The sequence below is a fragment of the Dufourea novaeangliae genome, unplaced genomic scaffold (genome assembly GCF_001272555.1).
Source record: "Dufourea novaeangliae isolate 0120121106 unplaced genomic scaffold, ASM127255v1 scaffold24, whole genome shotgun sequence".
In the NCBI taxonomy this organism is placed as follows: Eukaryota; Metazoa; Arthropoda; class Insecta; order Hymenoptera; family Halictidae; genus Dufourea; species Dufourea novaeangliae.
The window spans coordinates 98,724-170,812 of NW_015373905.1; the positions used below are offsets into that span (position 1 = coordinate 98,724).

General features: G+C 34.5%; 2 protein-coding genes across 2 annotated transcripts in view; both read left to right on the plus strand.

The window, feature by feature from the left end:
- The window catches only part of LOC107193759 (telomere-associated protein RIF1-like), a 26,676-nt gene extending 25,299 nt beyond the window's left edge, over positions 1-1,377 (plus strand). The window contains exon 16 of the mRNA XM_015583262.1: positions 631-1,377. Coding sequence (XP_015438748.1) covers positions 631-1,347 — 717 coding nt within the window. The 3' untranslated portion in view covers positions 1,348-1,377. The remainder of the gene's footprint in view (positions 1-630) is intronic.
- A 16,645-nt stretch (positions 1,378-18,022) lies between these two features.
- LOC107193776 (protein gooseberry-like) lies at positions 18,023-50,007 on the plus strand. Its single transcript, XM_015583281.1, has 6 exons — positions 18,023-18,077; positions 30,934-31,247; positions 33,765-33,894; positions 41,447-41,618; positions 42,347-42,628; positions 49,788-50,007. Exons 1-6 carry the CDS (start codon positions 18,023-18,025, stop codon positions 50,005-50,007), a joined length of 1,173 nt encoding a protein of 390 aa, XP_015438767.1.
- The last annotated feature ends 22,082 nt before the right edge of the window (positions 50,008-72,089 follow it).

Genomic DNA, 72,089 nt, shown 5'->3' on the forward strand with positions numbered 1-72,089 from the left:
CATAAGCCGGTTGTTTTAAATGGCACCGCAAATAAAAAGTTCGAAAACTTCAATTGCGGCAACGTGTAGTTCACACCAGAGGCCCTTCTTTATTAATTCATGGATATGTATGATTATTATATTTAGGAACATTTCGGAAAAATTTTCGGATCTATGTTTACGTGGTCAGTTTTGTTTTTAAAAAGAGTGAGATATGTTTCTAAAGCTCAGCCATACAGTTTAGTTACATTTGATGTAATATTAAGTTTCACATTCTTATATTACCAATAGTAATATATTCGGTCCATAATTGTAATAAAAAAATAAATGAATATCTCTCATTGTTAGTGTTGATACAACTTAAGTAGTATTTACACAAAATTTTGTAATTATTTTTCATGATTACTTAAGTTCTTAATAGTAACTTGTTAAGTTGTTACTAAACTTACAGTGTTAATTGTATACGTTATTGCATATTGTTTTATGTTGATGATTAAAAAATGTCATAGAAAACATTCACAAGTTTTTATTACATTTTTGGAAGTTGATTAATTTGACTTTTCAGATGCTTATACAGATATAAACGTAGATTTAAATATGTCTTGCTATTTATAAGTTACTGTTTAGTAAATAATTTTTATATTTTTATAGAACAAAATGAGGCATGTGCCACAACTGGAGTTGGAGAGGGAAACCATAAGAATGCTTGGTTCTGAAAACAGAAAGAACTGCAATGAGACAACGTTGAAAACCGCTTGCCGCGCCTGTGGAATTAATAAAGTATTACTACGACTTCCTGATATTTTTAGTGCTGAAAAACAGTTTTTCGTTAAAGTACTAAATGCTTACCGGCAAAAGATAAAAACCAGTGATTGTTTGAACATTCTCGATTTCACTGAAGTTAAGGATACTGTTTGCCAGAAATGTACATCTTCAGAGCTCGCTGAGATGTTGTCGGAGAAACTGAAAGAAGAAGAACAGAAAGGAATAAAGAAGCCAATGACAGAACTGTCTAGTTTGGATGCTATGCTGAAAAGAATGCCAATGGATGCAATTATTAGTCATACAGTGGCAAACGATGAACTTATTCCATCGCGTGTTGTTTTAGACATAGCCTTACAAAATAATAACCCTAGTGACATAGCACAGGCCTTGGAATCTCAATCCGCTGTTGTCACAAAAAACATTTTCGATAAACTTTGGTCTTCCCAATTTGCAGTTGAGCACATCGACCGATCCAATAAATCTAAGGAAGATTTGTTCAAAATCTTTAAAGCTGTTTCTTCCAAATTGAGTCAACAAGAACTTCTGGAAGCATTTTACGAAAATATGAATGCTAAGATAACGGCAACAGAAGAGAAACAGTAAAACTTACATGTCATGACAGATCGATCTGATGTTTATTATTAATGTTAACAATAATTACATTCAGTTGCTTTCTTCAATAATATTCTTTTTAATAATGACACATATTATACTTTCTTTCAGTCCTCGAACAATATTTCGCGCATAACTCTTCTTGAAAGTGGTATTAGATTGTAGTTTAGTATTTGATCATAGAATTGTATTAGAGTACTATATATATTAAAAGAAACAGAAAACAATTTTTTCTTACTATAATTTAACGTTTCCATGTGCAAATTATATATATTAAATATTTTCAACAACATTTTAAATGAGACTATATTAATTATATCAATTACTACACTTTCTCATGAATATTTATTACTAAAGAAAACTTCACGTTTTATTCAAACACATTAGCATATCAATAACTTCATTTTTTTCGTTAATTTTATGAAATATTTTTTAAAAATTTCCATCAAAGACACAACATACGTTAAAAGTACCAACTAAAGTACCGTATTTATTAATATCTTATAACATAATTTTATATCAAGAAGTAAAAGTGTAACTAAATTGTTGAAGTTGCACCTGTTTCTTTTGAAAAGGATTAGTCATATTAAATTATACTATATTGTTGTAGATTTATTCTTTGTGTTTTATGGTAGCAGCCAGTTTGTTTAATTAAAATTCCAGAGATTCCACTCAGTTTACAATTAGTATTCTAAGAAACCTCTAAAAAATTTATGTACTATTTTGGAAATTCATTATTTGGCATATACAGTACTTAAATTTTTCAGTGCAGTTGATTTTCATAGTTATTTTATAAGAATATAATATTGTAAATAATACGTATCTGTACTAAATGTAGCATGTTTTACGATAAATATCAATAATTATTCTGTTCTGTATCAGTTGTATTATTTATCACTTAAAGTATATATCATAAGTGATACAAAAAAGGATATAATTGCTATTTGTTAATTATTTTTATCAGTATTCGGATTAATTATGTATGATTTTTCCTTATACTTTAATGGTTTATTTGCTTTAAAAACAGAACTGGTAATTCATAGTGAGTAGATTTTTATTTTGAGATATGGCACTACTCAAAAATAGACTGTACATAAGATGTATGACAACACAATATAAAAATATACATTATGTCATATCGTTATGGTATTAAAGGGATACAATGAGCATTAAATAAGTTACATCTATAAACAACTACTGCTGGCAACTTCATAAAACTGCATTATTCATGGTCATTATTTCATCATTAATTAACAAGATCAGTATGTTATTATATAGTAGAAATATGTGCTTTTATGTCTGAAAATATGCGAATTATAACTATTTGTAATATTAGTATGACACATATAAGTGCCTTGAACAAAAGAACGACTTTCTGTTTTCTGAAGTTTTCAGAATTTCAGATACTTATGTAAAATTTATCTTGTAGTAATGTGCTAAAAATAACATTATTTAATTAATCAGAATTTATAACATGAAGTGTACAGATTGACGTTTATATAGCAAGTAAATACCTTCAGTGTGGATTACACTTTAAGTGGATATAATAACCCGTTCTCGATTGCGTCATTGCGCTTTTATAAGTAAGTACACCTACATAGTTTTCCTAATAAATATTGCTTTCATTTTTTCCAACTGATAGTTGCTTGTTGATAATCAGTTTTCTTTTCAATACTGAATATGTTTAAAACAAACAGTTTGTTTAGTATTCAGGTATTCATGCTCTCTTGAAATTGCGAATAAAATTTATTTCAGTAGTTTTTTTTGGGTTGTTTTAAAATTATGTTTGTGATGAAATATTCTTATTTATGGTGTAAGAAATTTGAATAACTCATTGTAGTTACGTTTGGACACATGATAGTAATCGAATTATACATTCGAATAATGTTAATGACAGTGCTTCAATCAGTATCGTGCAAGTTGTTTTTTTTTTAATCTTAGAAAAATGATTGAAGTTTGCAAATTATTGTAAAAACATCCAGTGTATATCATATAACAGCAAATAAATATTTTATACGAATTGATGGAATATAATAAGTTTTATAATCATGATGTATACCGGTTGATAACTTTAGAAGATAAATATATTAACTATACAGGGTGTAACAAATATGTTGGAGGACCCGGAAATGGGAGACTCGTGAGGTGATTTGAATCAAGTTTTTCCTTAGCAAAAATGTTATCCGAGGCTTTGTTAACGAGATATTAACGAAAAACTTCGAACAATTAACCTCTGAACAGCGCTATGCGCTGCGATTGGTAGCCAACGTTACCGCGGGAACTCGGTCGGCAGACTTGTGCTCTGATTGATCGGGGTTGTTCGTTAATATCTCGTTAACAAACCCTTGGATAATATTTTTGCTAAGGAAAAAACTTGTTTCATATCACCTCACGAGTCTGCCATTTCCGGGTCCTCCAACATATTTGTTACACCCTGTATACACTAATGTTTAATGATAATTAATTAATTTATTTTTTACGTATGTAAACGTCATTTAATACAAATTCTATAAGCTGATGTTTATTTAGATATTATTAATTCGCTTAAAACAAATAAACAAAACAATAGCCATTGCTTTTTTCATAAAGTAAATAAATTTTTATAAAATAAAATAATAACTTGATCTGTTTTACATTTATGCAAGTGAAAGTGTGTTTCTATTCTCTATCACCGCAGCAACTTTTTCTAATGCAAACCCTGTGGTAAAACATTTGAAGGTACATATCAACAATTTAATGCATCAATTAAAATTCAACTCATTCGCACAACAAGGTGATGCATGTAGTAGGCCGTCCAACGGGCAGTAAACACGAAGGATCATCTTCCAGTTTCCGTTCCTCCAGTTGCTGACATTTACACCTTGAAGTCGACGTTGAACACCACTTACAACGCAGCCGCCACAATAGAGGCGGCGTGGGAGCAAAGCTTTGCTGTGACCGCATCACCATTTTTCCGCGGGCTTTGTCGGACCTACAAAAGTGCCGCCATGTTGATTTATTGGCAGCAATTGTCAATGAACCGAATTGTGAAGGAACGACTGTCGTGTCCTGCTTTCCGCTGAACGGTCTCGATAGGTTGGCCAGGAAGAGATTTCTTTACCCCAGCTACTTCACTCTTCTCGCCTGCGTGTGGTCCACTGTCATTGTTCGGAACAGGTTGTCGATGGGCAAGATCACTTCTATTTGTCAAATATCGTGTGAATTGGAAAGCAGAAAGAAGTACATTACGGATAATACTACTAATCGCCCTGGAATAAATAAAAATTATTCAATTATTTGTTCCTTGTTATTCAGTCTGAAGTACCCATTTTTATGTATAATTACTAATCTAATATGTGTTATTTTGAATGGTTTCTTAACCGTTAACCCTTTCACTACGAAAGGCGTATATATACGCCCTCACATGTCTATCAATATGTACGAAAGGCGAATATATACGCCCTCTAAATTTTTCTTACTATGACACATTTATTGTTTTATTAAACTGATCTAACATAGAATTTAGATTTTTTTTATTCGTATATTTTTTGCCAGCGACCGACATGTGCATATCGCACTGCAGTCAAAGGGTTAATGTTAGTATTCCATTTGATGTTTATCTTAGCTGCGAATGAAGATGATAATAAGGATGTTATCAGGAGTAATTTTAAATAAATATTTCCCTTCCTTCAACGTATGCAGAACATTGTAAATAAAGAATTTTTTTTTTAAACAGTAGCTTTTCTATTGTATTAGTACGGCACCATTGGAAAATTAAAAAGAAATTAGGGTATACAGTAAAGGCTCCATGAAAGTTTTAGAAACCATGCTATACCTGATAAAAACATTTTCGATCGGACTGCCAATAACAGATTAATCTCTACTGATCACAATTCGTGGTTCACCCTGTATAGTAATTTATCGTAAGCACGTTTCGTAGAATGTTCTGTTTATCGCGAACACATACATATACATGGATGTGCCTTGTAATGATTTGTATAAACGCGGGTTTTTTATTCGATACATATGTAGTTTGTTTATACCAGCAGTCTTTTGTATTTGTTACATTTTTATTAAAGTCTCATTGTGCCCAACAATCACGAATATTCACTGACTCCCGTTTATATCCTAAATCTTTCGATTGAGGATATTTATACGAATTGAAACCTTTTGAAAGAGTCGCGTGCGCTAACCACGGTCTAACAACCGCGAATCGTTTCAACACCTCACAAATCTATTTTTTGCCCGAAGCCCGAACCTCATCAACAAAAACGGCAGAGAGGAGGAGGAGGGGGGGGCAATAAATTATGCGTTTGACAGGTTCCATGGTTTCCCCCACCCCCAGTGGTGGGGGTGAAATAGACACTCTCACGAGGAACTTCCTATCCAACTCTTATGGACTCTTCACTGTACATATATGTAAGTTTCAATACCTCCTTAATTTTTCAAACATCAGTGTGAAATTTTACGAGTATTTTCTTAAGATATTAAATCTCCGTAGACGAACATACTTTTTTCGCACTTCGTAAGCAAACTGGGTTATTTATTTCCAAGCCTAGTTTTTGTAGTGTTTTCGGATCTTAAACATTTGAAAAAATTCTGGAATATTTATTAAAGCCTCTCCATGAAATACATAGATATCGGATTAATAAACGAACTTAAACCGAAGAAACAGAAAAAGATTACCCATTCTTTTTGTAAAATATAATATTTATATCTATGTGTAAATATATAATAAACATTACAGATATATGTTAATTTTTTTCAGTAATTACCCAGAAATGGTACGTGATACGTGGTCTCGCATTAACCGGCCAATGGTTTACCCGACCAGAGGTCCGGTCCCACAAGGGGCCGGTTAAGCGGGAATCTACTGCACGTATGTGAAAGGGTCACGGTCAACGAAGCTGCCCCCCCCCCCCCTAAACGTAAGTTTTACCTCATTATTTTATTCAAATACCATTCACATTAAAGTGTTCCCGGTTTAAATGCCCATGTTAATCTATTTGATGAAGCATCATTCGTCGTGGACGAAATAATTAAGAGTAGCCATTTCTTCCAAGGTTCAGTTGAAATTTCAGGTACGACCATGTCAAAATGCAAAGCGTTAAATAACAGCATTGCGAGGTGATAGATGGGTCGCATGCCAATCGTTCTTGTTGGCAAGGCGGCTCATTAAAGCGTGTGAGTCCGAGTCTTGGATCTGACTCGCTTTTACAGCCGCGAGTTCCGGCGAGGAAAACGCAAGTGCGTGGAGTAAGGTTGGAGGGGGGATTGTGGCGAAGGGCTGAGAGGCAGAGGGGAGAGAGGTGAGAAAGGGAGAGAGACGGAAAGAGACGGAGTGAGACTGTTACTGGCTACGGCGTACGAATAGAGACGGGGGATAGGAACGAAGCTTGAGCCTTCGAGAGCTTAGCCCGCAGTTAATTGCCAGCATTTAATGAGCGCTCTTTGACGTGCCGCGCGAACCGCCGCTGTAATACTCGTAATGGCCGCTGCTTTTGTAACGACTGGGCTATATATATATGTCCCACCTCGAACTGCCAATGTACGCGTATCTACCTGCCCACGTGGCTTGCGCGGCCTGTAAATGAAAATGGCCACGTATTACGAAGGCACTGCTCGTGTAGCTACATATACGTACACGTAGAGGCGGATGCTCGGTTACCGACGAAAACCACTTGAACGATTGAGATATTAGCCGGCTATGCTAGTGGAAGGACAGAGAAGGCAGGATTATGGACCGAGAGAGGGCTTGGAGAATCTTGGAACGTTCATTAATTTTTATTCATATTAACATGGAAGTAAATATTTTCAGAACAGTTTGAGGTTAACACTAAATGATACGTTTTACTAATCAATGACTTAAAAAATATAGGGTAAACGCACCTAATACATATCGCCTCTATCCGAATACAAATCATTCTCGATTATAGAGTAATTGATGTCTTTGAATCTAGTTACTTAGTGATAAAAACGAAATTGTTCGTGTTTTCTGCACGACCGGTTAAAACTATTAAATTGTAAAGACTTTCAATCGCGATTGGAGAAAATAAGAGACGTAAAAATCTCTCAATAAGTATCGTAGAAAGATCTCCTAAAGTGTTATCTTTTCAATGACCTTACCTGTACCTTTTATACGCATAATGACACGAGCAATCAATTTATGCAAAGAAAATCATAGTACACCATTTAAAGACAAGTGCAATTGTACCGATACACTCGTGAAAAAAATAATACAATCGAATGATAAAGCTTGTTAAACGGTGCAAAATTTTCCTCTGCGATTATTTTATAATTTCACTTGGATGAAATCTAAGCCAAGCCCATTTAGTATAATCACCCTGTATACTACATATATACCACTGAAAGCTATGTAGGTGATACTGACGAGTGCACTTCTGGTAAGCGGTAGGTAGGGGAAAGGTTTAAAATGATCCCGTTAAGGCCTAATTTATATAAAAAATACAAATGCTCATTGTTTAAATAAAAGTAAAGTAGTTTTTGTAAGTTAGTCTATCTACCTTATCATTGGCATAAATAAAATTTAGCTACGTGATCATTTATATTTTTTACCTATCATTTTATACCTATTGCTAGTAAACACGACGAACATTAAAAAGCATTTCAGTTATTACATTTTATTTAAATAAAAACTGCTTTGACGCATTGTTTTTCTTTCATACTGATGGGGCATTGTTGTAACAAAAGATGGGCAAACTCATTATCTAGATAAAAAGTTTCGAATAACGAATAAAAGATAAAAAAAAGTATTTCATCATTTTTAATCGTTTAAACGTAGAAATTTCAATTTTTATAATAAAATAATACCTCTTTATGAATGAATCGACATTTGTCGAACAATTATTTAATCTCATTAACTGCTTAAAGCTCAGAACGACACTCTTAGATACTACTGCGTTTCACTTTGTATTATTCGAATAAAATTCTGCCCAACTCTGGTTGTAACTAAAACAAAAAACAAAAATATAGTAATGGGTAAAATGATTGCTGGGATCATTTTATCCTACTAGAGAGGAATCATATGACCCCAAACACCCAACTCACATTCAGTGGTTGAATATAACCTCAACTTATTACATGCGGTAACAAGACATTAATTAACTTATTATTGAATTGTGGTTAAATCCGCGCAAGAAGCAGCTATCACATTAAACCGTTTACGACAAAAGTTACACAACATTGAAAAAGACCTTATCATTTTACCCCGAGGACGTTTTAGATACCTTTCCCCTACGTGACGCTGCCCAAGACACGAAAAAACTGTTTTCGTTAACAAGAACGTTGAAACCGATTTAATTGCTCAAACATGTCATCAATTAGATACTCTCAGTAAATATTTATGCATTTGTAGAATTTGTAAATTTGCATTCTCCCAGTGTGACCTAAAATTGTTACAGTTCAAGAAATTTTGACGCTACCAAGATTCACTGGAATTCTTTTTATTTGCTACACGTTGCTTGTATAACGTTGCAACTATAGTATTATATGTTTTTTAAGCTTTTTTACACATGCCTGGCCACTAGTTTGGTTCATTACCAACAGATTTTAGCACTTTCTTTGCGATATTTCAGTTTTTGTAACACGATATAGATGTCAATACAATTCGAAGAGATTTTCCTACGTTTGTGGGACAACTTCTTCGCGTTGACACTCTAACATCTGGTTCTTATTTATCGCTGATATTGTCGCATCCCCCGGGGACATGGGGCTCTGTTCAAATATCAGAAATCTTGAGAGAACGATGTTCGTTGCTTGTGGAAAATATGGAAATATTCTCGAGGGACGATGTTCTACCTAATTGTTGTCAGTTCACCCCTTTCGTTGCGTCGGGGCGGGGTCGGATCGGCCCTCCTTCCCGCAAACTTTCTGGAAAGAGAACGGGCACTATTACTCATGCATTTACGTATTTTGACAAGTCTATTGGTATCATATAGTCAAGACAGTTTACCCTCCTACTGGTTCGTCCATAGTCCTGAACAATTTGCTCGCAAGGACCTGGTGGGCGTGATTTCGACAACGATTAATTTTACGAGGTACAGGAGTTCGTCGAACGTCTCTGGCACAGACCCGTGTGTATTGTGACCCACTAAATTCGAAAGATTCAGTCGTGGGGACAAACTTTGCGCATTGGTGACTTTTATTCACGGAAACTAGTTGAAAATATAGTTGTGTGGGAACAAATATTTTTATATACCCCTTTGAAATTGGTGACCTGTTTAAACATAGGTACTAATTACGTGAAAGTGTTGTGAATGATGTACATACAAAGAAGATGGTTTATTTTTTTCATGCGAAAACATTGTTTTTAATTATTCGGAAAACTTATTTATTCTAACATCGATTACAATGATAAGTTCGTATGTATAATCGAGATTCAACTGTACTTCTATGATCTGTGTTATATTGGGTCGCAAAATATAGTATACATTTTCTTTAGAGACTCTTATCCACCCGTTCCCAACATACCAATTGATCATTTGGGATGCAGGTGTCAGAAGATCTTGTCAGGTCTACGAAAGTTCTAGGTATTCTTTAAAAGGTACTCTTGGGATTAGTGGGCAAGCTTCCAAATTGAAAGATTTCTGTTCACGGATGATGGAAGTTGCTCCGGAGAGTTCCACTCTGATTGTCCAGCATTCGACTAAATTGTCTTTTTGTCCCTCTATTCACTCCACGAAATGTTTCCAGAACATCCTATGATAGACAGTTACAATCATTGAAGATGTTGAAGCTAGTTTCTTGTTTGAATTTCTTTTTTGATTGTATATCGTAATCCGACATCTTGCAATTATTACTAATTTTTTTTTTAGAAATAGGGAAAGGTGTCTAAAACGATCCCTCGGGGTAAAATGATTCCTGGCTGCCCTGTATAATAGTTCTCCCTGCACGTCACTAGTCGTTGTTCGAAGTGCCATGTGAATATTAGTGCTTTGTGTGTTGTCCACGAGAAAAATTTTAAATTACTGCAATTTATCTAACATCTGGTTTTTTTCAATGTTGTGTAACATTTGTCATAAATGGTTTAGTGTGACAGCTGCTTCTTGCGCGGATTTAACCACAATTCAGTAATAAGTTAATTAATGTCTTGTTACCGCATGTAATAAGTTGAGGTTATATTCAACCACTGAATGTGAGTTGGGTGTTTGGGGTCATATGATCCTTCTCTAGTAGGATAAAATGATCCCAGCAATCATTTTACCCATATGCTATATTATCGTTTTTTGTTTTAGTTACAACTAGAGTTGGGCAGAATTATACTCGAATAATACAGAGTTAAACGCAGTAGTATCTAAGAGTGTCGTTCTGAGCTTTAAGCAGTTAATGAGATTAAATAATTGTTCGACAAATGTCGATTCATTCATAAAGAAGTATTATTTTATTATAAAAATTGAAATTTCTACGTTTAAACAATTAAAAGTGACGAAATACTTTTTTTGATCTTTTATTCGTTATTCGAAACTTTTTATCTAGATAATGAGTTTGCCCATCTTTGGTTACAACAATGCCCCATCAGTATGAAAGAAAAACAAAGCGTCAAAGTTGATTTTATTTAAATAAAATGTAATAACTGAAATGCTTTTAAATATTTGTCTTATTTACTATCAGTAGGTATAAAATGATCCCCGGGAGTCATTTTATACACATAAATGTACAAAATGATCCTTATGTTTACCTTCAAAGAAATGTGAATAAAAAATATAATTGATCACGTAACCTTTATTTAAGCCAATGATAAGATAAGACTAACTTGCAAAAACTACTTTACTTTTATTTCAATAATGACCATTTGTATTTTTTATATAAATTACGCCTTAAAGGGATTGTTCTAGACACTCTACATATACAGGGTGTAACAAAAATGTTGCTCGACCCGGAAATGAGACACTCGGGGGGTGAATTGGTCGCGGTTTTTCGTTAATATCTCGGTAACGAAACCTCAGATTACATTTTTGCTAAGGAAGAAGTTGTTCCAATTCACCCCCCGAGTATCCCATTTCCGGGTCAACATTTTTGTTACACCCTGTATACACTATCCCCTTGTACTTCAATGTCGCCTACCGAAACCACATATTTTTCTCTTACGGAGGTTAGACTTGACTATGTATTACCTCTATTGAGAATAGGTACATAATGAAAGTTTGATATGTGAAAATCATACAGACATTTTTCCATTCAGTGTGTAGTCATGTCTCTAAATGCAGTTTGTGACCATGAACAGCGCGTTTCCAGACCATATGTCCATAGTATTGAATCAGCCATCTTAAATTTTTAATTGTTGGTGTCCAATTCGTTATCAGTGACCTGAAAAACCCTTGATTACCAATTTTTAGGAAGGTTCAATGACATTTTGACTTTTGGGCGGTAAAAACGCGTTTTCAGACCACTGTGGCGCCCGTGCGTCGCTCGTGTTTTCGTAGTCGTCGGCAACGCGTTGATCACCGCGACCAAGTGTGTACGATCTCATATATTTTCTTGAACCCAGTGGTCGCCGGCGAGTGGTCGACAGTGCATAACGGCTTTTAAAGTCACGGGTATTTTTTGGGGGAAAGGCATATATTTTTGTCTATTGTATCTTGTGGCAGATGAAAAAATGCATTCCGGCATGCGTAAGTTATGACCTTCAGATGATCTTGAACCACAAAAACTTTGATCAGATTCTAGGACCAGTTGTCCAAAGAAAAACGTCTAATGGCAACAGATTGAGTAAACGTGCTTGCCAAAATGAACGGCCATTGCGTCCAATTCAACAGTTTGGGAATTTTCTATCAAATGCCTGACGAACTGCCCGTGAATAATGAGCTGGGCAAGCATCGTGTTAGTACCAGATTGTCTGATAAAAGTTTTGGGTTTTTTTTGGCCATTTAGTGTCCCGTTAATAAAATAATATGAGTACTTGTAGCATAAAATAGCAAGTTCACAAACAATCTTAATAACATTGTCTTACTATTTTACCACTTTTGGATGTTCACGGTCATCTCAAGGTCATAACTCAGGCATGCTCGAATGTACATTTACACTTGCTGTAAGATACGACAGAAAAACTACATGCATTCCTACAAAAAATACTGGGACCTTAAACACATGAAAAAAATTACCTTAACAAAGTTTCTTCCACGGTATTTCTCTTTCCAAACCATTAAAATTGTGTTTCAAACATTTCTCATATTGTTAAACAGGAAGAAGATATTTAGGTGGCATTCTTCAGGTGTGACATTGTATACCAAGAACTTATATGGAACTTTAAAAACTCCAACCATTGACACTTATATATTCATAAATACCGCAGGACACGTAGCATAATTAGGTACACTTGAATATAAGAAAACGGATAAATGACACACGAATACATTCAGGGGATTTTTCAGGCCAATTAATTTGGCTGGCCGCGATAGAGTGCCATTGCAGTTTAATCAGAGCCGGGACTGAAGGAGTCCTGCAGAAAGGTATTTTACGTGAAATATATGCGTCCTCCCGAAGGAGCAAAAATGAAGCGCGGAGGCCACGATCAGACACGCTATTGCACAGTGCTTGCTCGTTATTAGAGGGATAATGCATATCTTAATGATTATGAAACGAAACACTGACACCGCGGCGGATACGTAAGCGGGTACAGCCAGTGAATGGTGACGGGCCTCATGGTTGGGCCCATCCGCAATCTTGCAACCGTCCCACGCTTCTGCAATCAGCTCCCCATAAACTACAATCACGACACGTGCTATCCCTTTGGTACACCCTGTGCTCCCTGTGAGCGAGCGATACCTGGGGAGAATTAAATCCCCGGCATATGAATTCAGAATGCTTTCGAAACTTTGTCAACAACACCGAATACGATCACTAGACGTCATACAATTAACAGAAATACTATATGTGTACCCTTTGATAGCCTGATGAAACGAAGAGGTACGCTGCTATTTTCATTCACTGCTCCTTGCCATTCGAATTCTACGAAACTATATACATATGTATACAAGGTCTGATCGAAAACTTCGGGGACCTTTGGTATGAATTCTTTATTATTAATGTTAACAATAGTTCCATAGGATCACCACGAAGGTAATCTCCTCCTGACCTTAAGGTCTTTTCGTTCTTGTTCGAAAACTAACGATTTTTTGTTTCCTGCTCTGATTATTACCTGAAATTACCGAAACTGGAGTAAGATTATATTTCATCGTTGAACATGATAGATATATGTAAAACATATTTATGAACGTCATATATTTCCCATTTTAACGTACGAATAGATCAATATATTAGCATGAAATTATAGCGTGGACTACCATTTGGGCGTTTGCAAAATCGTTTTTCGTGAAATTTGTTAAAAAACTTGCAAGTTCCGTCATTCGGACGGAAAAGATGTCGCATTTGATCATCATGAAGGTAATCTCCTCCTGGCCTTAAGGTTTTTTCGTTCTTGGTCGAAAACTAATTTACATTAGAGTCCGACAAAAGGGGGTGGGCTGGGTTTGACGAGAAGAAGTGTTAGGAGATGAGAGAGAGAAAAAGAAAGGAGAAGAGGTTTGAAAAGAATGGAGAGTGGATGAGAGAAGAGGTGCGTGTGAAAAGAGAGATAGTGATAACATGCGAATAGGTGCAGAGAATTGTAACCCCTAGGAGAACAATAAAAGGAACTATTATTATTATTATTAGTTTGACAAAAATTGTGGTCACCTTAATTACGAAAAAAAACTATTATTATTATTATTATTATTATTATTATTATTAGTTTGACAAAAATTGTGGTCACTTTAATTACGAAAAAAAATTAATTATTATCACTTTTTCATAAAAGTTCATACAAACAAAATCAGAAATAGAAATGCAGAGGTAGTGTTCCCAATTTTGTCCCCGCTAGTTTTAATGCGTAAACAGTAGGTGGGAATAAATTTTATAATTGACTTTTATATGTTTACAAAATATTTTATTTATGAAAATAAAAAAATAATGTTTGTAATATACTACTTATAAATCTAGCAGGATTATTGAGGTATAGAATTAGATATACTAATCAGGCAAAACACGATATACATATCCCGATCTTATGCCATAAATGTACGTACCACTCCATAAACGGTGCGAACGGCAAATAAATGACAATATTGCAACTTATCGCAGAAAAATGTAATCGGCTTTTCTTTAGGAACTTTCAAGATTTATTTAAAAAAAATTACCGCTTAGTCTCGTTTATAACCTAATTTATTCTTTCAGAGAAGAGAAAAAAATATATAGGTCTTGTAGTCTTCTCTATAACAACTGTGAAAAGTGAAATAAAACAATGAAACCACATTATGTATCAATTTAGAGCATGTCAGATAACTACGAAACTGAAAGAACCTATTAAATCAAACAGTTACTTTCAATTCTGGTCCCAACATTTCACATCACGGAACTTACAATTTTGAAATCGCATATTTCTATAAGAGGATTGTACAATGAAACCTGGCATTACATAGTGAAAAATCATGCCTTGATCATACACGCTTAAATGCAATGCATAGATTTTTTAAATTAAGAAAAAATTTTTTTATCTTTGGCCAGAATTTCGACGAAACCAGCCACTGTGCATCGTTCAAAAACAATATCACTTTTAAATATAATTATCGATTCAGACCCATAACTGACGAAACAACATTCCCACTTCACATTATGAAAACAAGGACAATAAACTACATCTAAGCAAAAAAGAACACGATAGAATCATTTATCTTAAGTACTGAAATTTGATTTTAAATATAAAATAAAAACTAATACTAAAACAGGAAGAACAAATGAGATAACAACAATTAAAGATGGTATGTATAAGTAGCTATGTAAATATTTTGGCAATAATTCATTATGTTTGTATAAAAAATAATTTTTATATGACATTATACATTATTAATTATATTACTATTATATTCATTATTATTCGCGGGTTTCGATTGCTTTATGCATGTCAGATCATTGATTGTACCTATTCGTACAACATAATCGCGTGATCTAACAACACAGGGAATAATTCTTATCTCATAAATATTAATATATTGTTAGTAACGCGATATTAGTAGTTGTTTGACGAAAATAAAGCTGTAAACAACTTCATATGAGCCTCACGTATTAACATGGTTTAAAGAGCTATTGTGTTGGATTATGACGCTCGTCCAGACGATTTCAGCTTACTTTCGGCTAATCTCCAAGGTGATTACACGCGAATCAGTGACGATAGCTTTGTCGCAGCGGGGTATCAGACTAAATTGTCTAACGCTCGATGTAAGGACAAAGAAGATGGCCCACTGACAAATTAACACAACTTGTAATCCTCTTAAATTTTTATCAACGCATGTGTCATAAACAGACTATTCGGAGGAACGAAAAAGAATTAAAAACGTTCATTATTGTGATTACATTTCTCATTGCTATCATTCTAACTCATATATGGCTCGAAAGTAGGTTACAATTATTTATCCTGATTCAAATGTACATATAAACAAATGTAAAAGATTATCAGAAATGTTGGCCTTCTTTTTTTGTATTTTTTCATTTTAAAGTTACATAGTAAATTTTCGGTTAATGTTTAAAACTCGGGACCGTTTTGGCATAGTTATCGTAGAGTAGTGGATGGATAGAGAAATTTATTAAAAGTCATGATGATACGTTTTTTTCGCTAAATAGGTAGAAATTTTATGTAACAAATGTGGTGAAATGATTTAATGAGTGGAAATAAGTTTTGATCGAAAGCAACAAATGAACAAAAAATTACAGATCACAATTCTAACTTTAACCCGTTTAATCGTACAGGACTAGTTAAATCGTCATTTGTATTCACCTGTATGTTCTTATAACTTTTTATTTTCTTACCTATACATCTGAAGATTTTTGGAATGAACTGTGTGATTGTATCGATATTGGTATAAATTAATTCGGATTGTTCTTATTCATTTGTATTGTAATTGTCTCCATGCAGGTGTTAATTGCATATAACACTCTATTGGTCAGATTTTCCATAAAGGCTTTTTTTCATTAAGTAAAACAATAAAATCCATTGATAAAGATTGGCCAAAGTTTTTTTGAACGTCTTGTGAAGTATGCATATCGTTACCAAAGTACATATGTATAGTAATTCTTTGAAACTACATAATTACAGAAATTTCTCCATTACTTTATAAAATTTCCTGCATATTATCTTTACCAAAAAAGGGATAAAATAGCATGGAATGAAGTCATACATTGAAATTTTTTATTACATCCATTTTCTGAGTGTAGATGGACAATCGATTATCGAGATTCCGCAATTCAATTATTCAGACTCACGAATACTCGGTAACTGTAATCAATTTTAATTACGTGACTCGAATTACATGTGCCGGAGTAATGTACACGTTGGCAAAGCGGACCTTTTTGAACTTTATACGATTTCATTGGTTGGATCACGCGATACTGTTTTTATACTGTCTTCGTGTTTCGTGATGGATGCTCGCTATTTTGATAGATCAAATGTTTCCGTTAACAAAAGAAACTTTATTTTTTATACTATTAAGTTTTTTATTCTACTAAGAAAATAATACATCTGAAATGTTTAATATAATACATAATTTCAGTTGACGTATAAACATTTATACATCTTCCCATCCTTTTCAATAATAGATAATACCTACATATATGTATTTTATGATTTCGAAAATCTTCAATCTTAAAATATTCAACATCTTGTTTCAAGCGAATCCCAATTTGAATCAATTTCGCATCCCATCTCACTAATGATAATAATTAAACGTTAATACGCAATTGTATGCAACTGACGGAACTAAGATATACGTATGTGTATCATTAAGACTTGAAAAATGATTTCTTGTTAAAGAATTCCGTTATTTACGAGAAAAAACGAAAGGAATAAGTTTCAATTACTGCTGTTGGAAGTCAGAAGTTTCAGTCATATGTAATGCTCGATCGAACAAAGGATATTACATTCGGAGCATCGATCATTCGACGAGAATCAATAAAAAATCATTATATATTTCGTTTAGCTACCGATCCTCGGCCGATCGTTGATGATCAAAGAACGCAGGAAAATGCGTGGAGCGTAAGTCAAGCAGGCCTGCGCCTGGGAAGGCAAAGGAGTCGTTCGGGCGGAGTCAGGGAAAAGACCACCTCCACCACTTCGAGATCACCTGAGAAGTGACCAATGCACCGCTCGACCAGAGCTATCAAGGTACTTTTCAGCTCAGATGGTCCCTCCTCGACAGGCCCCGGAACGAAGGCGGAGCCTTGCTCGGTTTCAGGTACCTGCCTTTCTTTTCCTTTCTTTTGCTCAGCTTCCCTTCTTGCCCAGTATACGTCCGATTCGGCAACCGAACAGTTCAAGCCCAGACCCCGAAGCAAACAGGTCTCACGATCGTTGGCATTTACACACGGAAAAAGTCAATGATCCGTTTCCGTTTATTCGACGCAGCCTGACGTCTCGTGCGAACACCTCGATCGTTTCGGGGTCCTCTCGAGCCCATCCCCGTACCGACGCGTTTTAGTGCCGATCGGATCGTTATCCGCGATTTGGGACCGACAAAAGTGATCGAATTCGATTGGAAACCATTCGGAAGGAAGGGAATAATTCTCTTTTTGTTTCTTCTTATTTTCTTTGTGTGGGTGATTTGGTGATCAGAGACTGTCGAGGACAGGAGCGACTAGCTAGATGGCAGTCAGCACTCTGAACATGGCACCGTACTTCACTGGATATCCTTTCCAAGGTAAGCTACGTCTTCTTCTTCTTTTTCTTCTTTAAAACTTACTATACACGTGCGTACTGACAGTTACGCTATGTATAAACACTGACTTAGGACACTGAAAAGCAAGCGTCGAATAAACAATCGCTTCGAGAGGAATAATTCTGTGTAGGTTTTTCTGTAGTGGTACTTAATTGGTGAAATGTGGGATGTTGATTAATTTTATAATAACTTTGTACGTTCGCTTCGGTCAACATCATAATTTTTCATAGTTTTTATTTATTATATTCGGTAGTTTTGTTACATTATGTGATATAATGGTTATTTTACCGAAGTCTTCGCGTCAAAGGGTTAGTAATCGGTAAATGTCGTGACTGTATTTGAAAGATGAGATTAGTGTTAACTGTATGTAATTTCTAATCTCTACAATATTCCACGAATTTCTGTTTCTTGTGCTGATTATTACCTGAAATTACCGAAACTGGAATAAGACTACATTTCATCGTTGAACATGATAGATGTATGTAAAATATATTTATCAACGTCATATATTTCCTATTTTAAAGTACGAATAGATCAATAGATTAGTATGAAATTATAGCGTGGATTAGCACTTGGGCGTTTGCAAAATCATTTTTCGTCAAATCTATTAAAAAACTTGCGAGTTCCGTCATTTGAACGGAAAAGATGTCACATTTGATCGGACCGACGCGACGGTCGATGTAAGTCAATGCGTCAAAGTACAAGTGCAATCTTTGTGAATTGAATCATGCAAAATTTTTAATCTTAACCCCTTGCCATACGATTTCTTTCACGACTTCACTCTCAAGAATTACTTTATCGTTAATATTTTCCCAGATATAAAAGGAATTCTATTCTTACGGCAAGTGTTACATTTATTCTAAACCTTAAATGTTAATTGCAGCGAAAAAGTATTTCACGTCGACTCAAAGAAAATTAATAATATACATATTTTCGAAATTTAGTTCCAAGCCGTTATCAAGTGCCTGACTCGATGTTGTAAGGCAAGAGGTTAAAGCGAAACCCTATCTTTTTAGTTGAGAAAATACGACTGTTTGCAATAATAATTAATTGTAATAACTGGAGAATGGTGGAAAGACAAAAAGAAATGACGTTTTTAGAGTCGAAAATACGCACAAGTTACGTTAAAATTAAAATTTAATTTTCATATGTGGATTTCATGTACTTGTCTTCATATTTTATTATGTAATAGGAACGATAATAATATTTTTGAGAGGTGTATGTACCGTGTTAGCGTATATGCACTACATAAACTGTTATTTCTTATAATTACAGTTATCAGTTTAAAAGAAGAAGAATAAAAAATACTGGTCACTATCGTGTACATAATATCATTCGTTGTCTTATTTTATTTTCATTTATTTTACATTATGACTGAAAGTGTACTCGTTAAAAGTATACTAATAAACATTTAAGGCTTTAACATTAATCCGTGCAATCATACATTGCGAATGTTCAAGATCTGAAATTGCACCATGAAAAATTGATAAATAATATCCGATTTTATTTTTTTTAAATATTAGTAAAAATTTAATAAAAATTCTATTGTACATAAAATATATATAGATATATATACATATATGATATAATGACTTTAGTATGGCTAAATTTTGTCGAAAATTGAATTTCATATAAGCATAACAGGAACTGTTTAAAATGTTTACTATTATAGCTTTTCATAAATATATAAAAAGCCAAATAATTTAAACATGATAATGGATAAAGGTGAACGAATTGACACTCGAGGAAAAGTTCACACACTATACTAGTGATTCTGCTCCAGATCTATATTGTCTAATTATTGTCTTCATTAAATTCAATCGCAGTTTGTTGGTTCATTTAACAAAATAAAGTTCTTAATCGTCACTGTACATATGGTTAATAATAACAAATGTATTGTGGATTTTGTACAATTACAGTGCATACAGTCGCCCAAAAGTAAGAAAGTTAACAAAGTCCAATGCGATCTTTATTATATTATGGACTTTTGCTAGAATAACAACATTTTTGTTTGAATCCTATTTCTACATACTTATCTATAATAATTCATTTTTCATAAGTATCCGCAATCTAATGGAACGATCGAAACAGCACTAACCAACCACCTATATAGCTCCATTATTTTAGCTTTGAAATAATTTGGCGTATAGAACGAACACAATTTTTAAGAATTATTGATTCACTGATTTATGATGGTAGAGAAGTCCTTTCCGTTTCGCTGACTTTCCCAGTCTGAATCTTAAACTGACTCGTTTCTGAAATGCCTCCTCAACCTCCGGACCGGTAGAAAAAATTGCATATGAACAATAAAACAGGATTTAAGGTTCTCCAGCATTTAATGCACCAATGTCAGATGCCTTCTGGAGTCTTTACAAAGAACAAGAGAAACTTTTACAGCCGATCCTAATGGTTTTACGATGTGCTTTGAGTGAATTATTCCCTCCCTGTTAAACGCTTCGGCTTTTTTTCTACTTCTCCAGTGACCTTCTTCGAATGCGTTTCGTCGTTACGCAAACCGTTGAATCCATGTTTGCGGGTGGGAATTCATACAGAACAGCGAAGGTTTAAACAGCATCGTTCTCTACCAGAGCCATAAAAAATGAAAAGTAAATGCATGAGAAGATATCAGTTTCATTTGTTACTTGAACGTGCGCAATTACCTCAGTGGGCGATCAGATTGCATTGGTCAACATGATTTTTGTCCCAAAGAACATTTATACTGCCAGCGTCGCAGATTTTACTAAACTATTTTGCTTCTGTATTGAATACAAAACGTGTCTTACCATTTCTGTTAATGCTTTCCAGAAGAAAAATGTTCACTGTATTTACTGACGTAGGCAGATGATGTCCTGTACCCTTATTTTTTAAAATAAATTGAAAAATATCTGTAAAAATTGGTACATTTCGGGTGTCCTTTTCCCTTTGATCGTTGTTTAAACATGTTTAAATGTTGATAATGCAATAACAATGTATACCATTTTACTCGGGAGAGTTTACATAATAATTTGATGCAACAATCATCTGAATAACTATTAATGTTTAAACACAGGAAGTGTTCAAAGTTGAAAATTTGAATTTTTCTTTTAAATCAAATTTCTCGGAAACTGAGGGTGATAGCAGAAAACTGTTTACGGATTCATATTCAGCACAGAGGAATCTATAAGAATCAGTAACTGGATGTTCGAAGACAAACAAAAAGTTAAATTTTGTTGACCAGTGTTATTGGAGTCACAACAGTATGAAATTGTTTTGGAATATAGAGCTACTTTATTTCACATTTAATCCTCTATTTCACAATAAATGATTCTAATTGCAAAAAATTTCGTTTCTGTCACGGCTTTTTTCAAATTGAAGAAGAGCAAAATACAATGCTGGAATATACTCCCTGTCAGATGTGATTTTAAATAAAAAATAAACAAATGTTTTCGTCCACAGTATTGGACTTGTCAACGTATTTCGTTATAGCAGAATGGTCAATTTTTGATAAACAAATGAAAATCGGCGTGAAATATAAGTTCTCGGTACATCATCACATAGGAACGATCTGCAGAACTTACTTGTCGGTTAACAACCTATTCCCAAATACAAAATTACAGACGATAATAAAACGGATCAAATTACAAACAAGATAAATTCATCGCTGCAATAGTCATTCGAATAATAGTGTATTCTGATAACAATCAGCCCGAAGCCCGTGCACTTCACAACTGGTCAATCTGTGTCGATGTCGGAAACAGAGACTTCTACCGAAACGCTAAGTACCAGTATTATACCGGTATTTTCGGTTGTATTTTTGCCCTATATAACCCTATATAAACCCTACTCTCATAGAAACCGAAAAAATACCGGTATTTATTTCGGTTTTCGGTAATATATCGGTTTCGGTATAGCTTTGATGGCATAATACCGGTATCAAAATCATACCGGTTTAAGGGGTCATGCTCAGTCAGGAGGCCGAAGAAAGAGTGAAAAAAAGAGTGTTCTTTGGGAATTTTTTTCTCGAAAACTATAAGACCTTTTTCAAAAAACGTGTTTGTGTTTCAAAGATTGTAGTTTCTAGATTATAAGGTAATTTTTTTATTTAAAAATATGTATTAGTAAATGAATGGTGAGCGATCTCACGAATGTATCTTCACAAAAAGTAGTCTGCCGTGATCACTGTAACTTCGTAACGGCTCATCTGAAATTAAAAATTCAGTAAGATTTATGTAATGGAAGAACCAATCTTGTCCTTGAACGTGGGGTATTTCGAAATATTGAACAAAATAGCGGACGTTTTCCTGAAAAAGTGCGATTTTCACCTAAAACCACTCACTCGCCTTTGGTCAATTAAAAAAAAGTATGGAACGAACAAAAGAATCCTTCGTTCAAGGACAAGTTATTCTGATTTGAAATAAGGCGCAAAAGGCTTCATGTAAATCGACACAGTAGTTCTCGAGAAATATTGATGACCGATTTGAAAAATGTAGTTTCGAGAAAAACGCGTTTAAAGTTTCAAGTCAAGCTTACACTTATATAAAATGTTCATATTTTAACGCCTGTAACTCTGTCATTTTTAATTCGATTACCTTGAAACTTGCACAGAATATTCTCGAGGTGTTGTACATAAAGAAAGTGTAGAAAGTGAAAAATCGATTTTTTGAAAATTTCTGACTGAGCATGACCCCTTAAGTCCCTGGTCGGAAATCGTACTTGGAGTTGCGTTCGCAAGGACACGTTCGGGAATAACAGAAATTGGGCTCCGATGCGAATGAGGATACATACACACACACAGGCGCACTCGTGGGCGTCGGTACGTAAAAGAGTTGAAGTATATAGCTGGAGCCGTGGGTACCTACATAATGTCTGATATCGGATAGGCCCCGAGCGACGGCACACGTTGATTGAAGCCTTCGTAACTTGGAACTCACACCGAACGTTAAATACTTACATGCATCCCCTCGTCGTCCGCACAGATATTTCCACTCAGGTAATACGCGCGCGGACTCTTCCTCTTCTCACAAGCGGCGGTTCCCCTCTGTCTTTCCCCACGGCTTTTCGTCGGAACGCCTTTCGAGCGGGACCGATCCGGACACGTTCTCGGTCCTGTTGACCCGATTGCTTGCGGAATTCATCATTTATCATACAGTTACAGACACCATTCGGAACGAACCAAAAGGGTGATTGATTCGTTATTGGACGGACAAGAGGCGGCTAATGAGTAGTTTGTTTTAGCGAGGCAGATTTACCTCTAAATTTGCAACAGTCCTCATTGTGCGTTATTTGATTACGTGAGTGCTCGCTGGAATGTTTATTGTTAAATAAAAGTGGACAACGGAGTATGCAGAACAGAAGTTTAAACAGAAAATGTTACACATGGCAGGGCACTTGTTAAATATATTTTTCTAAACAATAATCAAATAATATTACCTGCATAATGAAGACCAGAAATAGTATTTTTTTGTGAGAAATAGTTATTTATTAATACATAATATAATGAAGACAAACGTAACGTCAAAGGTCCTTTTATGATAACATTAGAATGTAACGAAATTGTTGTACACCCTATACATACGTATAATGTAAAAAATCTAGCAATATTATACAAAAGGAAATGTTACTGACATTTTAGAGCTTTTATATTTTGATAAAACCGTACACATTAAAGTTAAAATGTTCACTTCGAATACTTCTAATCAGAAATACGAAAAGAAAAAATTAAAAATTAATGCAACTGATTCCTAGATAAACGATCTCTAATAAATTCCATTACTTCAGGACTCATGAAGTGTCGCCTCGAGGGTAAAATTTAATCATGCGAGTTGCGTCGAGTGTATTCAAATCGGGGGAAGACCCTATCGCGTCACATCGGCACGATCATGGATATTAGCGTGATTGCCCACAATCAATTACCTGTTATCAATAATTCATGCTGAAAATTATTTTCTCAATCCATCCAAGCACTTCAACCCCCTTTTATTTTTGCTACAGGGTGGTCTTGCACCTTCGACGAGATACAAACTTTTCGAACATGCAAATGAACGCAGTGGACCATTTGACCAATTTTTTCCCTAGAAACATTAACCTTACGAATCTTAAGTAACGTAACTTTGGTAACAAAAGTCTATTGGACCAATGATAATGGAGAAACAAGCTGTGATTATTAACGTGTGTATTTTAATACCTTCATTTATTACTTCATTCTTACACACTATCGTTATTAATCAAAGAAACGTTTATTAGCTTTGAGAAGTGTAGACGAATTTTAGCTAGATGATTAAAGTGTAGATGTAAAAGATTTTATCGAAACGTTCATGCCTATTGTTTAGTGTACCATTAAGTGTACGGACTTTTAAGAAAACGTAATATATATTTGTTACACAAGTTTGATTCTATTTGTAAAAAGTAATCTTTCAATAGGCGCAATTTATACTACAGTAGGTATTTGATAAACGTATATACACAAATATTCAAACAGAAATTTTAGTGAATGTTTTCATAAAATAACTTTCTTATCGAGGCTTGTAGAATTTCTTAATTTGATTTTTCACAAGATAAATGAAATTATTCATACGTTTAAATCGGCAAGGTTTTAATGAAACATCAAGAAATATATTTTTTTTATTAATTACAGTTCTAATGAAGATGACTTTCACATCCTAGTTCGCATATCTTAAAAGTATGTCAGTGCCTACCTAATAATTGTGAAAAATAGTACCAACAATTTCTTTTGCGGTATGTTCCATTGTATGTTATTCTCTCAACATTTTCAAGTACTGGCAAACAGCATTCGCTGTATGTACAAGCTTGCATAAATAATAGTTGGTCACTTAAAATGCACAATGTAATTCGCAGTCATTTTACAAGAACACTGTAATGAACGTAGGCTGATGTTTGCTATGAAGAGGAATGAAAATAGAACTAACAGTTCTGTTCTCACGGCTCGGTGTCGAACATTCAGATCCGTGACTCGAGTTACAATATTTAGAGTCCATAAAAGTGCATTCAAGATAAGTAACGAACGCCGCATGAATACTGTGCAGACTTTGAAATATGGAATTCAAGGCTGAAAATGAGAATTTGACATTCCTATTCTCTACAATTAGTATTACAGTTATGAAACTTTTGATGCTGGTGTCGTAGTTTTGACAAATGAATGAATGTTTATAATATGGTGGTTAGAATCGTAAAGTCACAAATTTTACAATGCAAATGTTTCGAAACAAAAGTTTGGAAAGATAACATATTCACAGGGATGTTCAGACTGTAGAATGCAATAAATGTATAAAGAAACAAATTACAGCTTGCCCATGCCATGCACGTGTGCATCGAAAGTTCCTGAAATATGTAAATTAAGCTAAACGCTAATGCTTCGTTCACTAGTTATATAATATAGTTCCGTATACACAAATATATGTTAGTCAATTAGATGTCTTTTAGTCGTAGTGGCGACCCACGACTATCCCACGGACCAATTACGAGACCTCGACATACAACGGGTGATCAAATGATTCGAGACACCTGGAGAAATGGACAACTTTACGATTTTAACTGTATTTATTATAATTACACAAGCTGAGTTTAATTTTTTCGTGTGTTTTTAGTGGATGATCGGTGATTAAAAATTATCCAATGTAAACACTTCGATCTATAGGTCTAATAATTTGATTACCCCCACTGTAGAGACGAAGCGAGGTCAGGGTCAACGAATTAATCCTGTTTTGTTCGCATTTCCAAGTAACTTCGAACGTTTCATAATAGTCTCCACGGGAGGATAGGTTACGTAGAATTTCACGTATTGTCGCGCAAGAAGCGGCCCTGAGAAAGGGGTTGAGAGGGAGAGGGGCCCTTCCCCCCACCCCCCGTGACCATATACATATAGGTCTTTTCGCTCCGAACTCGTCCTGGGGCCTGTGCAGCTCTCCTCGCGCCCACTGAGAGCGTAATACCGAGAGAGAAAGAGAGAAAGAGGAAGAGGAAGAGTGATCGAGTTGGCGGCGGCGGTCGGCGCCTTTTGATCTTGCCTGTAATCGCGTCGGGCCCCGCGGCCTGACTGACGTCATGAAAGGTGTCCGAGAGCCATACAAACGCGACGAACCCATCCAGGTGTGCGATGTATGCTGGTGGATATGTCCTTACGGTCCATCGGGATCCCATGAGGTAAGGGGAAAGAGAAAGGGGTGGGGGGATGTAAATCTTGAAGATCTGATGAATGATGAAACGGGACTACTTCGACTGCATCGGGAACCGCTGGTCGAGATGGTTCGGGGTTGTCTCTTTTTTTAAAGATACCGTGGCAATTAGCACAACTTTTCATAGCAGGTGTTGCGAGAATTTCGTGTAACGACAGACCCATTACGTTGTGTGTCGATGGTGATGAATTTTTTTTTTTTTGTAACAGCTAAGCCGTGAATTTTTAATATTATTATTCTCTGAAGTTATCACCATTCTGGCGTCCAGGAACACGATGTTCGGATGAAGTCGACGGTTGAAAGATGTTTACGAATTTGAGTGCTGAGTTCAATCAGTTTTTCATGTAACGAATATGGCGTATTCTAGCGCTCTTGTGAGAGCAGTTCCTCGAGCTTGAAACAATGGCTGTTTATCTTTTTTTAACTTGTGTATGTATCACGATAGTTTGCTATGAAGTTTTAATATTTCTTGATTCTTTATCGTTACGATGTAAATTTACGGGAAACATACAAACTATAGCAATCGAGAACTGAATGCTGTAGAAACGCGTGGATGATTTATACATATACGAAAGTAATTTAATATTATATTGCAGTATGAATTAATTGTCATGTCAAAAAATGCATTAAATGGCTATTGTTTTTCTGCAATGGTTATTAACTAGCTGAGAATGGTAGTGCAAGTTTCCATTCGTAAATTGATAGAAAAACTTATATTATCGACATATTGCTTATGTTACAAATGAAACGCGACTTTTATTAATTTTTGTTAAACTTCCTGTTTCATTCTGCTTACATATTTATATTGCATCATTAACGTTGTTAAATGTTTTATTATGTCGGATATTAATTCTAAGATTATTACTTCAGTTTTGTGCAATTATATTACTGAACTAATATGTATTAGTATTTTTCACATTTCTAGTGTATTTCATCGCTACAAGATATGAGCTTAAGAAGAAATTATAATTCATTAATAAAAATTTGATCTTTTAGTCTTTACATTTAACGTATCTATAAAGTTGTACGTTTACAATGAAATTAATATAATAGATCGTTACACCTCCGTGATAAAATTCCTGGGTACAGATTTTGTCTGGACCAAGTAGGTATGTCTCATACTTCAAAGATACGCTCCCACCCATAAGTATGTAATCGGAAACTTGACTGTTTTGAGGAAATTGGAAATCGAAACAGAATGTAATTTTTTGATGCTATTTCACTAATTCATTCTATTTTTTAGGGAAGATAGTAATTTTGAACACATCACAGACGTATTTCAGAATTACCTACCCAAACAAATACAAATATACTACAAATTAAAAATCAGCTGTAAATTGTCTAACACTATCCATAGTCGAGTCAATTTAATACAATTAAATAATTCTGGCACTGATTTTTGAGAAGACAAATCGTCAACTCGTAGAAATCATTATAGGTAGACTGTGTTCAGTAGAATCGGAGGAAAATTATTTTAGAAAATTCACTGCTAATGTGCCACGATTCATTTGGGTGAATATTCCTGAATGAAATGAACATACTAATTAAACAACTGTTTAAGATTGTTCATATCAGTGAATACATCTTATATTCTCCCTGGAATGTGCAAAATTAATAAGTGTTGAGGTTTTGTGTGGAGTTAAACACGTGGTTGGTTCATCCCGTTGTAGGATTTAATCAGTTCAAGAATAAGAGCTATTATACACGTATTATAAAATAGAAACATATTTTACTACCCTAATGCTAGAAATATAAAAACACACGATAAACAAAAAATATTATTAAACAGTCTAACAGACAAATAAACTTTCTTCTTAACTTTTACGATTTTTTTACTCTTTGTCCCTTCTACGCAACACAGCCACGCGAGAAGGAACCAACAATCCTCGCGCATTCACTCACGCATACAGTTCTGCCAACCTCATAAAATTACTATCCCTTCTTTTCTCAACAATAAGAATAGTTCCTTTCATAATTTAAGTAAGTTTTGTGACTCTAATTCTTTCACGTTCCACGGTTAGTAGCACAAGTATTCGATGACTTACAGATGGCAGTGTACATTGTGCTTCATTCTGTCTTGGATTTAGTCGGGATAAACGAAGCTAGAACATTAAAATAAAAAATCCACGGTAACATACAGGCTTGAAAGTACGTAGCGTCACGTACAAATGAAATTTCACCGGTGATTCTTATGCAAACGGTCCTTTATGCGAATACGAAATGATCGTCACTGTCCTCATGAACGCGTCTCAAGGAGAGGAGTAGTTTACATACCTACGTGAATTTTCAGAAGAGATTCGCTCGTCCGAACTCCCTTTGCCAAGGCTGGCGTTTTACTGCTGAACGCAAAACCGGGGCCGTAACTCGTAACACTTCCTTCTCGTAGTCCCCCAATGATCTCTGTCTTACGCGAAGTTCCTCCTTTACGAAGTCGTAAGGTGGACATCATAAAAGGGTAACAGGCCCGACTACCACCAAGACGCATCTCATTCCGCTTCTTTCTTTTCCGAGCCTTTTGCCGGGAACTAGCCGCTCCTTTCTTCCCGAGAACCTTTTTCACTTAGATTTCGCCGCCGCTCGTGTGACGTCGTTTGCTTAACTTCGTGATTATAATTAAGTTAATTAAAAGGGGGTCTAATTAGCCGTAATTAGTGGTATTTTAGTTACACCTTGCGTGCTACCGGGCTTTCTGATCTTTTCAAACCAGCCCCGGAAAATATTCTTCTTGTTTTCGCTCGAGTCCTGGGACAGGTTACACACCTCGGCTCGGCTTATAGGTTTGCACCACACTCAATATGTAATACGGTTGGGAACAAATAACGTATTACATAATCTGAGAATGTCAGATGAGACCGATGAACTACTTACAGTACCGGACAAAAGTATTCGTACACCCTTTAAAACGGAACAATTTTTTTAAAATTGGTCCAAATGACTTGAGTTATTTTGTGAAGATGGAGACATTAGTTTACTAAATGATGTGTAGACAAAAATTGAAAAAGTTGAAATTGGTCGGAATCGCGAAGAAAATAGTATCGGTCGTTTTTTACAACTTTTTAATCTGAGGCTACAAAGAAAATTTAATAAATACGTATTATGTTAGTTATATACATACTGAAACTTTCATTGAAATCGGTTAATACAGAAACGAGTAACAAGCATCGAAAGATGTAAGGATCTTTAGATATACTAGTTGTAGGTCAAAAGTCGCGGAAAACTGCGATTTTTAACATTTTTAATCATTTGTATCTCGTAGCAACGTTAACCGATTTTCATGAAATTTTCAACATGTATATAACTAACATAAATCTTCGATATGTATTTATTAAAGTTTCATTATAGTATCACATCACTATTTTCTTCGCGATTGCAACCAATTGCAACTTTTTCAATGTTTTTTTACACATCATTTAGTAAACTAATGTCTGTAACTTCACAAAATAACTCAAGTCATTTGGACCAATTTTGAAAAAGTTGTTTTAAACGATTTTAGGGGTACTCGAGCACATATGCAAGGTACATTAGGGTGATTCCTATACAGATTAAAGATGTTTTTTTCGAAATTTCATTCTGGCAGTCTTTTAATATGTACTATACCCCACGAAACTACTACAGTATTTTTTCTACATTTCTACAATCAATTCAGGCGTCGCTGCAATTTGTAGAAAATTAACATTTTATCTGATGAATTTTCAACACTGATCGCCATTTTATTTTACATTTTCGTTCATTCTTTCGCTTTGTTCCATCGAAACATCCCCTTTCAATTCGTACATTATATATATTCGTGTATTATACATTTACGATGACGACCATCTTTTCACTCGCCTAAATATGTCACCACTGGAAGATAGAAGAAAGTATGGCGACTTCTTCTTTTTAAAATTTTGAACCTTATTATCGACAACCCTCCACTATTTCATCTAGTTACACTTAACGTCTGTCCTTGCTCCGTACGCAATCGCCCGACTTTTAGAATTGATAATTTTAGAACTGATCTGAAGTTTACAGACCCTTTGGCCAGAATATGTAATTGTGCGAACAATATTTCAGTTAGTGTCGACTTTTTTTCTGGTTCTATTAACATCTTTAAACATTCATTGAAGACGTTAGGTTTATAAGATGTATCTCTCAACTTTGTACATTAACACCTACAGTTACAACTCTCACTTTACTTCTACTGCAGCAGTATATTATGTTAGCATGTATGTGTATGTGTACGTACGCGCACATACTCACGTGAATTTATGCACTGTGTTAAGTATTAAGTATCATTACTTCTACTTCTATTTTCTTTCTCTCTTGTTCTTTTCTTTTCTTTAAATTTACTGTTAAATATGATTAAGTTTAATTCTATTACAATAAATGCTTTCTATTATATGAATGTATATTGGGCGAATGTATTATTTGGGCGAAACTATTATTATTATTATTATTATTACATATTAGGATTGGTGCATATAGAATGTCGTTTTCACAAATAAAACTTTAGCTGTTGGTCGTGGATTATTTTCAATACTATCTCTTAAAACATTATTGTCGATGGCATTTGCTGGGCTCTTCTTTGCTTCATTTTCTGTCACGAATAATGATTTATATCCTAAGAATATAACAAGAATATTTTAGTCGAGTTCGTTTAGTCGTTAGGTATGCTTCTTTTCTTTCAGGACAAGGGCGCGTGAATCAACTGGGTGGTGTGTTCATTAATGGTCGTCCATTGCCGAATCACATTCGACTGAAAATCGTAGAAATGGCCGCAGCTGGTGTCAGACCATGTGTGATCTCTAGACAGTTACGGGTCTCCCATGGTTGCGTGTCGAAAATCTTGAATCGATATCAAGAAACAGGATCGATTAGGCCGGGAGTGATCGGCGGTAGCAAACCACGCGTCGCGACACCCGAAGTTGAAGCGAAAATCGAGGACATGAAGAAACAGAATCCTGGTATATTCAGCTGGGAGATTCGGGAGAAGCTGATAAAGGTCAGTTGACATCCTCTATACAACATTATCTTCATTTATCTTTTTATGTGATTAAAATATTTTCATCGAATCTATTGCCAATTAAGTACAACATTTAGTGAATTCTAGTAACTTACTGGAATATCTTTTTTACATTTATTGAATCAGTGCGAAAAGTTTTATGGGTTTTCTGCAGACGATATGGTTGTCATGGATTTTGTGGAAACAATAAACAATTATGTTAATATACATATTATGTGTCGATGTCAATGTAACACGGTGAATTGTGGTTTAGAACAAAAATTAACGCGATTGAGTGTGTTTTATTGATTGAAATAAAATTGGAATTGGACTCTTGAAAAACTGAACTTGAAAATGAAAGGAATAAAAACATTACAAATACTGTGAATAGTATTTACACATGATCTATTTGGAGAAGCTGTTATCTGCCAATCCCACACTGTGGTGAACTGAAACATTATTCAAGTAATTTAATTACAAGAAATTCAATAGACAATAATAACCAAAAAATTTGTTTATTAAATATTTCTATTGAAAATACATTAGTCTATTATTCTTAATTCTATTATCTAATATTATTAGTCTACCCCTTCAAGCTGCTGGTCTACATAGCTACTTTAGGCTTTTTGGTTTTCTATCATGTCTAGAAGTTCTTTGTCTAACTGAATGTCGTTTACCTTTGCTATCCCGGATAACAATACAGAAAAGCGCAAAAATTCAACCACACGATCGATATGATGATAGCCGTTCGATTAGCAAGGATTAACTAAGCTGCCATTGTTAATAATTAATCATTCTGAAATTAATAATCATTAATTAATAATTATATAATATTAATGATCATTGATAATGAGAAATTATTTATCGGATATGAAATCTGCATACTTACACTTACACAACCCTCAAGCCGAGCGCTTAGAACCGCTCCACGCAAAACGGTATAACTCAGCCAATTTTACGAATTTCTTTCTGAAATATTAAGACAGTACATTTAAAATGTGTATCATTTGGAAAATATAAGAAAAAAATCGACTTTTTCAAAATTTTACACTGTTGTGCCCCCTTAAGTTAGTTACGTCGTACATTGTATTTCATATGTATTGTTTGATGTTTTTTTAAATTTAGATTTTCAAGAAAACTAATATGGAATGAGATAACTTCGTTCTACAATTATTCATTAATGTTTACTACCGATTTTATTGCTTCATTATAGATACATATAATTCTTGAAAAATGTACGTAGGTGAACAACTTATATGCATTAATTTTAAAAATTGTCAATACTTTCCTACTCATGCAAATACAGCGAAGGATTCTTTTATCGAATTAAAATAATATTAAATCCTGGTGCAAGCTATAACTTTTACATGTATTCATAATTTCTTGTTACAACTTGGTTCTTTATAATATTCTTTCTTATGATTTAAGAAGATTAGGAATTTACAATATTTGATGCCACATAACTTACGAAGGTAAATAATTAAGTGAAACTGACATGGGATACGTCCCTTCCCTTTCGGTACTTCAAAGCGTGCCGCGCTTCTAAAAATCCTTTACTTTTTATTATATGTTTGTGGAATTCTTGACAACACTTTGACAAAGTTCTCTACATGAATTTCGATTAAACAGGGTAGGCCATGTACGCTATTAGCAAGAACGGAACCATGTGACTTTATGTTATGTTTGTGATCCACGTAATAAGTTAATGATTCTGATACACGTTTCGAGATTCCGTATTTAACGAGTTTAATACAACCATCGGAAATCTTATAGAACATGTATTTAACTCGATTCTATAAAAAATGAGCAAAAGATTCACTAAGCACATTTTCAAGTATTACCTTATCATTCGAATCAAAATTATTTATCATCCATATAAAATTAATGTTGGTTCTTAATCTACAATTTTTCAACGATTCTGTTGCACATATTTAACACTAGAACTACTAAGCAAGTCAAAATGACTTGCCAATACACCCTTACAACGATGATTAAAATGTTATAACGATAAATTAGTTAATTTATAAATTTGTAAATTTTCAAAAGTTTGCTATATTTATCGATCGATCGAAAAAGATATGTGTTTATCGCTGGTAGTTCTAGTGTTAATAGTTAGTGTTGTTAGAATCACAAATTGTCGGGATCATTAAAATGAATGCTCATAGCAATAACGACACTTGTCAATTTTTTTTTTCAGCAGAGTAAATTATAGTTATCTTTGACGGTTTTACGAATCTGAAGAATCGATGAATTTTCTTTTCAGACTAAATCAGAACATAGGTCGTTTTTGATAGTATAGGTCCCACCATGTTGTGAGTCTTGATTCTGGCTACTAGAATCTATTATTATCAGAAAAACTGAAACACTTGACAAGGGTCGTTTTTTTATGAGCCCCTCAATTACTCATGTAAAATATATACATTAAATTATGGGATAGTTTATGACGATAGTTAAATAACAAATTAAACTTTACTATTTCTCATTACAATACTAACTAGTCCAATGTGGTTCTGCCAGCAGGACGGTGTCTGTGATAAGGCGTCAGCGCCGTCGGTCTCCAGTATCTCAAGACTCCTTCGCGGACCTGCGAATCAAACTCGGCCTGGAGATGATCCCCGTAGAAATCATTCTATCGATGGAATACTCGGTGAGTCCTTTATTAAATATGTCCCAGTGTTTCCTTTTATTAAACATGTTTATTTTATTGTATTGTTTAACCCTCCTGCACTGAACTAGGTAATTTTACCTAAACGAAAATTTGTATTTTTAATTGTATTCTTTACTCGAGAAACTTATATTTACATACTTCAATCTTACACCAATATTTTACATATACATGTGTATAAAAATCAAGCAACCTAACCCACGAGCAAACTCGGCTTCCACTAAGAGAAAAAATGGCGTAGAAGCACTTGATAAATTTATTTCAAGTACTGAAACAAATGTTAAACTAAATGTTAATTTGGTATAAATTTTAGTAATTCCCGATACCAAATGTTAAAGGCCCTACGCCATTTTTTATGCTCGTCGGTGTACCTACGTACATTTCCTTAATTCGACTTTAGTTTAAAGGACAAGCGTATTCAAGGAATAGGAAATCAACAATTTATTGAACATTGTATGAGGGTTAAAGGAAGCAGTCATTAACATCATCACAAAACTTAAATAGCTTTGTGTTACTTAGATTATTCTAGGATAAAAATCCAAAAGAAACGGCTTTTGAATGTTAGAAGTTCGAAAAAAAGATCAAATTTGTTGAATTTCTCTTTGTTGTGGAATATAAGATGATTAAAAATACCAACCACATACGTAGTAAAAATGTATAATATTACGCACTTCTACAGATAAGAGTTTACAACACGCGAATAATGTTCTTTTTCAATTTAATTATGGGAAAAATTTACTTCATTTTTTTTTCATTGAACATTGGAAAAGTGGATAAATTCTATAAAAAGTTTCTCCTCTGAACACGTTGAAACGATCTTAACTGATCTTGGTGAACGAATTAACGACACCCGGAATCAATGGATTGCCGCTCAAAAAGATTTTCAAGAGCGATACGTGGAAAATTTGCCAACAGCGTCGTTGTTTTAGCACCGCATAAACCATTAGGCGGGCGTAAATGAAACGCTCGAGGTAATCGAGCGATAAGCGTAATTATAGCGTGCAGAAACATTAAGTTAATTGAGTTAAGGTAACCGTAACGATAAGTGCTGCATGTACATATATTGGCAGTAGGTACATATTTTGCACCGGGCGAGAAAGGCATACGATTTTCAGTTACTTCGGCGCACGTGTTTCAATTTTTACGGTTTTTAGAACTTTCGTGGGCATAAATTGTATTGCCTATAACGGCAAGAATTATGTCGTTGTACGATTTTACCGTTGACATACATTTTCTTAAGGGGTTATGCCTACCTGCGAGCTCGAAAAAAGACATGTACTTTCGGAATTTATTTTTAAAAAACTCGAAGACTTTTTTAAACATACGTCATTGTATTCGAAAGTGTACATTTTAAAGTGTTTATAATAATTTCTTCAATGCAAAATATGAATAAATAGGGGAAATATCAGCCATCACCCGGCGGCGTTTTTATTTTAGGCATTTTACGGTGACCACTGAAACTTCGAGTTCGTTTATTTAAAACAAAAAATCCGAGGGAATTTAGTTAATATATTAAATTATTTAGTGGCCGATCGTTCATTATCCCAAGAAATTAATTTACGACAAAATGGCGGCTGTTCGAAGTCGAAGTATCGATTTTCACCAAAAAAATCGTTCATTTTTTATCTAGAAAATAAGAACTACACAATGAAATACAAAAAACCACAATCAGGCACTAGATTTTTATGTATAGCATGAGTCCACCAAAGCTGAATGCGTTCGGTGCAGCGGTTCTCGAAACATTTTGGTCACCGATTTTGAAAATGTGGTTTTGAGAAAAACACGTTTAAAGTTTCGCGTCAGGTTTACAATCGAATCGATGCAAATTTTTTATATATAGTTATTTTTAGTATTTCGGCTTCATATAGCTTTGTAGATACAATGGAGATATAAGAGTGCCTAATAAAACTTATTTTAGTTAAAAAAAATATTCTTTTACCATTATCTTGCAATTGTTTTAAAGAAACTAACTTTTATAATAGCGGAGCACGATTGAAATATTTGGAAAAGATTGAAGATATATCTAGGCCTGTTTCTCCTGCTTATGGACAAATTTTTAAAAATATGCTTATTTGGGAATTGGCCATATAAAACTTAATAGAATTAACGCTTCGGTCTCAATTTCAATTGTTCTTGCGCGTAGAAGGAACTCTTCCTCGATTATGCTGCCAATTTTGACGCAACGACCTGTATAATTAACACGTATCACTAAAAGTATGGACTTTTAAATTTCCTTTTGACCGGTAGCGTATTCAAATCCTTAAATACATATGCAAAACTTTTGTGTATAACATTATTTAGACGCAGTATCATTATAGAATTACTACTTAATTAACCTTTGTGCACTGTTCGGGTTGTATTGCCGCTGAGCCAATTTCCATTCTTCATTAGATTTTTCATTCTAAAAATTTGTACATTAAATTGACACCAATAGCTCAGAGATATTATAATTTACGCCCAATTTAATTCAAGGAATAATAATGCAATGGATTTATTGAACGATACACGAGGGTTAAAAGCTTCAGTAATAATGTCAAAGAATTTTTGCTCGCCAAGAGCGAAACAGTTTGGGGGATAGGAAGGTATTAACAAAAATATAGGTCCGGTCGGCGAATGTAAAGGGAGTCCCCTGCCTTTTTTTATTTATTAGCGGCAGCGAAATCTACGAAGAAATATTAGGCGTCCCGTGGCGCGTGGATGTGTCGAGTTTATTACCACGGCGAGAAGATTTAGTTTTGATTAGATGTACGCCGGGGATTGCAACTCGATCTAATCGTACGAACGCGATTATGATCTACCAACCCACCTGTTGATCACTTTGCATTATTCGTAGGTCGTATTTTCATTTCACTATCAGTCGACAGACACTGTAGGCAGGCAATCTCTATTATTTACACAAAATTATGGGAACACAGTCATAGTGGCAAGGAGAATAAATACAAATAGAAATGGGTTTATTTGTGCAAAAGATTAGTCAAATCATAATGTACATTTTTGATTATTTTTGCACTTCAAGTTTCGCTATATTAGGATGAGAATTTTTCATACTAATATGTTATGGGTTAATGACGTAAATATTGAAGGTTCTGGAAATATTTAGATTGTCATGCAAGTGCCTCAATGTACATCATCATTTTTTAACGATTAACGATATTTGTTTAATGCAATAAATTGTTTTAAAAATGTAACTTGATTGGAAAGTTAATATTTAATTTTCTCACTTATTCTTACTTATATTTGTGAATTCTTTGCAAACAAAATTTCATTATTTCTACAACTTTATTCGTGAAACCGAACCAATACAACAAGACTAACAATGTAGTTAATCAAGGTCTATAGTTGCTGGTACAAAAAAGAGATAGAAGACCTACGTCTTGATTTCGTCATTATATTAATGTACAGTATCCGCATCTGAACAGTTGCAAAATAATTGTGGATGTTTGGCTGTGGTGTTGTGGTTAAAATAAAAACGAATCAAGTATGCCATCTCTGAAATCGTGTGAAGAAATAATGTTTTCCAGGAAAGGATTGATTATATTCCCGAGAAAAAAAGTGGTGTCGTTTTTATTTTAACCACAATATTATAATTATGCGACACAGTGTATGTATTTACATACGTGATCATTACATTCAGTGAAACTCACCTAAGTGGTAATGAATTATTTAATTATTGTTGTAATTACCAATCGGACAACTTGTCCTAATTGATGTCATAATTAGCAACTGCCCTTCACGGATTACAGGAAAAAATATAGTAATAAGCAAATAATATTATAATTTAGTAAAAGTCTCACAGATGTATAAAACTTTATATTAACATTATTGTAAAGTTAAGAAACTTATTGAGAAGATCGTCGAAGGGAGAATAATGCAGAAGAAGAAGAAGAGGAAGAAGACGAAGAAGAAGAAGAAGAAGAAGAAAAGAGTAGAACGCGTAAATATGCGCGCGGCGTGTGGTCTTTGCGAGCTTCGTGTCTGGTTGCCTTTAATCTTATAAACCGCCAATACCAGAATCAGCCTCCCGTTTTCTTCAGGCAGTGAACCATACTATTGATTTAGACGTTTCACTGATCCGAAGTGGCACTTTGGCCAATAATTGTTTACATGGTTTCAAATGATTTACTCCTTGCGGTTTTGTCTAACAAAGTATTCTCGACGTTTATCGCCAATGTCACGTAGTAAGACAAACGATACCTTACTACCACAGACTAAATTATCTTCAGTATTGCGGGTAGCATTTCTTCGGTCAAAATAAATATAATTGTATGTATAATCGTACTCATTGTGAAATTATTAAAATGTCAAATCTTTTGTTTCTTAAGTAGGCAATCATGGACGGAGATTTTACAGTAATATTTGTAATTTTCAGTGGTATTATAATGTATTCAATTTGCATAAAATTGTGAAATTTTAAGAATTGTTAGACGAAACGAACGAAGTTTATAGAATCGTCCTGTTAGGAAAATTGGATATAGATTATGAGACATAGACAATGTATTCCAGAAAATGAACAATGATAATGAATAGAGTTAATATGTTTAAGAAATGATTAACGCAGTTCATTCAACCATCACAAACATTTATAGCAGACACGTTGTCTTATTAAACGAATCACCCTTGATTTCACGTTCTTCGTCACCATAAATTCACATACATATTTGCAAAGCTAATATTGATTTGCATGTCGATTCTCATTGTTTGCTTGGTACAATTTCGACAATTATTGCATAATCTTGCATTATCATTGCATAAATACAAATCACATTTTAGAAACGGGAAATTGAGATTTTTTTCAGGGGTGCTAGGAAACATTTTAACGTTATTTTCATACATTCGTTATTATTTAAAATTACAAAATGGATAACAAAGATCCAGCTTGACAGCTGGATAAACGATTTTTGAATCATTTTACAAAAATAAGGAACTGACAGCTTCATAAAAAAAAGGATAAATTTTTTAACTGAAGAATATCGACTTTGAAAATCCAGAAAAATTTGGCAAATTAAAATATCAAAAAAGAAACTAATAACTTCGCAAATGTACTGGGTACCAGCTGTAATAAGGTCCTGCTGCACATGTCAGTAAACAATGCTGTATAATTCTGCCAGTTGGTAATTTTAAATAATATCGAATGTATGAAAATAATGGTAAAATGTCACCTAGCATACCTGAAAAAAATCGCAATATTTTACTCAATAATTGAAAAAGAAATTTTCAAATCAACCTACTTCTTTTAGGCACAGACGGTGGTATACCTTCTTAACAGTAGAACCACCAAACCATATATGTATACATAGCAATATATTTGTATATTTTGACAAGTTTGCCATGTTTATCGATCCGATAGAAATAGATATACGTTTACCGTCGGTAAGCCTAGTGTTAAAAGGATTGATAGTTTGTGACAGAGGACGAAACACTCGGTCTGATGAACGAAAGCACGGCTCTCGTAGACGATAGAGCGACGGGGCTTTCGTTTAGCTCGTGTGGGACGGGACATGTCAAAGAACTTAATTTCTTCGCGGCGAACCCTAATTTCTCCAGTGTTTTAGTTTAGTATAGGTTCGGCTGGCACAGCTGTAATCAGAAGGGTCTTAATGGTGGGTTGCCGAGACCGGCGTGTGAACTGTGGGCGTGAACGACTCGCTTCCTATCTTCGGTATCTGACGTGCAGCACGTGCTGGACTGGGAGACCTTCTTGCCGCTATTAAGAAGCGTGCTCCGTGAACATCTCTCGGATCTCTCGAACGTCATCGTCGATCCTTTTTCTCGATAAGAGGACCGTTCGCTCGGCGTTTTAAAGAATTCACAATTTCTACTTTCTTCTGCGTGTACATACAATACCGGACAAAAGTATTCGTACACCCTTTAAGGGGTCATGCTCAGTCAGTAATTTTCAAAAAATCGATTTTTCACATTCTACATTTTCTTTATGTACAACATCTCGGGAATAGTCTGTGCAAGTTTCAAGGTAATCCAATTAAAACTGGCAGAGTTCCAGGCGTTAAAAAATGAACATTTTATATGAGTGTAAGCTTGACTTGAAACTTTAAACGCGTTTTTCTCGAAACTATATTTTTCAAATCGATGATCAATGTTTCTCGAAAACTAGAGTATCGATTTACATGAAACCTTCTGCGCCTTATTTCAAATCAGAAAAACTTGTCCTTGAACGAAGGATTATTTTGTTCGTTCCATACTTTTTTCTTAATTGCCCAAAAATGAGCGATTTTTTAGGTAAAAATCGCTCTTTTTCAGGAAAACGTCCGCTATTTTGTTCCTAATCAATATTGCGAAAAATCCCACGTTCAAGGACAAGATTGGTTCTTCCATTACATAAATCTTACTGAGTTTTTAATTTCAGATGAACCATTACGAAGTTACAGTGATCACGGCAGACCACTTTTTGTGAAGAGACATCCGGGAGATCGCTCACCATTCCTTTACTAATACATATTTTTAAATAAAAAAATTACCTTATAATCTATAAACTGCAATCTTTGAAAGACAAATAGGTTTTTGAGAAAAAAATTCCCAAAGAATACTCTTTTTTCGGTCTCCTAACTGAGCATGACCTCTTAAAACGGAACAACTTTCTTAAAATTGGTCCAAATGACTTGAGTTATTTTGTGAAGTTAAATAATCTTATATCGACATAAATCTTCAATATCTATTTATTACATTTTCATTATAGCCTCAGATTAAAAAGTTGTAAAAAACGACCTTTACTATTTTCTTCGTGATTCCAATCAATTGCAACTTTTTCCATTTTTTTTTTGACACATGATTTAGTGAACTAATGTCCCTAACTTCACAAAAGAGCTCAAGTCATTTAGACCAATTTTAAAAAAATTGTTCCGTTTCAAAGGGCGTACGAATACTTTTGTCCGGTACTCTATACATATACATAATATGTATAATGGAACTCTATTTATTGGAACGAAAATTTTAGTTAGTGCTAGATTTATTGAACTCCTACTATCTAAACTACTGCTGAGCGTCACTTCAATTATGGGCATACTGACATTTCGTTAATTAGCCCTTGTGCACTGTTCAATAAATTGCTGTATTACTATTCCTCGAATTAACGTTGTTCTAAACTGAAACCGAATTCAGGAAATATAAGTACGTATCGCTTGGTCGTTTATATGTATGTAAACTGCTGGTGTCAAATTAATTTATATGTTCCTCTGATAAAGAATACAGTTAAAAATTGAAGGCTGGGTTTGGGTCTATTCGACTCGAATAATGCACGAAGGTTAAATACAGCCATAAAATGGTTCGAAGTACAATATTATTTATGTAGTCACCAATAGTTTAATCATCCGATAAAAAAAGTGGCATCACGAAACATTATTATTATCTATTTATAACTACAATTATTAAGAATAAAAAGTAAAAGTTTCCACCTAATGCAATTTATGATTTTAAGATTTTACTTGTTGATTCATAATTTTCCAATATCATGAATTACTTTACATTTACAATGAGTATTTTCTTCCATTACTCATAAATTGAATGTTTACTGTTTCAGGTGGAAGCAGTGGCGATGATTCAGACACGGAGAGTGAGCCAGGAATTGCGTTGAAAAGGAAACAACGCAGAAGTAGGACTACATTCACTGGTGAGCAACTTGAGCAATTGGAAGCAGCTTTTCACCGAACTCAGTATCCAGATGTTTATACCAGAGAAGAGTTGGCTCAAAAGTAAGTTCCGCAAATTCCTATTTATCCTCACATTGGAAATTATATATAACGGATAATGTACCAGCTCGAATAATACAAACACAATTAGAGAATGTAAGGTTGAGTTTTAAGTTTCTTTTTAAGTTTAGGTTAATCCAAAGCATTCCACAATAAATATTAATCTATTATATCATACATTGTCAGTCATGGTTAATCTTAGTAATCGTTAATCACCTAAGTTATTTTATTATTATTATCATTTAACTATTATTTAATAAATGTTCAATGACCACTACAAATGTATACATATATGACCCAATATGAAATACAATTAGATTAAAAAAACATGCGAATCTACTGAAATTGAAATTAATTGTGCTAGACAAATTGAAAAATTATTCCAACTCTAATTACGACACAAAATTGACGATTTTCTATATAAAACATTAAATTTTGAATGAAAAAGGGTTCAGATCAATTGGAAACCAATCCACCTTCAATTTAAAAATGCATTTAATACATACTACATAGTACAAGAAATGTTTTGATCATATTCATTTATGTTTCTTGGGAGTTTAATACTTTTATTTTCAAAAACACACGACACGAAACATACACACATGTACCTGTATACATAAATGAGCTACTAAGAAATGTTCTTAGCACATATAGTTATAAAATTTGTCTGTTAAAGTAGAGATTCGTGAGATGACATCCGAGTTAATGTGATGTGTCTGTTGTTGTTCCAGAACAAATCTGACAGAAGCACGTGTTCAAGTATGGTTCAGCAACAGGCGAGCTAGGCTTCGAAAGCAGCTGAATAGTCAACAACTGAACGCTTTCAACACAATGAGCTTACAGTCTTTTCAGTCGCAACACTACGGTAGCGCAGAGACTTACCAAAGCTACGGCCAGGCGTCAGTAGCTGCAGCAGCCACGACCACGGCTGGTTATCCTCAACATTATAACTACAGCGAGAATTACTACGCTGCGCAGCAACAATGGCCGAGACCTACTGCGGAGAACTATGGGTGAGTTACTAATAAAAAGTTTTCATCTCAACGACTTGATTTACCGTGATCAACACGAGATACAGCGCGTCTTTGCATCTGTTTGAAAATTACAGACTTCATAACTTAATATTCAAATATATTAAATTCATTGGAAGCATTGAAAAGCAAACGACAATACATTGAAAAGCAAGATAGTTCGAAACAATAATTTTTATACACAGGCTCAGGGAATAACCGTATCGGTGATTATGAAAGTGGTGTAAATTAAAAAAACCAAAAACATTGAGTTCTTCTCCTACTTCATGTTACAACGATTTATATTTAAAGATTATGGCAAAATTTTCGAAACTAAAAATATTTACATGACTTACATCATCACTTACATAATTACCGGCACATTATAGTATAATATGGTATTTGATATCATCAAAATTATGAAAATGAGAGACTTCACTAACTCAACAGCCATTACAGAAAATAATTATAATAACGTAACGTTCTATTTAAGGCCCGGTGCACACGAGCGGCACGTTTCATTTTGCAGCCGCGTTGATGTGACGCCACGTTTTGGCAGTACATAATGTACATTAATTTATATGAAGCAATTCACACGGAACGGAAAAAAAAGAACCTAAATAAGACGGAAACAGGACGCAAAGTTGCCGTCAAAACCTGCGTCACGTGTGAATTGCTTCATATAAATTAATTAGATACTGCCAAAACGCAGCGTCAAATTGCCACTCGGTTGCAACCGGGCCTAAATACCATGTATTTAATACTTAAAAATATCAAAGTCAGAACACTAACATGCCATGAGGTATTTAAACACTTTAGATACATATTTTAAAAGTTGAATGTTTTAGCAAATTGTCGTAGGTCAAGAAAGTTTTTGAAACGCCCTTGTATGGTCGTGTTAAACGGAAGGGAATGGTATGCAACCATCTCTATGTATAAGCTTTCCATTCGATTTGAGTTCAGAATGTAGTCGCCAGTGCTTTTAATATTTGTTCTTTTTATTTTCAAATTTGATTATTCAAGAGTTCAATTTCAATTTTATTTCAAGCACTAAAATACAGTCAGCTGTGTCAATTTTTGTTCCAAACAATTATTCATTACTCGAAACTTTTGCACTGTCTCAATAATTGCCAGATAGCAAAGATTCTCTTATAACAATGTATTACGTAAATTCTTACTTTCGACGCATTTAATAAAAGAGTAAATTCATCGATCGAAAATTACTCATCTTCATTTCTATTTTCGCATTTCCCGCTGTTCAGCTCTGACAGAATGAATAAGCAATATAGTCCAATAAATGGGATAGATCAAAGAATTCATTAATACATAGACTTCTCGAATTTTTGTAAAGATCGAGGATATCCGCAAAGACTACGGTAAAATTGCTGTGATAACATTGATTGCGCTACAATTAAACAAAAAAAAGAAAGAATTGCCGGACCCTCCACGAGGCGGCTTCAGTGGTGGAGGCAAAGTGTACGTTGTCGAGGTAGAGATACATTATCCCGGACGTTTAAACCAGATGAATCACTGAGAGGGCAAGCTATGGAAGAAAAAAGGGGAGCGAAAGCGAGAAGGTATGCGGCGGGATAAAAAGAGTCGAATAGGTATATATGTATGTATGTATGTATGTATGTATGTATGTATGTATGTATGTATAATAAATATATAAATATAACATTATACAGGGTGTAACAAAAATGTTGACGGACCCGAAAATGGAAGACTCGTGAGGTGATTTGAAACAAGTTTTTCCTTAGCAAAAATGTTATCCGAGGCTTTGTTAACGAGATATTAACGAAAAACCCCGACCAATATACCTCACGAGTCTCCCATTTTCGGGTCCGCCAACATTTTTGTTACACCCTGTATATATGTGTGTGTGTGTATGTATACGTATGTATATATGTTTCTACAGTGTTTTTTTTTCGCTGGATATTTCGAATATTTAATTCTTCAATTTGCGGCGCAATAAGTAGGTTCGCGAAATCCTTGCCTTTTGCACTGTGCTGTTACATACGAAGTGTAGAGACGAATTCGCCAGAGCGAAGAATGCAAACAAAGAAATTCTCTGAGGAAAGATGAAGGGGGGATCGGAAATTGGTGTTTGCAGTGACTTTATAAAATGCTGAAAGAAAATATTGAAAACTGTGCGAATAAAGAAAGGCATGAAAGATGAGATATAGCGCGAGAGCGCGCGGAAATGTGAGAGTAAAAAGGGGACAGCGAAGCAAAAGGGAGAATAGGTGAGATTGGAGGACTATCAGAGAGAGAGAGGTAGAGGAGGAAGAGAAGGAGAGCTGTTTGTTCATTGCGGTGAAGCGGGCAAGGTTCTCTCCGACACGTTTTCTGTGTGGTCCTCAATTATGTTGCTTCTTCGGCCCCCGTAATGAAACGCTACCGGCTAATCTTCGTCGATGATCCAGCTTTAACCGGCGACTGCGTGCCGTTTCTTTCACCCCGGAAGCCATTCGACCTCGACGCCTGGTAGCTCCGCGAATTCTTCCAACTACGTCCTCATTAAGAATTCTGGCTTTTTCATCAACCTTAACACTAGAACTACCGCAGACGAACGCATTTCTATATAATGAATATATCATGAATTAATTAACTCCTTTACATATATGTGTGTATATATATATATATATATATATATATATATATATATATATACACAGATTAAAACGGAACAACTTTTTTAAAATTGGTCCAAATGCCTTGAGTTATTTTGTGAAGTTAGAGACATTAGTTTAATAAATGAGGTGTAAACAAAAATTGAAAAAGTTGCAATTGGTTGGAATCGTGAAGAAAATAGTAAAGGTCGGTTTATACAACTTTTTAATTTGAGGCTATAATGAAAATTTAATAAATACGCATCGAAGATTTATGTTAGTTATATACATGTTGAAAATTTCATGAAAATCGGTTAACGTTGCTACGAGATACAAATGATTAAAAATGTTGAAAATCGCAGTTTTCCGCGACTTTTGACCTACAACTGTAGTATATCTAAAGATTCTTACATCTTTCGATGCTTGTTACTCGTTTCTGTATTAACCGATTTCAATGAAAGTTTCAGTATGTATATAACTAACATAAATCTTCGATATGAATGTATTAAATTTTCGTAATAGCCTCAGATTAAAAAGTTGTAAAAAACGACCTTTATTATTTTCTTCGCGATTCCAACCAATTGCAACTTAAAAAAGTTTTTTTTACACATCATTTAGTAAACTAATGTGTCTAACTTCACAAAGGAACTCAAGTCATTTGGACCAATTTTAAAAAAGGTGTTCCGTTTTAAAGGGTGTACGAATACCTTTGACACCGACTGTATATTATTCCAATAAAATTTGCAAAGAATCTCCGAAAATACAGTGCTGTGACTAGACTGCAGAAGTTTATGCTAATTCAGGAGTTTCAGATATACTAGTACCTAAAAGAGCAAAACCCTTATTATACATTTCTTTGTCGCACAAAATAAGATCGTCGGTAGGAATGCAACAGTTTAACGACTTTCACAGCTATAAACAAAACACCGTGTTACTCCACTCATTGTTGTCGGTGGCCTAATTTTTATAACATAGGTAATAGCTTCGGTTTGGTGTATTTGTCATATGTGTAGCATCTTTCATTTAGCGTTTAGGTACAATAACCCATCATACCTCGCTACCCCGTTATGTCCTCACTTCCCTTAAAATATATAAATTTTGACCGCGATTTTCTACAGAAAAATATAAAAATTTCCCGCTGCTGGAGTAACAGTATAGAAACATTTTTCACCTACATTTCCGGCTGTTTATCATTTGCTAGATAAACTGGGAGAATTATAATATAGAAGTAATAAAAGAAACGAAATATAAATATTTTCAGTAAAAAAAGTTAGAAGCAAGTTGACCTTAAGTTGTATTTAAATGATTAAAAATATAGGTATTTCATCCTGTATTACTCTTATTAAATGAGAACCCACATACATTATGTACCTTATTCGTCTTGGAGCAGTTTTTACAGACATTTTGTACGGGCGAGGTAAAAACACATTAGTTTTGCTGTTTCCAAATAATTATGTAAAAAATTCTATACTAATATGTTTTGTTGCATTTTACATCTTGCGTGAATTTTTTTTTTGTATTTCTAACCACAGGACAGATGAATGAAATCAAATTTTAAAAATACAGTATTTAAATATCTTAAAAAAGTAGAAAAAATATTTTTTTATTGATAGAATCTGAGTAGATTACGATATAGTATAAATGACATATTTCAATCGTCACGAGAAATCATACCCGCCCAATAGTTTTCTGACTCAAATACAGATCTAGGTAAACAAAACTTGTACAACTTGGTTTGGGAAGTTACAATAAATAAGGGCGTACCAAACCCTGATTGCTATCTACCTACTTCTTTCCGAAAATTATATAACCTCAATAACTCAATAAATCAAATCAATATTAAAATGTTATTCTTCGAATTCGCCGTGTATAACACGATTAACATTATGCATAATTTTATCAGAACTTAACCATGTTGTACAAAGGTATATCATTATTGTAATACATCTTAAATGTTAATAACATTATGAATTTATTTAAAATATATCACAGTCAAATAATCAATTGAAAAGAACGAAAAAACACTAAATTCAACCTAGACAGTCCCCAGGAATCTCTCATTCTTTCACCGAAGAATTCGCGAGCCTCGGCTGGATTATAAATTGTTCGTTCGTTCTCAAATTCACCAGAATTCATTAACACTTCTATAGAAACGAATTTTGATTTGTGGCTGGGGTCGATTAGATGAAAATAGATTTGTAGACCGATCGTCAGAGCACGCGATATATTCTCGAGCTTCCGCCAGCTTTGCACTCGTTCGCCAAAAAGAAATTAAGAGACGACGCGAAAGGTCGAAGGGAAGAGGAGAAAGACAAGGGAGAGAGAGTGAGAGAGGACGAAGGAGAGGAATTAAATGGTTTCAGCATTGGTGCGCTTCAGGGTTCTTAACCGTGCTGCTGTGCCGAAACGGTCAAAAGGACCGCTACTCCGTTTTGAAATCGGTTGTTGGCAGCCTCGACACGCCCTAAACGATTCTCGTTTGTGTGTGCACGAGCATGAAAGTTTCTCGTGCGACCGTGTGCGTGCAGTATCGGCTTGCAAACGAGCAGTGAACTTTGATTGCACGGCAAAACGAGAGAGAAGTTGTCGGCGGTTACTTTGAGACTCGCGAAACGAAAAGAGAATTTCATCTCGGGGTTATGAAGGTAAAATTGCCCCGCGTTAATATTTTAATATTGTCCCTCCGTTTCGCGAACATCGTAACATCGCTGATCTGCTTTATATTCGATGTAAAATCCGTATAAATTTGTAACTTTCTACGTTGGTGATCCTCAAACGGGGGCCTTCCAAATTGTCGTTTCGGTTGCGCACTTGTCGACTGTTAAAACTTTGATGACAGTATTGGAACGTCTAATCGATAATCTGGGCCAGTTACATTGAAAACTTCGTCAATTTATATCAATTCAGTGAATTTAAGCACGGTGAAATTTAAGTTCCATCTGTGGATTTCGATTGAAATGATAAGAATGGCAGATTGCAAGAATTCAGTCGGCGATTTATAATCGTTGTATTCGTCTTACTTTTGGTTATTAATGGAAGACTATTAAGATAAAAGTATGTCGTTTCATTATACAAAAACTACCGTTCGTATTAACGGTACTGAGGAATTGATTGTAAGAACATTTTTTTTTACGACGTTGTGTTTGTTCGGTATAATTATTACTGTTTTACCGTTGTAACCCTAACATACTGTTTCACATCAACATAATAGAAGATATTGAGTTTGGTTTGTTTGTGGTGGACCACCCTGTAGGTTTACACAATGCAATGCTTACAAGAGCATAAAGTCGCGTAAGAGACTCTCTTTGTATACAAATAATAGAATTCATAACCTAGAAATATATGTGTACAATCATAAGCATTATATTCGTAAATATTTTTATTAAAAATCTTCAAAATGTCTGAACGAAGATAAAGTGAGCATTTGACTTGGTAATATATAATTTATTATGTTTTGTTAGTTGTATACATTTTGAATCTTAACGCTTACGATGTTATTACTATAGTGGTAACAGGAGAAAGAATATTTTACAGAAAGAAAGTAGTACTGAGCTATCCCGCACGAGTAGGATGGTAGTTCTTAACATTTAAAAAACAAAATATGACCATCCAGTTAATGTTAGTTTGAGTAAAACAAACTCTAAACATTGAAGACCTATGATTAAGTGTTACGCAATTTTTTCCAACTGTTGAATGAAAAATGAATCCTACAATAACATGCAAATATCATAATAGTAAAATGGGATGAAATTGTAATAACACTAGTAAATAAGATTGTGATATGAATTGAAAAATATAGGTTGTAACTCTGCCCTTAAACTATGAACTTTCCACACAACTCAATACATTAACAACTTATGATTGACCGAAGCAAATTCATAAGTTTCAGATTATAGCGATAACTTACTCTTTTGCTTGTAATTTTTCATATTGTCTCCCTTTATTTGCTCGTTCATAAATTCGTTTACTTCAACATTGTGTAACTTTTGTCATAAACGGTTTAACCACAATTCAATAATAAGTTAATTAATGTTTCGTTACCGCATGTAATAAGTTGAGGTTATATTCAACCACTGAATGTGAGTTGGGTGTTTGGGGTCATATGATCCCTCTCTAGTAGGATAAAATGATCCCAGGAATCATTTTACCCATATGCTATATTATCGTTTTTTATTTTAGTTACAAGAATACCCCCTCAGTATGAAAGAAAAACAACGCGTCAAAGCTGTTTATATTTAAATAAAATGTAATAACTGAAATGCTTTTTAATGTTCGTCGTGTTTACTATCAATAGGTATAAAATGATCCCCGGGGGATCATAATAAAAAATATAATTGATCACGTAGCTAAATTTTATTTAAGTCAATGATAAGGTAGATAGACTAACTTAAAAAGACTACTTTACTTTTATTTAAATAATGAGCATTTGTATTTTTTATATAAATTACGCCCTAAAGGGATCGTTTTAGATACCTTTTCCCTATGTATAATATATCAGGACGGATTATGTGAAACAGTATATTCAGAGGAGTCTTATTTTTCTGTTTCAGATTATTCAATGCCTCTCATTACGGTAGCAGCAATCTCGCATCGAACCTGACTTCCAACAATCTGAACTTGAGTAGTTTAGGTGGCAGTGTCAGCTCTAGTACGACAAATATGAGTGCATGCATGGCCCAGAGTGCAACTTCGGGTGTGCCAGCACCAGCAGGAAACACCACATTACGCCTCACAGTCCCAGCGAGGCTAAAAGTGGCTATCCTTATTTAGGTGGAATAGAATCACAGGTCTGTGGTAGAGTTCACTGAATTGCAGGGTTCCTGGCATAGTTAAATTATAAACAACCCTCCACTGAATATCTTATTAACTATTGTTATAAAGCTGGGCAGAAAGTGAAATTAGAAATAATTGAATTGATTATGAACATATATATGTATACGATTACGTCAAAGTGCCTTCTCGACTGGTCATCAAAGGAAGGTTCAAGAAGAAGCGAAAATAACTGAATTGTGAGAGTAAATTCGTCGCGTAGAAAGTTACACGTAGGTACAAAGTGAATTTCGACTACTATAGGAAAGTGAATGTAAACGGCAGTAAACAGATTTAAATATTCCCGTTTTAAATTCTAAACAACGAGTTAAGCACAACTCGTTTGCAAATATGTATATAAAATAAAGGATATTTCATTTTATATTTCTTTTAAGTTTGTAGGTTTTGCTTGTAAGTATAACATGTAGGGTATTTACCAAGGTGGAAATAGATTAACCGTCTTAGATGTCTGAACACATTATTTCGTTCGAAGAAAACAACTACAATAGGTAAATAATGTATATGCGTTATAAACACAAAAGAAAAGTTCACTCTTAAATGGGTCCAAAATACATATATAACATTTAATTGTCATTAATTACCAGTGCCTTTAACACTAAAATCTTGTGCCTTAAGCTACTGTGTAAAATATTAGAATTTAGAGGCTTTATAGTACACCTGAATCGATAAGAAAATGTTGCATCTTTGTTAATAATGCTGTTATTGGCGATGGAATACAGAATTTATTGTACTGTAACAACGCAACTGGACATTGCTGATGGTAATTACAATTTAACATTACGGTAAATTTTAAACTTACATTATTATAACTCTGAATAAATTATTTCTGGAAGTAAAATTAACTGACCACAAAAATCAGTTAATTTAAATTCGTCTCCATTATATACGTAATTATATTCTTGCAAGATTACATGTTTTCTGATTCATAGCTTCAATTCATACTACAGATTTCTCTCAATTATCGTCCCGAACTCGAGTCCGCGCCGGGACAATAATCTTATAGGGAGAAATGTTTGAGACCCTCGTAAATTCGTTTTGTGCCCGTAGCCCGAGACTCAGCAACAAAAGCAGAGGGGCAAGAAAGTATGCATTTGACAAGTTCCACGACCTCCCCTCTCCTAAGTAGTGGGGATACGCCTGGACAATAATCGTGTAGATCAAGCCAGACAATAATCGAGAGGAGTCTGTAATTGTAATCTTGCCTTGGCGCGATTTCTTTTCTCATTCAGATACATATGTACCCACAAACTCACCATACCTTGATTTTACTATACTAAAAGCAATTTACCCGATTATCGATTGTTTTAACGGATGCCAATTGAGGGCCTGATAAGAAAAACGACCCTTGCATTGTTTTGGTTATTGTGGTAACAACAGATTCTAGTACTCTCAAAAAACGATCTATGTTCTGATTTATTCTGAAAAGGAAATTGGTCGATTCTTAACTCTTTAAAACGTTCCCTGTGCGCGCCGTGGATCCACGTCTGTGAACTTGGGCGATATACGTTTTCAGATGAAATGTGAGAATGCTCGAGTTAACTCGAGTAACGTAGAATTGTATGGTACCATAATGCACATGCTCCAATAAACACGAACAACGAAAGATAATCGGAAAATAAGAAAAAAGAATTATTAATTTAGTATTTTCAGAATTTAACCGAATTTTTAATCACTTTTGTAACTTTTTGTAAGTCTAAAAGATCCTCATTATTCATGCACCATCGATAAATACAAGCGTCAAGAGAGAGGCTTTTCAAAAGTTTGCTTTATTTACGACTGTTATTTTTTAAGTTTTTTATTTTTTGTTGTTCCCAGAATCATTGTAGTAAATCAAAGAAGTAAAATTAATGTGTTTGATCAAATATTTTATTTTTTGTCCACATATATGTAAGTATTGTAGAAAAATATGTTTAAAAAATGATTTCCACAAATGAAACAGTGATCTTTTTTAGGATTTAAAAAAAAAGCGCCTGTTAAGGGTTTAAGATTCTTCAAGATGACAGAGTATTTTTGTACTTTCTTGTAAAAAGACAGGAATTGACAAGGGTCGTTTTTGTTATGAGCCTCTCAATTGCTCCCGATACATATTCCTTATTCGTAGAGTGGAACCATGACTGTATTATATTATGCGTTTACTTTTTCTTTTAAGCAAAAACAGAAGGTGTAATATTTAATTTCAAATTCATTTTCTTTCCAATGCATCATTGATATAGACTGATTAGATGTATAAATTTTATGTAACTGCATACGTTAAAATTATAAGTTCAGTCTTAATACCTACACTTGTCTTTATGTTCCGGGTTCACTATCACAATTCACTATTCGTGATTTGTAGTAAAACATGTCTACAGCTTTATTATACCTTTAAATGCAGTTAGGTGGCGAGAGTAAACATACTACACAGAGATACAGCAAAATGATAGCGTGTAATCTGCGCTTGAATTAGTTACCTTTCGTTGAATTCATACTAAATCCAGCAGGCGGAGATATACATATATATTTATGTAGTTTTGTTACTTTGGCGTCCATTAGGCCCGTTCGGTTTCACGTCTTTTTGCCACGTGTGAGTGTGAGTACACGTATCGTAATATGTATATTCCCCGATAACGTCCATAGAAGTGCCTACTTAAATTGACACGCGTTTCATAATCGAGACTGTAAATAATTAACGCCATGCATGCTGTATTAGCGTCACGTTTGATCGCTAATAAATCCCAAGCCTTGCTGGCGACATTAACACTAGAACTACCGATGATAAATATATATTTATTTCTATCGAATCGATGAACGTGACAAACTTTTGATAATATATAAATTTAAAAATTAACCAATATCTTCACTTTTATATTGTAATACATGTTGTAAAAGATTTGAGAAAATGCACTGTTGTAACATTTTAATTATTGTTATAAGAGTGTCATAATCAGTCATTTTGACTGCTTTGGTAGTTCTAGTGTTAAGCGAGTATTTTCGATAACGACGCGTTAATTTTGTTCTTGTAACTGTGACGCGTTTGCCGCGATTACAGAATTAGAAACGTACGAGAAAAAGAGACTTGTACCCTATATGTAGTAAACGTAGCATATGCACATAACTTAATGCCTTACAATTGCCTTTACATAGTTATTCAGATTTGTACAATATAGATATTTGTTAAGGAAGAGGTTACGATTATTTCCTGACTGTGCCTGTCTATGTATATATCCGGTAAGATATTTTATAGTAAGAAATGTTGTCATTATAGTGTTACGGATTGAATAATTAACCTAGCCAGTTAATTAAAACTCTTTTGTACAAAAGTAATTTCATCTAATGCACATAATATTGTTGTAATTTATTAATTATAATTCTCATGTGTCATTCATTCTTATAGAATAAAGAAACATTTGAAAGAAAACGAAGTTGTCTCTTATTTTTCCAAATGACCTTGCCGATGTTAATGTTGAAATTAATTTCATTGGTCTATTTTGCCCCGAACACGGGTAAAACTTCCTCGATTTCCTCAAATAAAACGTCGTGTTTGGTCATATCAACGGTCCTGCAAGTAGTTAAACCTTTTACGGAATCTCCTTTTTGGTAATAAAAAGTTTCGAAAAATTATGAACATAAATACATATTAGTGTGTGCGTTAGAAGATATAAATAGAACATCCAAACTGCGGACAAGTGATGGCGAATTGATATTTTAACAGGATTTAATCTTAACATTATGATACTGGATGTTATCTGTGCAATTTTTACTTTTTCTTTTTTGCCCAAGTCTGCGTTTCTTATTGGATTGTTTCAGAAAATTTGAATATACATGTATGTACACATACTAGAAACAATCTTTTCTCCTGTCTCAGACATCTAATTATTAGGAAATTACTGACTATTGACAAAACTAGTTTTTATTGTTGGGCAGAAACACGTTTTCAGTGCGCCATCAGCGGTAGAGCTTTTCGTATGTGTATTAGCGTTGAGTCGCCAATGTCGTCACACTTTTTCAATATACATGTAACATAAATGACCATATGAACACAATTATAAAATGATAACTTGTTAATAATATAAATAATAATAAACAAGTAACCGGGTAAGCATATCGCGACCTAACAAGAACTGTCACGGGATAATCAGAGCTATTACGGAGTAACCAAAACATTTTGTGAAAATTCAATTTTATACCTACTTTTTTATAAAAATGTCTTACAATGATTTTCATAACTTTATATTATCAAAATTGAACAAATTAAATTGTTATAGAAAAATGTAAGTGATATTTATTAACAAATAATATCGATAAAAGGACTATCCCCAAAGTCGAATGAAAAGGTATTACATACGTAGAATACATACAAAAGGAACAATTTTTGGCTGCGTTTTTCTAACTTCTATTGTGCTTTTATGCGTTTAGAGGAATACATATCAGTCATGCGAAACAGAAAAGCATGTCAGTAAGACGAGGCAGTCGTTTGGTTGGAATCAGTTTAATGTTAAAAACTGACAGACAGGAGGTATTATTGTAAAATTAGCCATAAAAAGGTATTTAATTCAAGAACTTCTACGTATTATACCGGTATTTTCGATTTTATCTTGGCCCTATATAACCCTATATAAGTCTTACCCTAACAGAAACCGAAAAAATAGCCGTATTTGTTTCGGTTTTCGGTAATATATCGGTTTCGGTATAACTTTGATGGTATAATACTGGTATCAAAATCATACCGGTTTAAGTCCCTGATTTAATTTGGTAGATAGCAACAGGAATGACGCCCTTATGTCGAGCACTATTGATATTGACCATGCAGCGTGTCCGGACATTTATGAACGTTAGTGGATAATGTACCTATACATACACCCACGAGCAAACTCGGCTTCCACTAGAGGAAAAAGCGGCGTAGAAGAAAAGTCTTCTACCACTTGGAAAATTTATTCCAGGTGGTGAAATAAATGTTAAATCGAATGTTAATTTGGCATATATTTCAGTAATTCCAAATACCAAATGGTAGGAGGCCCTTTACTCACGTTAAACTAGCGGTAGGAACGCCCCAGCTCACACGCATTACTCACACACGTGCGCGCACCCCACTATCGATCGCCATCTGTAATCAAAGTTCTGATCCAATTGGTGGATCGACCGAACTGCCGCGTGAACCTGCATGACCATTGGCTCACGGTGAAGTATGTGTTTCCAGAAAAAAAAACACGCCTCGAGAGTCCCGCGCCGGTACTTTAACGTGAGTCTACTGTACGAATAATCTTACACGACATTAAAATTCGTAAAAAGGTTCCCTTCAGTATTATTTGACCGCGTGGGTGTAGCCATTAAATTACATTAAAACGCTTTGCACCCGATTCGCCTGTTGCTTCAGAGACTCTCGAGGCCCACTCTGATCAACTCTCGTGGCAGAGACATTGGCTTTCGACAACGAGTAGCTTCTCCAAAAGGAAAGCCGACAGTCGGGCGTTCAGCGACAACGAGCAATCAGCTTACCGTATATCTGTTGCTGCTGTCGCCACGCATTTGTGGCCCATTGTGTCGGCGAAGTAGGTGGCCGCCCTTTCCTCTTTCTGCCTGCCTGACACAAAGCTATCTTACAACAATGATTGGCTTGCGATTTTCACTTTGGCGCCCGAACGATATTTCGATAACATTACCGATTCATTTCCCCGTAGCATTCTTGTAACATTTTGCTCATCGTTATAAATGTGTACCCACTAATCAGTTTGACTGATTTGCCAGTTCTAGCGCTAATGAATGCTTGACACTACAGATTTCAGAGTTTTTTATGTTTCCAGCAATTAGCGTCTGTTTACTTGTTTGAGCTTACGAGCGCTCGAATATCCGAACCGTTTGAGTTTTTCAAGTAGCTCGCACTTTTTTCGAACAGTTTGTCGATTTCAAGTATGTAGCTTGAAGAATTCGAACGCTCGACTTGGCTCGAACGACCGATCATTATTTGACTCGAAATTCGAGTACTAACACACCTCTACAATAGAATAAAAATTGATACATAGTCTGTAAAAAACAAACCAACAAACCAAATTTCATTCAGATTTGTATGAATACAAATATGTTTCGAAAATTTCACGTTTTTATGTGTTTATGATCTGTTCGAAATAAACTCTCACTGGTTAGGTTTTGTGACCCGCTCTTGACTTATCGTACTACGGGCAAGATTGAAAAATTTTGGAGCAAGAGATTGGTCAAGTAGGCTTCCAGCAAAATTGCCAATAGGGGCGAGAACGGAAGAATACAAAGAGGCAGCCGGCAACATAATCCCATGCCACACCCAAAGAAGTTGGAGTATGGGGCGGGGATCATTCAATGGCGAATCACAGTGGAAACGATATGTGGTGATGTCCGAAGGTAACTACATATAATATACACTCTGAGTGTTCTTGCCTCGATTCTATATTTATAGGAGAAAGGTGTCTAAAACGATTCCTTTACGGCGTAATTTATATAAAAAATACAAATGCTCATTATTTTAATAAAAGTAAAGGAGTTTTTGTAAGTTAGTCTATCTATCTTATCATTGACTTAAGGGATCATGCTCAGTCAGAAATTTTCAAAAAATCGATTTTTCACATTCTACATTTCCTTTCAGTACAACATCTCGAGAATATTCTGTGCAAGTTTCAAGGTAATCCAATTAAAACTGGCAGAGTTACAGCCGTTAAAAAATGAACATTTTATATGAGTGTAAGCATGACTTGAAACTTTAAACGCGTTTTTCTCAAAACTACATTTTTCAAATCGGTTTTTCAAAAAGCCTTTTGCGCCTTATTTCAAATCAGAAAAACTTGTCCTTGAACGTAGGATTCTTTTGTTCGTTCCATACTTTTCTTTTAACTGACCAAAAACGAGTGATTTCTTAGGTGTAAATCGCACTTTTTCAGTAAAATGTTCGTCATTTTGTTTCTAATCAATATTTCAAAAAATTCCACGTTCAAGAACAAGATTGGTTTTTCCATTATATAAATCTTACTGAATTTTGAATTTCAGATGAACCGTTACGAAGTTACAGTGATCACGGCAGACCACTTTTTGTGAAGAGACATCCGGGAAATCGCTCACCATTCATTTACTAATATATATTTTTAAATAAAAAAATTACCTTATAATCTATAAACTGCAATCTTGGAAACACAAACACATTTTTTGAAAAAGGTCTTATAGTTTCTAAGAAAAAAATTCCCAAAGAACACTCTTTTTTCGGCCTCCTGACTGAGCATGACCCCTTAAATAAAATTTAGCTACGTGATCAATTATATTTTTTATTCACATTTGTTTGAAGGTATACTTAAGGATCATTTCGTAATGTATGTGTATAAAATGATCCCCGAGGATCATTTTATACCTACTGATAGTAAATACGACGAACATTAAAAAGCATTTCAGTTATTACATTTTATTCAAATAAAAACAGCTTTGACGCGTTGCTTTTCTTTCATACTGACGGGGCATTGTTGTAACTAAAACAAAAAAACAATAATATAACATATGGGTAAAATGCTTCCTGGGATCATTTTATCCTACTAGAGAGGGATCGTATGACCCCAAACACCCAACTCACATTCAGTGGTTGAATATAACAACAACTTATTACATGCGGTAACGAAACATTAATTAACTTATTATCGAACTGTGGTTAAATCCGCGCAAGAAGCAGCTGTCACATTAAACCGTTTATGACAAAAGTTACATAATATTGAAAAAGACCTTACTTTAGATAAATTGCAGTAATTTCGCATTTTTCTTGCGGTCAATACATAGAGCACTGATATTCACATAGTACTTCGAGCAACGACTAGTAACGTGCGGGGAGAACTATTGTACAACGACATTACGATATAGCACCACTAATAACCCCAGAGCAATCAGGAATCAGTTTACCCTGAGGGATCGTTTTAGACACCTTTCCCCTACATTCTGAGTGTTCTTCATTTAAATAAATTATATACAAGATGTTTTTGAAAAATTTTATATGGGATGTGTACATATGTGCCAAGGCGGTACGTTTCTTTAATTACTGTAATTAGGGTCAATTTTTATTCACACCCAGTTTACATATGTATATCCGAATGTCATACGCCTACTTTGGACATCCCTAAGATGTTCGTAAGACTTATATTTCGGATGTTCTAGGACTGTCAGTTTCTTAAGTCTTACGCTACTAGTTTTATGTAGTAAGCTTTCTATCGAAGTATGTATTTAAAAATAAGTTATCACATACATAATAGGTTGTTATATCGAAAATAATTTTGTTAGTATTGTTTTCGACGTTTTTATAATGTTTTAGTAGGTAATATAATACAATGTTAGCAAGGTTTTGTAATGGTGGAGTATTTCACGGAAACTGGTTCGTTAAAAAAAAAATAGATTCATTAATGTAGCATGGAAATTCGAACTGTTACATCGCATCCTCATTTTCCAATTCTCAATTTAATATTTCGGCTGTGTAATGTAGGTACCTACACCATAAATGTGGAATTATGAAAATGGATCTTATAAGTTAAAAAACACAGAGAAAAGTAATAGTACACTAAATTATTGCATTCTTTTTCTAAATAATTATAATAGTTAGATAACAGGGAAAAATGATTTCGCTGCAGAGTTTCTTTTTAATTAAATACATTTTCTACTACAATGCTTTTAAATTTATTAAGCTTAGGCAATAAAAATGTAATGTTTGGCAATTATTTAATAGCATATCGTATAATGCAAAAGAGAAAAGCGTAGTCCAAATAAATATTTCTGCAACCATATAGGAGGCTGCTCTCTCTCTCTCTCTCTGACAAAATTCCTGGAAATTCCCTTAAATTCCTTAAGAATTCCATCATGTCCCTTCGGTGAGTTTTCAACATGGTAACCAGAACAGATGTATCGGCAACGCCAAAGCTGATAGGTGTGACGACCTCCCAGGCTTAAGCCGCACCCTTACCATGGAAACTTAGGGGTGGCCGAGCGACCACCATTTTCTGTGCATGTGAACGCATGCGTCCTATAAGTTTGTTATTTTGTCACTAAGCTTCATATTACACGATCCTATAAAATCAGTAAAATCTATATTAAATCTAGATTAGAAATTATATTTACAACAACAAATTCTTGAATTTATATTTATGATTAGAATTTACATTGTAGCAATTGCGTACGACGGTAATTTCTCGATAAAATCGTCTTTTTTCTAATTGGGAATTATAAATTAATGTACGTTAATCTAAATATGTTTTACTGGACTCCTCACTCTTACCTGCAGTTATATGTTTTCTAATACTGTGTTGAAGCTGATTAAAAGACAAATTCAGTGACCTCCTTGATAACCAGTTGCGTACAAGTTTCGAGCAAATTGCCAGCAATAAATGACAAATGTTGTCTAAAAAACCATAGCCATCTGTTTCCGCATATGAATTAGGTTTTGCAAGCAACGCCAGCTAACACAATGGTAAAGCAAATTGATAGAAAGTCTTGCAACATAATCTATGCCAAATTGAGGGTAGAAACGGAACAAGGTTTCCGCAAGCCAATCTGCTGCATATGTTGCTATCAATGTGCGCGCAAGTTGTTTATAACAAATTTTGCATCAAACTTGTAGCCATAACTTTATAACAGGCATTGGACAAAATTTGGCATTGCAGGTTTGGCTGACTGGGCTATAACGAAGTGATCCAAAAATGATTTTCACACTCAAAGCAGATGTATTCCGTTCTTTTAACTTCTGTATGTCTAAGGATTGCAGTCTGGAATACTGGTAATGGTTCGTCCCTTGCGTTTATGAACAATTCATGCTGGCTAACTCGGCTTCCGTTAGGGAAAAAAGTGACGTAGGGATAGGACCTTCAACCATTCGGTTTCGAAAGTTTCTGAAATTTATGGCAAATTAACACGCATTTTAACATTTATTTTTAGTACTTGACATAAATTTACTAAGTGATAGGAGACTTTTCTTCTACGCCACTTTTTCCCCTAGTGCAGGGGTCGGAAACTGAGGCTCGCGAGCGAAATGCGGATCTTTTGGTATCTACTTAAATGTGACTCTGAAGTACAATTAAAAATGAAAATACAATCAATGAGAACGAATTTCTAAGATTTTTTCTTCATTTAATAAAGATATAATTAATATTAGAACTTGTTATAATGTTACTTTAAGTTTTCCTTATTTATAAAAATATAGTTATAGATCTGAAATAATTTTTAAATTGTTGTAAGGGACCGGTTTGGCTCTTCCGTCTCAAAAGTTTGCCGATCCCTGCCCTAGTGGAAGCCGAGTTTGCTCGCGAGTGTACATGTCAAGTTCATTAGAAATTATAACAACCTGTTATTTTTGTGACTCGTGATACGAAAATGCGGTGCATGAACACGGAAAAGCTGATATATGATACTGGTAAATACATGGCGACGGCATATTTTTTCATGTTTCAACGCTGAAGGTCACTTCAAGGGTACTTTGTTACAGGTTATTAATCTCGTATAGTTTTATCAGGCTCAACACAGTTCCAATACAAAAGGCTCAGTGCTATTTAATAAATTCAAGGTCATCTTGATATCTCGGTAAATAGGAGAAGTAAAAAATGTAAAATACCTCTGTTCGTTGAGTCCCGTGGAATACAATAGGTATATTTAGCAGAAAAAAAACATTTCTCGCTAAAGTCTATGAAGAATGAATTATTTCATGTAGATGGCAGTTATTATTCACTCATCTCGTATGTTAGACATATTATTGTATATTTTTAAACAATAACACGTTTCAGTAATGTTATTGTTATACTCTCAACTGCATCTGTTGTAAGTGGAATTAGATCTTTCTCACGGGTCATAAAATATCATGCAACGATAAATGCAGACGATAAAACTGTACAGCATATGAAGTTTATCAGCCGCAGTTCCTTTCGTGCAATTATTCTGCCGCATATTATCCATATAATACTCGAGAGAGCGGAGTTACGGAAATTTCCTGAGAGGGATGTTCTTGCTGAATGGCGTAAAAATATCATAAACACCGGAGATTTGCGCTATACTTTAACGACCTCGCGTAATTCTTTGAACGGAAAGATTTTCAAAGACCTGTCTGAATAGGAATTAAAATACGAGGATCGTATGTAGTGGTAAGGTTTTCGCATCGCTGAAATCACCTAATATATAAAATATAATTTATATTTTATTAATAAAATGACGCTTCCCACTTTGGAGACAACTTGTATGTAGTTGAACATAAAACTATTAACTGTCTTAAATATAATTATTTATAAAGAACTAAGTAACTCTTTTACGAAAATATGAGCTTCGAATGGAATACTGCTGTAGGTCTTACTTGAAATAAATACAAATTCTCTCATTCTGTTTTAAATATCATATTGTCCACCCCTATGTGATGTATGTTTCCGTTTGAACCTAGAAATGAATGTTTGTGGTAGAATGTTAAGTGAAATAAGATTGGTGAAGGTTCACAAGATAGAGGAAGATAAAAAAAATAAAGACTATGACAAATAATTTATTTATACATTTTTCATCTTGTTATAGAAGGGATTCTATCTTTGAAAAAGTTTTATGACGGCTAACCTGGTGTCACAGCGTTAATGGATGACACGATGAAATTTACATAGTACTCCATTATACGAACATTTACTTTGTAAATTTATATGACTACTTTGTTTCAGGAATATTTCACATACATTTCATGAAAAGAATTTATGAAATGTTTTTATGTTAACAATAAAATTGTGCCTGTACGTTATATAAAAAACTTTAAGTGTAATCTATTTGATTGTCAACGTAAGTGGTTGGACAGGAATAGAATGTTTATCGACACGTCACGTACGAGTGAAAATTTATCAAAACCTGATTTCTCTTTACTATTTCTGTCATTTCTGCCTGCTGCTTCTTACTACTGTATTATTCTATGCACTCTGTGGAAACACTATATGGCGTACCTATGTGTGTATCTATACAGGGTATAACAAAAATGTTGTCCGACCCGGAAATGGGGCACTCAGGGAGTGAATTGGAACAAGCTTTTCCTTAGCAACAATGTCATCTGAGGCTTCGTTACTGAGATATTAACGAAAAACCCCGACCAATCAGAGCGCAAGTTTGCCAGCCGAGTTCCCGCGGTAACGCTGCCTACCAGTCGCAGCGCGTAGCCACCGCTAGGGCGGGAACTCGGCTGGCAAACTGGCGCTCTGATTGGTCGGGGTTTTTCGTTAATATCTCGGTAACGAAGCCTCAGATTACATTGTTGCTAAGGAAAAACTTGTTCCAATTCACCCCCCGAGTGCCCCATTTCCAGGTCGGACAACATTTTTGTTACACCCTGTATAGGTAGTAGTATTACATAATATGCAGTAAATGTTACTATTTAAAAAAAAAAAAAAAAAAAAAGAAAAGTTCGATGGACAAGGCTACGCTACTATGAAGTAGTAAATTTGCCCTAAAATAATATCATTTTTACGAAACATCAAATTTTCTTTTGTGTGTCATTATATCCATAAACTGTATACATAGTTACAAGCGGCAAAACTATTAGGTCAGTGTAATAGTTTTGATGGGCTTTCCCCGGGGATCACTAAATACAATAAACATACATTCATGTATCTATACAAGGTGGGCCGAACAAACATATTGTACTAAATTATTTACAAGTTCAACAAATTTTAAAGTCGATTTTCTCGATAACGGACTCCGGATGAGAAAATGTTATACCAAAATATTGTTTTTCTTTTTTTAACGTAGAATCACCCTCTGCCCGGTTATACTGCGATTTCCGGCCCACCCTGTATAGTGCTGTTTATCAAAACAAGGAATATTAGTTTACACTTCTCAAACGCTGTTCCTAGCTGTGGACCACTTTATTGTTTAGTAACCGATAAATGCCGATAACTCGTATTATCAATAATTTCGTAAGCATTTTTATGCCGATCGATAACGTTATATCGTTCGTGACATCTTTACCCTAGACTAACAGAAGCTATTCTTCCAACATGTGGTTTTAAATAGCGCTCATCAATCTATTATTCAACGTCGATATAGTATCGCGTCCTGGAGCGTGCAAACGCGCCGCTAAGCAGTATCCCCGGCGAGAGGAAAAAGGGCAGAGCACAAATCATCGTCGACTTAAACGGACGTGGAAGCGAGCATAAAACGGACAGAGCGAAAAACACACAAAACCAGTTCACGCGGACACCATGTCTGTCGCTCCCCCTAATGGCAACGCAGCCCCCCATGCAACCCGTACCGGGCCCTCGTCGACCAATGGGGTAGGCCGCGATACTTCGAACAATGGCACGTTCGAGGAGAATTAATCACACTTAATCGAGCCAATGAAAGCCGTGCAAATCTCGCGTGGGGGATGTATAGCGCGCGTTCGTAGACTCCCCGTTATGTGTAACGCGTTCAGGAGAAACTGGGAACCTTTCGTTCGCTATAAGGCAACAATAGAGGAGGGCCCATGGGAAAGTGTGGTGTTGCGAATTTAATGACGTTTAACGATACGCCGTCGAATCACGGAGTTTGATCGCCGATCCGGAAGATTCGTAGATTTCAAAGTCACGACGAGCTTCTTAATTAAGACGCATATTGATCATTATATTGAAATTGAATTAACCACAGATTGATTATTATATAAATGTGTTACATTAATATAGGTAATAATTATAAATGTATATTTCAAAAATATAATACACAATATGTACACCAACGAGTAAACTCAGCTTCCGCTGGGGGAAAAAGTAAGGTAGGCGAAGTGCCTCCTACCATTTGGTATTTGGAATTACTGAAATCTATGACAAATTAAGATTCAATTTAACATTTATTCCACTACCTGGAATAAATTTACCAAGTGGTAGAAGACTTTTCTTCTACGCCGCTTTTTCCCCTAGCAGTAGGCCTATTTGTAGCCGAGTTTGCTCGTCGGTGTACACTCGCGTGGCTTCCGCTACGGGAAAATTTGGCGTAAGAGGACTTCCTACCACTTGGTATCGGGAATTATTAAAATTTGTACCAAATTAACATTCGATTTAACGTTTATTTCAGAACTTCAAATAAATTTACCAAGTGGTAGGAGACTTTTCTTCAACGACACTTTTTCCCCTAGCGGAAGCCAAGTTTGCTCGCGAGTCAGTACCGGTCAAAAGTATTCGTACATCCCTTAAGACGGAACAATTTTTTTAAAATTGGTTCTCAAATAACTTGAATTTTTTTGTGAAGTTAGGGACATTAGTTTACTAAATGATGTGTACAAAAAATTGAAAAAGTTGCAATTGGTCGGAATCGAGAGGAAAACAGTAAATGTCGATTTTTACAACTTTTTAATCTGAGGCTATAATGAAAATTCAATATATACATATTGAAGATTTATGTTAATTTTCATTAGAGCCTCAGATTAAGAAGTTGTAAAAAACGGCCGTTACTATTTTCTTCGAGATTCCGACCAATTGCAACTTTTTTAATTTTTGTTTACACATCATTTAGTAAACTAATGTTTCTAACTTCATAAAATAACTCAAGTCATTAAAACCAATTTTAAAAAAGCTGTTCCGTTTTAAAGGGTGTACGAATACTTTCGACACCGACTCTAGATAGTGGGGAAAATCAGTGAACTCCTATTATACGAACGATCCAGTTACATATACATATGAACAGTCTTATCCCCCGACGGGTTTAGCTAAATGGATACACAGAATAAAATTTCGGAAAATAGTGGTTCGTTCCGAAACTATCGATAAACTCAACAACGGCAGGAATCATCGTGGTCATGTTACGAAAATAATATACGAGAAACAAAACAACAATATGAAACTTACCTGAAGATACAACAACTATCCTTAAGTCGTATGAATATCTATCAAACGTCACTCAATTCCTACAGATCGCAAAACTATACCAGAACTTATGACTCAATGTATTCTAGTAGTAACCAACGAACAGAAAGAAATATGTACGAGTTCTCTACGCAGACAGTATAAATAAATGTACCGTGTTGCTAATGACCTTGGCTGTTAAGGGGTCATGCTCAGTCAGGAGGCCGAAAAAAGAGTGTTCTTTGGGAATTTTTTTCTCAGAAACTATAAAACCTTTTTCAAAAAATGTGTTTGTGTTTCAAAGATTGTAGTTTCTAGATTATAAGGTGATTTTTTTATTTTAAAAATATTTATTAGTAAATAAATGGTGAGCGATTTCCCGGATGTCTCTTCACAAAAAGTGGTCTGCCGTGATCACTGTAACTTCTTAACGGTTCATCTGAAATTAAAAATTCCGTAAGATTTATGTAATGGAAGAACCAATCTTGTCCTTGCACGTGGGATTTTTCGAAATATTTATTAGGAACAAAATAGCGGACGTTTTCCTGAGAAAATGCGATTTGCACCTAAAAAATCACTCGTTTTTGGTCAACTAAGAAAAAAGTATGGAACGAACAAAAGAATTCTTCGTTCAAGGACAAGTTATTCTGATTTGAAATAAGGCGCATAAGGCTTCATGTAAATCGACACTGTAGTTCTCGAGAAATATTGATCACCGATTTGAAAAATGTAGTTTCGAGAAAAACGCGTTTAAAGTTTCAAGTCAAGCTTACACTTATATAAAATGTTCATTTTTTAACGCCTATAACTCTGTCATTTTTAATTGGATTACCTTGAAACTTGCACAGACTATTCCCGAGATGTTGTACTTAAAGAAAATGTAGAAAGTGAAAAATCGATTTTTTAAATATTTCTGACTGAGCATGACCCCTTAAGGCAACGTTAAAAATGTAAATAAAAAAAAAAAACAATATGAAACTGAAATGTTTGACACTGAAAATCAACCGATATGAATAAAACACAAATGAAATCAGGGATAGCCGACAATTCGCAGTGTATCATGACATCGATACACGGCGAAAGAAAGATTGATTTACGGAATCGCTCACCGATCATTCGGATATAGGATCGGCATCCAGAGACGCAGAGAACAACAGGCGTCAGTCTACGGGGGTCCTGGTTGGGGCAGCGGGTACGCTTATGCGCGCGGATCTACTGGCAAAAGATTCACAAACGCGGCGTGATGCGCGTCTAATCAGCGCGGCGTAGCCAGCTGCCGTGCGGGTCGGGCCGGCCGGTTCATTCATCAAGACCCTGGTTACAGCGTGCAACGCCACCCGAATACATAATCCCTTTTCTTACCTACCGTTCCGAACTCTCTTCCTTCCTCACTCGCCCCACTAAAACCGGCGAGAAAAAACGCGGTACTTTCTGATAAGACAAAAGTCCCGACATCCTTTGTAGCGCTGTGTGGATATACCACGATTTATTTGTTTCTATTAGCATTTAGAATCGCAACTGGGATTCGTTTCTGCAATGCAAGATGAACATTTCTTATCATAAGAGTGTTTAGTCGCGATACACACACACAAACCTATGTGCGCACTGAGGTGACTTTTCGGAGAAAAAAGAAATTCGGCTAAAAATCACCGTAGTTATTAAATAACGTAGGCAGAGATGGGCAAATTCCTTAGCTAAATAAAAAAATTTCGAATAACGAATAAAAAGTAAAAATGTACTTCGCCATTTTTAATAGCATAACCGTGAAAATTTCAATTTTTAACATAATACTTTCTTCTCGAATGAGTAGACAATTGGCAAACAATTATTTCATTTCATTACCTGTTCAAAGGTCAGGATGACGATCTCACATACTGCTGTTTTTCACGAATAAAATTGTGCCCAACTCTGAACGTAGGTACCATACATAGGACGTTTGATATATTTTAATATTTCGTATAATTGAACGAAGAAAATGTACATTTCACCCACCTTATATCCTATAGTAGGATGTGTCCTTTAAAATTAGCATACTAAATCTTAAATCGATATGATATACAAGAAGGAAGCTAGAGAAACAAGTCTAAATAATGTGTAACTGAACATTGTCCAATCAATTTTGTGTTTATGCTCATTTTCCCCAGGAAAATGAATAATCTTTTAAACAAAGATTCATTAGAATATAATGAAAAGCAAAGAAATGTTTATATCGCATTCAAAGTTATCATTTGACATATGGATATACTGTTCGCCATAAGTTTGAAATCTCGACTGCTTTCCGACGGAAACCTATCGAGTGCTTTATCTCGCTTTCTCATGACGTGTACGTCGTTCACTATCCTTATTGGTTGGTAGTCGCGTGGCCAAGACTGAGACCGCAATAAGAAGTTATCTGATCAGAAACGGTTCTCACTGCGTAATTCTCTTATGACCCAGATGCAGTTATGAGAGGTTTTCGCGGTTTTATTGTTTAAATTCAACCTAAAACTTCACCTGATGTTTTTTCGTAAGGGAACCATTTATTATTGGCAAATTGTACGTTAATTCATGTGAAAAAACGAAATTCGTTTATTCATTCTTATTTCCTGTTTATGTATCAATGTATATTATTCTATAGTTTACTGTTGCAGTATAGACCTGGTCCTTTCACAATCACAATATGTCGCAGTTGTAGGTTGAATTTTAAACTACTCCCCTAGTAAATTGATAGCTTTAGTAAGTGCTGATTTAAAAGACACTTCATAGTACATCATTAAATTATAGTATTAGTTAAAAAAAATTTCAAGTAGTTCATGTTTCCACATCTTCTTTTACTAGATATTAAAATTCTACTATCTTTAGACTCGAATTTTAGGATACATAAATGGACGTGTAAGGTTTGTTTCGATCGTTGACAACAAACAGGATGATTTACGCTGACAGTAAAAAGTCACTTTTGCAGCTCCTCGCGAGGCTAATTTTAATTGCTCCATCTTTCTGAAGAGCTCATTTTGTAGGTAAGATTTCAAGGAATATGTGCATATTGTTTTTAAAACACCCCTTGCACCTCACGGAGAAAATCGCAAAAACAGAGTTTGTTCATAATTTTCTTGATTAAAAAATCAATTTTTTATGTTAAAAAAAAATGATTGTAGTAGGGCAATCCTTTTAGATGAAAATAATCGAAGAACGAACTCGATACGACAAATAGTTTCCGAGATATAAATTCTCAAGTACATGGCTGTTTCACGAAAATACGCAAAAATCGTTCATTTCGGTGCCCTGTAATTTTTAAACAAATTGGGGAACAGAAAAATGATGACTTAACCCCACCCCCCTTTAATTTCACGTGGACTACAGCATATTTCATTTTGATCAATATCCCTGATAGCGCACGCAAAATGTGATCGATTTGGCGTGGACCATTGTGTAATGTTAGACGAAATTTCTAACGAAACTGCTTGTCTTCTAGACCTGATTACATTATTCTCTACTGTATTAGTGTTTTGTATAAAAATTGACCTCCAGAAATTCAAATTTTCTATGATTATATTATCGTCGGTATCATTGACGAGAATAAAATTGTAATAAAATGTTTATAGCAATTCCTAAAATATGTACCATTCCATTCAATTACACTAATGTACAATTGAAAGTAAACAGGTAATTGTATTGAATCAGTGGTAATTTAGTAGATTACTGAGTACTTACAGTCAAATATACGTTACAAATTGAGTTAACAGTGGGTTGGATGCACAGAAGATAAATACCGGAACATGACAACTTGTGTAGAAAAGCTTATAAGAGATAAAAAGGCTTCTAACCGTCGTAACATACTCGTGGCCAATCTAATTTCACGTGAAGATTCGATCAGCGTCGCATAATTGACCTAATCAAATTCTCCACTGGCGGTGGTAGACGAAAAGCGTAGAGGCTTCACTGTCATAAGTAAGCATGTCATCACGCGTTATGAACTTAGTTCTGCCCAAAACACTTCCCGATCCCCTCATCTTTCTACAACTACACGTAACATTAGTATTTGCTCTCTTGTTAAGACCAAATTGTAGAATAGATTTTTATTAAATAATTTTGTTATGCAAGTCTCAACAAATCAATCTATCTCCTATTAGATATTGCAATCATTTCCTGTTACTTTAATTTGAAAATATTTTGTACAGAAAATTTACAGTTTATGTCGATCGAAAGTTTTATTACAAAAATAATGAGTTAAAAAAATTGATAACTTATGTGAAGCACTTTTTCGCAACGTAGTATTCAAATTCGACTGACAATTAACAGTAAACTAATAAAGTCAATACTGTGTAAATAATTAAGAATTATATAGGAATATAACATTATCATTGGTATATTGGAAATTATAAAGGATTGAATAATTTTGTGAAGTAATACTTATAAACTTTTTATAATCAACATAATTCTGTATGTATATTCAACGACATACATGCATATATCCTTTTATGTATGGTTACAAATTTCAACAGTTTAAATTAAATCTAAGACATTAGTACGCCGCATATCTCTGCGACATTTCTTAAGAAAATGTATAACTAAAATAAGGCAGTAAAAACAATGATCAAGAATACTGTATATTTATGTATCGATAACGTAAAAGTTGAGGAGTATTAAAAATTCCCCTGAAATCTACGTTCTAAATATGGGCCCTCCGCAGTATAGAGGGTTAAAATGAGCTTGAAATGTATGAAAAAACAGATACCTAAGTGTAATAATGCGTGAAACTAAATGTATTTAAAAAGTAAAATGAAAAATTCACGTAAACTTTTATAAAAAGTTACTTTGGAAGCTCATACAGATTTCATTATATTACAGTTATCTAACGAGTAGGTATATTATAAATGCATGAAATTCCCAATCCACTCATATCGAATATTACTGAAGTTTCTTTTTTTGCGTGAAATTATTGCTTGTATGGATTTAAATTTCGGACTGTATACCATATTCCCATGGCATTATTGTTATTTTTCTTGTGTAGAAATACTTTGCACATTATGCTTTTACTTTCCGATTTTTTAACGGTTTCAATTCGAAATAATTTAATTGTGTACCTACTGTTTGATAGAAATCTATGATCTCTTAACATAATACTGTAGAAATATATAGGCCGTTTTTCACTGATAAGGCCCTTTCATGTTACCATTTCAGAAGCGATTTTTTATTTGCCGCAGTGGCAAGTACGCTTAGGCTTGGCAATACTTCTGTAGGTAGAATACAAAATCGTAACATCTCGAGCGGTATTCAGTCAGCCGTGAAAAGCTTTATCCCTACCTCCCGGCTCACGAAACTTAATTAAACGCTGCTGCAGGTACGTTCGTCGAAGGAATTCTTTTAATGCTACGATTCCCATTATCAAGCAATATCCGTTAACACTTACCCTCTTTATTACGTACCGACAAATTCGTAAGATTGACTGCCGAACGCAATCACGAGAAATTATCAGTCACTTTATTAAACCTTGAAATCGTAGTCAAATAAACCGACCACATCAATCGAGAGGTAACGGTTTCCTTGAAATTTGGCGTTAAATTATGAACTTTATGGTCGTTTTCATTTTCTGAAACACTGAGATTTTCGTTATTCTATAGCGGACTGGTCGCCAGAAATTCATTTAACACTTGAATTAAGAAAATGTGCACGGGAACAGGTTTTTTAAATGAATTCTTCTGCGTGTATCTGTTTATACTAATTATTAGGTGTAGCAATAAGCAATAAATTATTTTTGTAGTAACGTTAAATGGTGGCTTATGTTACAAATAACTCCTCAATCTTTCACTTGATAAGAATTGATAGGGTGTTGAAAAGTAATCATGAATATTGAAGATATTAAATACATATGTTGTTACACGTACAATACGTGTGTTAAGATTCAATCAATTCGTTATACTTCAAATCTAAGAATATTATTATACATATGTATATTGAATTGACAGGACACTGTGTATAAACATACCGTTTACAGAGGTCACAAAAGTATTCGAACGTATGAATGAGTTCCCAATAATTTAATGTAAATACCTAGTTGGACCTCCTTTGGCATAACATTTCCCTTACACTGTGACAGCGCCATCCTCCGTGCTTCAGAGTTGGAAATGAATTTTTTGTTTCTAATTCCATATTACACTTTCTACACACATACATAATAGGAGACACTGAGGATAAGTACTTAGTTGTCGAAGAATTAATCACTGATATTCAGAAATTCTAATAATATGAGATGAAGATAATATTATGCCAGTGCAAAAGTTTCCATGGGTTTCGCCATACAGAAGTAGGCTAAGAATATTGTTTAACCGTAATTCAACAATAATTTAATCAAATGCATAGTAATTCTTTTGTAACATGTATTTTCAATACAAATTTTTACTTTAATAAACCAATTTTTCGAACATCATTATTATTATTGAATATATATATATAACAATCCTGTTAATTGTTTATTGTTCCCATAAAACTACGGCAGTAATATCATCTGCGCAAGATCCATCCAAACTTTTGCACTGACCTCAATACATATAACGATTCGTGAATTTTGAACTTCTTCAATTTCTTTAAGCTACACGCGTCTTATACATATAAACATAGATGTGTACAAAAAAATTATTCGCACCAATTGAATTTCATTTTGGAAGGATTTAAAAATTTCTGTTTCGCTTAAAAAGTGAACAATAACGGTAAGTTTAAATCCGTGTCGAATTTTGACCTGACTTCTTAAACCAGCAAAGCTTGAGAACTCCATCCTCGACTTTTGAAGAAGTTAAACTCTGAGTTTTGCAAACTTTTTCCAGTCGATGGGCAAATCCACTTAAGCCAGATTTCTAAAACAAAACGCGGCATCACCTCGAGCACACCGTTGCATGTGAAATCCCTTAGCTGTCCCGGTTTCGGACCGGCGACCTTGAAAGGACCTGAATCGAATCCAAAGGAACCCCGTAGAAGCATGTGAAAACATCGAGTAGGCGGGTACGGACTTACGGATACCAGACAAACCTTCGCCAGGATTACAACCCCTTCTTAAAAGGATACTGTCATCGCGATAGCGCTTTTTCTGTCACAAACGTCCAGAGATTATTCTTGATTCCTGCTCAAAATTGTAAGCTTTGTCGTGACAGAAGCCCATTGTAGTGAGAAAATAATTTTAAAATTACGAACCTCTTACCTTTTAAAGAATATAAAAAGTCTAGACCTATCAAATAATCGATTCCTTTGCTACTTTCTAAGAGTATA

What these genes read in the sequence shown, in the direction of transcription:
- LOC107193776 (XM_015583281.1), top strand. Translation starts at nt 18,023, where the DNA reads ATGGCAGTCAGCACTCTGAACATGGCACCGTACTTCACTGGATATCCT. An exon ending in TTCGGGAGAAGCTGATAAAG is followed by an intron (nt 31,248 to 33,764) that starts GTCAGTTGACAT and finishes TGGTTCTGCCAG; the next exon opens with CAGGACGGTGTCTGTGATAA. An exon ending in CCTACTGCGGAGAACTATGG is followed by an intron (nt 42,629 to 49,787) that starts GTGAGTTACTAA and finishes TTTCTGTTTCAG; the next exon opens with ATTATTCAATGCCTCTCATT.